Here is a 72089-nt window from a genome sequence, read left to right as displayed (position 1 = left end):
AAAAGTATTGTAAATTAATCTATCCCAAATGTTATTGGCCTGGAAATGTGTAGCCAAAGAAATGCTGAAGGGATTCCCTTCCCTGAACTCCTTTGCACTTAAGAATTTAAAATTTCTTACCTCATTTTTTTCCTTCTGCAGAAATGTTGTTTTGCTGGAACAGAATACTTGCAACATAGCTATGTGATTAAAGCAGTTTTGCCACTCCAAATTCCTTGTCCTCAAACCAAAAGGGCAGAATCAGGACACTTTTACATGCAAACTGGCCACACTGGGCATTAGCACACCCAAAAAGGACTTTTGGATATTTCTTTGCATTCCTAATTGACAAGTCTGAATGTTTGCAGAATCAGATAAGTCCATATGATTATGAGGTTCAAGTTGCTTAAAGAAAAAGCTTAGAACTGTAAAACTTGATTATGATACATCAAGTTATTAATCAATTAAAACATATCAATAGACAAATAATGACAACTTTTAGCAGAGAGGACTGAAATCTGGCTTACATTGTAAACATTCCCTACCCACTGTGTATTTTTCTTATAATTCATGTCCAACATGCTTAGGGGAAAAATATTATAAAGCCATAGGTATTTGGAAGCCTAAATGCATTATCTTATGGCTGTTCCAGATTCAAAGCACAATTGACTATTTCATGCTGGGACTATTTCTTGTAATGGCTTCAAGACTATGGACTCATAAAATATATGTCAGAAAAACCAGAGAAGATAATTTTAAAAAATTGAATGTTGAATTGTTCACAATGGCATATTTCTTATGAAATGGAATGGTAAGAAGAAATCACTTGGGGTCTTATAAGACATGAATGCTTATAAGAATATTTTACCATAGTGAAAGTAGCAGATTTATCACCAGAATGTGGCGATATAGCCAAGCAATGACACTCACATTAGTTTGTCCCTTTGTTCACAATCTAGAAAAAGTCCTGCATGAAAAATGCTTGATTTCTTCCTGTATAGCAGAGAGCTGTACAAGAATGAATATAGGTATACACATCTCCAAGCCTTGTTGCTTGGAGATGTGCATGCCATCTTCATTGCAGGGCAGTTGAAAATGTCTGTTGTCCCATGCATTTCTGTTTTATATGTGGCACTTCATTAATGACTTATGTTTAGCTGCAGCTTGGAAAACAATTGCAATGCTTTATTAATTTAATTTATTAAATTTCTGTCCTGTGTTATCTCTGAAAGATCAAGAGGGCTTTCACAGAGTTTCTTCCAAGTCCTTACAAGAACAGGTGAAATAGATTGGCTAAGAGAGAGTGATTGGTCCCAAGTACTATCCATTACCAGGCAGAAAAGCATGCTGGCATAAAATGTGTTGCTCTGATTGCTGAGCCCAATTCTGCCACAGTAACAAACTTGAAGACTGGTGCTGTCTTTATGTTTTAATGTCAAACAAGTTAAGGAAAATGATTGGTTGATTCCTCTGGCATTGTTTCTTCCTGTATGAAGCATCACCTATTGGTGGAAAAACAACTGCCATCCACTTTCCTTAATGTGGGATGGGGCCGGGTTAGGTGAGTGTAGGTATGTGCTTGGAACTGTGTGTTTGGAAACCTGTCAGATTGTCCAACTGACAAGTTGGAAATGATCTGTGCCTGTGATCTACCAGTTGGCATATTCTGAACACAGTTATAATGTACTTCTGAAAGATTGCCCAAAAATAGCCCAACTGACATAGCGAAAAGGGACATGGAAGAAATGGGCAGGAGTGACTGATAGCAGCAAGCTCCATCCTTGATTAGTCTTGCAAGGGAATAGTAGTGCCAACAATGAAACCAGTTCTGTCCTCAGAGTTGGCAGCATCTGGAGTTAACCTGTAAATAGGTGAAGTAACAGGAAAAGTAAAAAGTATGGTGATACAAAATGCCTTGTTGTAGAATCAGCAGAAAACCTATAATGAACCCAGGGTTGACAAAACCAGGAATATCCAACTGGCAGACCTCACTACTGTCCTGGTTTAGATTGACCTACTGGGTGATACAGGTTTAGCGTTCTCTCAAGAAAGCCAGGTGCTATGTCTCTCTTGCAGTCTAAGACAAAATGGCCATGGAGGGTGGTTCCCAGGGACTGGAATGGAGGGAACACGCTTGCAGCAGGTTAGGGGTCAACAGGAGCTGAGCAGATCTCACGAATGACCATGTCAATATCCAGATCATTGATGAAGTGGGCCTTATCCATGGCAAAATCTGTGTTGGGAAACTTAATTTTCTTCATCTGTGGTATAGGGATGAGACAAAGGCAACATCATGGGAAGATGGCATAAAAAAAAACCCAATTATCAGGGCACATTCATACTGTGGTTTGGTGGATGGGAGGATGAGCTCAGTGGTTTAATCTGAAATGACTCCAGGTGTTACAGGAATAATGGTAGAATGGTACATTAGTCATATCGAACATATAAAAGGGAAGTTTATCCCAGAGTTGTATGAAAACAAACATGATTTCATTCAGAAACTTCAGCCATAAAACAAACAGGATTTGTTTGGATAAATTTGAGACAAAGCAAAACTAAAACTGACAGTGTGATTCACAACGAACTCTAGTTAGAACCAAGCTTCAACCGTTAGTGTCACGTTCACTGTTTCAATGTGCACTGTACATCGTAACGTTTCACATGCCATGGCGCTGACACGCGTTTCTGTTAGGAGGGAGCTGCTGTGAAGCCTTGTGCCAAGCTCTGTATCTAGGTTCATTTCAATGGAATGTGTTTGGGTTATATGCTCTGCTCAAGGACTTTTCCCGCGGACCAGCAGAAGCCGTTAGGAGCACCTGGGATTGTGAGCCTGGGAAGATTCTACGGGGGGAGGGATCTCGTTTGTACCGAGGGTTTTTTAGTTTGCATTTGGCGCGCTTTTCCCATTCTCAGCTTTCTTTGTGATCCTGCATACTATTCTTTAATAAATCAGCTATCTTTATGAACCTGTTCATGAGTCTGATGGTGTTTTAGGATAGGCAATCATTACATAAAGCTGAGAATCACCAAAGTTGTACCATTAGCTCCTGCCAAGATTAGTTTCTTGTGAGGGAAAACAGTTAATGATGGCCAAAGCCAAACCCACGACCGGGAGACTCGAGGAGCCGACTAGCTTGATGCCCGAGTCAATCAGAAAGAGCTTGAGGCATTGCGGGACTTCATCGACAAAAATCTGTCAAGGGGGTTTATTGAACCTGCAAATTCCCCAGTTGGGGCCCCTGTGCTTTTCCGGGAAAAGAAGGATGGCACGCTTAGACTTTGTATGGACTATCGGGCGTTAAATTCCATCTCAGTCTGCAACAAATATCCTCTGCCACTAATGAAAGACGAGGGCAAGATTTTTTCCAAGCTCAACCTTCATGAAGCCTCTTTTCACATCCGCATACGAGATGGAGACGAATGGAAAACTGCTTTTAATTGCCCATTGGGTTCATTTCAGTACAAAGTCCTCCCTTTTGGGTTAGCAGGGGCGCCCGGGGTCTTCATGCAATTGATTAATGAAGTGTTACATGATCATTTGTTTAAAGAGGTCCTGGTTTATTTAGACGATGTTCTCATTTACACTGAAACCGAGGAGGAACACGAACGCCTCCTCAAACAGGTGTTAAGCAAGCTTAGAGATGCCAAACTTTATGCCAAGTTTTCCAAATGTGAATTTCACAAAACCCAACTCGACTATCTAGGCTATAGGGTATCTGACAAAGGCTTTGAGATGGACCCTGAAAAAATTCAGGCGATTTTAAGTTGGGAACACCTCCGCACCTGGAGGCAATTACAAAGTTTCTTAGGGTTCAGTAATTACTATCGGCAGTTTATCCAGGGACTTGCTGAGATTTCTTTGCCCCTTACTGACTTACTACGTACCAAGGGTTTGGGAGAGACATGCAAGGTAAAAAAATCCTGGGGCAGTGCTGAATTGGACACCTGAATGCCAGGCAGCATTCAAAAAGTTAAAAACCCTTTTCACTGCTGAGCCTATTTTACAGCACCCCGATCCTGACCACCCCTTTGTAGTTCAAGTTGATGCTTCTGACTTCTCAATTGGGGCTATATTGTTACAGAAAGATTCTGAAAATCACTTAAAACCCTGCGCTTATCTGTCCAGAAAATTTTCTGAAACTGAACGCCGGTGGCATGTTTGGGAAAAAGAGGCTTTTGCTGTAAAAGCCACTTTGGAAGCCTGGCATCACCTCCTGGAAGGCACTAAATGCCCTTTCGAGGTTTGGACTGATCACAGGAATTTGGAAGCCCTCCGCACCCCCCGGTGTCTCAGTCCTAAACAAATTCGCTGGGCTCAATTTTTCAGTAGCTTTAACTTCCAGTTAAAATTTATTCCGGGAAAGAAAAACTTTCTGGCCGATGCTTTGTCATGTTTACCTCAAGACTCTGAGATATAGTCTGGCAGATATAGTGGGGACTGTTCTCACTGAACCACAACTGGGCTTGATTGCCATCACCTGGAGCCAGACCCATGCACAGGCAACCCCGCCCCCAGCCCCGTCTGGGAGGCAAAAAATGCAAGTTCCTTGTCAGTTACAGAAGGACTTTCTCCAGGCACTGAAATCTGACACTTGGTTGCTAGCTGATAGAGACGAAGTTTCTTTTGAAAACGGTCTGGCGTGCGTGGAACACCGCCTTTATATGCCTGAAACTTTGAGGGCTGATGTTTTGCAGTGTTCCTATGACGACAAACTTGCTGGACACTTTGGTTTTGTCAAAACCTTGCATTTGGTTTGCCATCAATTTTGGTGGCCAACCTTAAGGTGTGATGTAAAAGACTATGTTGCTTCCTGTCCTGTTTGTGCCATGTCAAAGCAGAAAGGGGGTAAACCACAGGGGCTTCTGCATCCAGTGGCCAGCCCATCCCGTCCCTGGGAGGAGATTTCTATGGATTTTATTGTGGACCTGCCTCCCAGTCAGAAGAAAACTGTCATTTGGGTTGTACAGGATTTTTTCTCCAAACAAGCCCATTTCATTCCATGTGCATCCATCCCGTCAGCCCTGCAATTGGCGCGCCTATTTCTCATCCACATCTACAGCCTCCACGGTAGCCCCTCCCATTTGGTCACCGACCGCGGGACACAGTTCACTTCCCAGTTTTGGAAATCATTTTTAAAATTGATTGGCACCAAACAGGCGTTGTCCACATCGTCGCACCTGAGACTGACGGATCTACAGAGGTTTTGAACTCTACCTTTGAACAATTCCTAAGGGCATACATAAATTACCACCAGGACAACTGGGTTGACTTGTTGCCCTTTGCTGAGGTGGCTTACAACAATGCTGTCCATCAGAGCACTGGGCATACCCCTTTTCGTGTGGTTTCTGGTCATGACTTTGTTCCCAAACCCCTCCCCAGTCCTGTTCTGCCTCTGACTGGGCTGTTCAGCTGGCTGATTCCTGGCCGGTGATTCAGCAGGCTTTGGCTGATGCCCAGTCTGCTTACAAATTCCAAGCCGATAAGTGCCGTTCTGTGCAACACAATTTCAACATTGGGGATCAGGTTTATTTTTCTACCAAATTCATAAAGTCCCCACAGTCCTCGAAAAAGCTTGCTCCCAAATTCATTGTTCCTTTCCCTATTGTTGATATTGTCAATCCAGTTATTGTCAAGCTGGACTTGCCTCACAATTTGAAATGCTTGCACCCTGTTTTCCATTGCAGCCTGCTCAAGCCTGTCCACCACTCTTCCCACTGGCATCCCCTCCTCCTCCTGCTCCGATCATGATTGACGGGCAACAACACTTTGAAGTCAAGGAGGTTGTTGATTCTTGCAAGCTTCGAGGCACCCTCCAGTGCCTGATCCACTGGAAACACTTTCCTCATCCTGAATGGGTGCCTGTTTGCCACATTAATGCTCCTGATTTAGTTAACCGTTTCCACATAGCTTACCCTTTGAAGCCTGCCGCTTAGAATTTTCTTTCTTTTGGGGGGGCGGTATGTCATGTTCACTGTTTCAATGTGCACTGTACATCGTAACGTTTCACATGCCATGGTGCTGACACGCGTTTCTGTTGGGAGGAAGCTGCTGTGAAGCCTTGTGCCAAGCTCTGTATCTAGGTTCATTTCAATGGAATGTGTTTGGGTTATGTGCTCTGCTCAAGGACTTTTCCCATGGACCAGCAGAAGCCATTAGGAGCACCTGGGATTGTGAGCCTGGGAAGATTCTATGGGGTGAGGGATCTCGTTTGTACCGAGGGTTTTTTAGTTTGCATTTGGCGCGCTTTTCCCATTCTTAGCTTTCTTTGTGATCCTGCATACTATTCTTTAATAAATCAGATATCTTTATGAACCTGTTCATGAGTCTGATGGTGTTTTAGGATAGGCAATCATTACAGTTAGCTTCTCAGTGCAACTGTGGGATGCTGAAATAAACACATATTGTGCTATAGCACTTATTTTTTAAATCCATTCAGTTGTGTCTGATTCTCCAAGACTGCCTGGACAAGCCCCTGCCATTTTCTTGGCAAGGTTTTTCAAAAGTAGTTTGCCATTGCCTCCTTCCTAGGGCTGAGAGAGAGTGACTGGCCCAAGGTCACCCAGCTGGCTTTGTGCCTAAGGCAGAACTAGAACTCACAGTCTCCTGGTTTCTACCCTGTGGCCTTAACCACTACCCCAAACTGGCTCTCTATAGCACTTATTTATTTTAAAAGTGTATCAGCTCACAATCCAGCAGCCTTTTTAACATGGTGGCCTCCTAGGACAGTCATTTGAACCCATTTGGTGAGCAGTGAAGTTTAGAAAGAGTGTAATAAAGTCTGCAACAAACACAGTCTTGCAGTGGTCTGGGATGTAGTCTCAAGGCAGCTCAAGCATATGTGTCAGGAAGAAATCCCAAAATGCAGAAAGCAAATGTATTGCCCATGCATTTTTTAAAAATGCAATTATTAAGTGCCTGGTTTATCACAGAAACACTACTGCCATCATGTGGTGAGTCAAAGCACATCCTTTGTATGGGAATGGTACAAAAGAATGGGAACCACACTCTTCAACAACTTGTTATCTAGCATTTGAGAACAAAACAAAAGGAACTTTTTGTATTTGTTTCCAGTATCTAGAGGTACAACAACAAAAACTTAGTCTTGATGAACACCAAGAAGTTTCAGGTTCGCAATGAAAAGGTTTGCCTTACAAAAGTCATCCAATTTAATTAGAACTTTAGGTTCAGTGAAAAAAATTTTTTTTTAAAGAAGTGAAACAAATTTCCTTAATATTAAGAACATTTGTTTCACTCCATATATATATATATATAGAGAGAGACAGACAGACAGACAGACAGACAGACCGACAGTGGTGGTGATAGATGTAGCGGTGCCAAGCAACCACAACATCAGGAAGAAGGAATATGAGAAGCTGGAGAAGTACCAGGGCCTGAAGGAGGAACTAGAGAGGATGTGGAAAGTGAAGGCCCAAGAGGTCCCAGTGGTGGTAGGGGCACTTGGGTCTGTGACTCCCAAGCTGGGAGAGTGGCTCCAACAGATCCCAGGAACAACCTCAGAGCTCTCTGTCCAGAAGAGTGCAGTGCTAGGAACAGCCAAGATACTGTGCAGAACCCTCAAACTCCCAGGCCTCTGGTAGAGGACCTGAGGTTGAGGAAGACACATACCGCCCATAAGGGTCAGAAGGTTTTTTTAAAAAAAATATATATATACATACATGCATATCTTTGACTAAGTTTTTAAAGCATTATTATATAACCAACTATGCTCTTTACATTTACCAGATTTCTGTCTATAATGCCTCAGATAAAGGACATGTATTTAGCTTGAAATATTTGATTCCAAGATGTGCAGAATTATAGCAAGGAATCCATGTGATTGTATGATATGACGCATTTCATCTAAGTACCAAAGGACAGCTGTTGTAAAGAACCAGATTCAACTGTGGCCAGGAGGAGGCTTATCTGATAGAAGGTTCATTCATATATACATGTGGAAAAGGAATGATTTTTTTTAAAAAAATCAAATGATTTATGTTGACTGAGAGAAAATTAGTGGAGAATACAAGGGAAATGAGAGGCTATGAACATGCAGCAGACAATCTTTCGGTATTGTCAAGTTTGGATCTTGGAAAGAAAAGTTCACAGAAGGAAAAAGAAATGAAACAAAATGGAAGTACTGAGGAAGTAGAGCAACTGCAGAAAGAGATAGTATGAATCCTGTACGACAAAGTATTTCAGGGTAGATCAGTGTTTCTCAGCCTTGGCCACTGGAAGATATATATGGACTTCAACTCCCAGAATTCCCCAGCCAGCTGGCTGGGGAATTCTGGGAGTTGAAGTCCACACATCTTCCAGTGGCCAAGGCTGAGAAACACTGGGGTAGATTATCCCAATAGAATGAATGGAAAATATTCCTAAGGAGGAAGGATGCAGAAGGTGCTTAGAATAAAGTAAAAATAATTATAATCTAAAGTGCCACAGAAGTCTCAAGGAGTTATGCTAATGGGAAATATGAATAAAGGATGATTGGTGGAATTATGAAGTGAAAAACACTATAGATAAGGGAAAAGGCATTTAAGAAATGATTGCTGCAAAAAATAAAGTTGAGAGAAAGATGTTGTAGAATATTTATACAGGTAAAAAGCGAGTCGCAAATAACATAGTCAAAAAGAACATCGAACCATTCAGATTAAAACAGGGAGAATAAATGCAGAGTGATTTTGATGGAAATAAAAAAGTATTAGAAGAGGGTAAAAAACGCTGAGTGAATGAAATTATTTGGGATGAAACAGAAGTGAGGGAATACTAGAATCTACTTTAGGAAGTCTACAGGAATTATAGCGGTATGTTGAAGAGTGGACTTGAAACAAATCCTATAAAATGATACAATTAAGATAAATTGATGTGAGAATATTGAAAAATGTTTAAGCTAGAGGTGTAGAGGTGTAACTGGAGAAATGTTACAATATGGATGTAGAGTAGTTTGTTTAGGAAGTGGCTGTGCAACTGACTGATGGGTAAGCATCTGTGCTTGACAGTTGGAAGAATGCTGTTATTATTCCCTGATACAAAAGGCAAGGCAGCAAAAGTGAATGCAAAAGTTGTAAGGGGATTAATTTGTTAAATGTGCCTGGGAAGTTATTTGTCATAATTTTGATTTAAAGGGTACACGAAGAGACAGTGGCAAAATCTGGGAAGTGCAATGCAGCTTTATGTTGAGCAGGACTTTTGCTCTTCAGTGGGTCACTGACAAATGTAGGAATGTGAGGAAATAAAATGAATTTTATGTTTGATGATGTAGATAAAATGTATAATAAAGTGCATTGCCTTACTTTACAGAATGTTACATGAATATGGAGTTGAAAATTGGATGCTAAATATATAAGAATGATATGTATGTAAAGATGAAATGGAATGCTTAATGAATAGTTCATTAATCAGGGAGTAGGTGCAATGTGCCCTTAGTTTTTTAATGATTTTATAGATAAATAACAATTTATTAAACTTGTGTGCATATAAACGTATAAAAATAAATGTTTATAAATGTGTAAGGAATGCTGTGGTGATATTAGAGGTGTATTGGTAGGGGATGTTAATATGCCTACTTTTGTATGCAGACAACGCTGTGATGTTGATTAAGAACTGGAATGATTTCCAGCAAATATTAGATTGAATGATGTGAGGACCATGAACAGGAAGAAACTTTAAGACATGCAAAAGCTGCTAGAGAGAATGTGCTTCTGTACACAATATTTTATATTTGTGTTAACCAATATATTGCATGTCTTTTTTATTGTATAATCACTTGTGTATTTTGTTGTAGTTGTAGTTGCTGTAACTTATCAATAAAAAAAGAAAAAAGAATAGGAAATGTGTTGAGTAAAGCCACTGACCTGCAAGGCACCTTTGTGCAAAAAGTTGTTTGCTGCCAGAGTCTCAACTCATGTCACGTGGCAGCTGCAGCTTCATGATGCTTTGTTCTCCTTTTTCTTCTACAGCGTGTGTGCAGATATGCTGGACGAGGTTCTTCTCCTACCGTTCCCGTCATTTGGAGCCCCCCGTGTCATGACACCTTTGTGCAGTGCACAATTTGCGCACTTGCTTGTGGCAGTCCTGGGTGAAAATGAATGGGTGCATTTTGTTGAATACAAAATGGAGTGTCCAGTACAAACTGAGTATGCTGAGATACTACATTTGATTGTAGCCAAGACCGAGAAGTCTTCAATGATTTGGCATATGCTGGGCTTTCCTTGCCAGCATTATCTTGCTTGGGGCCTTAATAAAACTGGTTGAACTGAAGCAGAGGATTTGGGATTTAGATAGCCAAAATGAGAGAGAATCTGTTTCACATGTGCTACTAAAATGTCTATTGTACAGCCAGTGGGATTGAACTTATTATGTCCAATTGTTAACAACTCTCTTTTTGGATGTGCACTCTTTGAAACCTCTAAGAAGGTTGCAAAATTTCTATCAATAGCTATAGCTCTTAGAATCCAGCTGGTTCCTCCCTCATGTTGTTAGCTGTTAATTGCCTCAAATTTTTCTTGCAATTATTGCTTCATTATATTTATTGTTTTGTTGGTCTTTTTCTTCAGTTTGGTCTTGAAGTGTAAACAAACTTCATTTGATTATGTTGAAATTGCTTGGTTATATGGATGATCAGAATATAAAACAAATATAAATAAAAGTGAATAGTTTAAAATAAAAACAAATGTTTATAAATGTATAAGGAGTGCTGTGGTGACATTAGAGTTGTATTGGTAGGGGACTGGAGTGCAAACTTGAATGAGAAGAAACTACAGAGAAAGTTATCACTGGTGAAAATCAATGACCTTGGAAAAAGAAGGAAGTTTAAGGAACAAAAGGCAATGTGTAGTAGTGTATGGAAGTGATATAGACAAGGATGGTTTGTAAGGACAGAAAGGTATGTAGAATCACAGTGAATATTTTGGTGGAAACTAAGTTTAGATATATATTTATTTTTTCTTAGCTTATGCCCTTTCTCTGTGTCGCAGTAACACTGCTTACCCCAAAAGTGAATAGCTCAATAGATATGTATGTCAACTGATCTCAGTTGAAAGTAATTTCCTTAGATTAGATCTGAGTGAAGATGTTGTCTAGATGATTGATATATTCCTTTAAAATAATGTTTGAGAACTTTTTAAAGATCTTGCAGTGGCCAAATGGTAGATTTCCTACATTAAATGTTTACAATAATTGATTTCATGAATCCAGATTAATTAGAAACTCAATTATTGTAAATGTTTTAAGGACAGACAGAAATGTAGAATGTTTATCTTTGGATATTTCTTCTTAAAAGCAAGGAGCCACTTTGGATTAGAGCAACAGAGGGCTAGTTTATCTTGATTGTTTTCTTGATTTTACCTGGAGAACTTTCTCTCAGATAGTTCAGGGATATGGGAACTCTCAGGATTAACTGTGTAGACTAGCTCCTGCAATACACAGCTGTTTTTTTTTTAACAACCCCACCCCCAAAATATTAAAAACACAACCTCTTAATTTTTGGCTTTATTTTTATTATATTATAAAGATTAGTTTTCTAACTGAAAGTATAAAAATATGCTCCTCCAACAATTGTGTGTGTTCTTAATATTTTTATATCCAGAGTGTAGCAAGGAACCTAAGACAGAAGTAATTTCTGTTCAATGAAGGAAATCCACAAGCGGCTGTAAAGTTAATATCAAGATAATAAACTAGCAGTGCAATGTTATAAACATAAAGCAGCTTTACATTACAAAACACCACAGCTTTTTAAATACAGGAATAGCACCTTTTACATAAATTGAGAAATGTAAACGTGGTATGTAGATTCAAGTATATAAATTATACACACCCTCCCCGCCCAGCAAACACTTGAGTACCAGAACATGAAGATTTTAAAAGCCCTGAAATCCTGCACAACTTAGTGCTGTACATATGCACTTGTGTCAGTATAAGCTATGGACCCCTTTTTCTTGACGCACTTTTGCCATAGCTTTATGGGAATAATTATTGGAATTGTAATCACCCCAGCATCCTATCAGGCCAGAGACTCTTGGTCACCCAGCTTCATTCCTGCATTTCCACTTACAACAGAGATAATCTTGCCAATGCCTTTGATAAAAAGGAGGCTCAAAATACATTTCACCTTCCTCTATCAGTCTGGGCCTGGATTTGATCTGGTTTCCCTCCCCAGCGTACTATAGCACTTAGGATCTGTTTTTGCTCAGGCCATGTGAAGATCTCCAGCCTCCTTATTAGACTAACAGGTAGAAACTGTAAGACCAGCACAGATTGTGCTACTGGTGCACTTTGCAGAGGTTTAAACAGTTCAAATGCAGAGGAATTTCCCATCTCTTCCCAGGAAATGATGCCCTTTGCTGGTCCAAATGTTCATGGCAGCATTTCACAAGTGTTTATGCCTCACAGAACATTCTGTTTGAACCCAAGAGTTTTGTGAAGCTGGATGTTTGAATAAATAAATAAACTGAAAGAAGCTGTCCCAGTGAAACTACTTCACTTTCAGTTTCCTTGTCCTATGAGACCAACATAGCCAACTTGCCCAAGAAGCAGGGAACATGAAAGGATAGTCAATTATGAAACAAAATAAAACAAAACATTGTCTTTATATCTGAAAGCTTTAAACCAGCCTTAGTCTTTCCTGTACTGAAACAAGGCGATAAAAGACTGATAAAAAACAGGCGCACTGCATGGTCTTTCTGCTAAGAGCAATCATCTCCTTTGAGCCTACACTGGCATTGACTTGAACAAGCGGATGAACAGAAACACAAGTTGCCCATTGCTGCAGTACTTGCTGCAAGCAGAAAACTGCATTCCATTGGGCCACACTTGAATGCACACATATGTACTAGGATAAAGGCACATAAACCTGCAAATTCTGTAGTGTAAAGTATTTTTTAAATTAACAGTAAATCTCCCAATAAGATTTTACTGCTGAGATTTAAGAAATGTAAGTCTTACCAAACACCCTCCTTGTAAGGTTCTTACTGGTCTAATCTAATGGGAAGTTATTTATATTCTCAATTTCAGCTCCACTAAACTGATCATCTTTAACTTCATTTTGGTAACATATTCCGTTATTAAAAATTAAACATACTAAAGCCATAATTCTTCCTAAAACCTAATGAAATGATAGATCAGAAAATGTGTCTGACCTTAAGAAACATACATCATGAATTCAAAGTCTTTCTAGGTTAAAAAAAGCCATTTACTTGATTATAAACTCAAAAGTAACATGATAATTTTTAAAATCCAGTATCTGTGCCCTTTAAGGTATTTTACTCTATTAAATTTTTGAATGCTATAGTAATTACACTGTGAATATGAACTGCCCTCAAGTGTCAATATTTTAAACTTGTGGACTACCAGTTAAGATGTATTCTCTATTCCTCCTGTTCTGCTGTTAATTAAAAAAAATGGTGCATTGATTAATTTAACTCATATTAGGTTGCAGGTCTTCCATCTCCTACATCGTATGTTCCTTCTGACCTCAATGGTCATTCATGCCATAAATACTGTGCTTAAAGTGTTTCTTAATGAACATTTAGGTATATTAATTGTGGAATTCATACAACTACACAATACAGTCACATCGGTCAAAGATAATTCTTTCAGTTCCTTTGGCAGAATTACGGATAAGATGAGCTCTGTGTAATGCTGTAAAAGAAGTCCTGGCTCAAGGACTGTAGCTCACTCATATATTTAAACTACGGATGAGCTACATTTTAAAGTAAACATTTTAGAGGCTGATGATTCTTGAAACAACCTGTCAGCCTCTACAGTTTTAGGAACAAGTTTGTGTGACAACTAGTAACAAAGTCAAACATTTTGTGCAGGAAAAAAAAAACAGAAACTACAAAGTTCATTAATACAAAAACAAGTTCACAGTTATTTTGGCCTTAAAAGTATTTCATGTGAGTACATTCGTTCATTACTGTAGATTATTAGACTTTTTCTTAACAAGTGCAGGAAAAATTGTACATCCGTCACATTCAAGTACTCTGCAAAAGTCTGCTTTGAAGTTACAAATGTTTTTGACTAAATCAGACTCAGCAGACTACACTACTGTTCTTGCTGCCCATCCAGCCAACCCCGCCCAACACAGGATAAATAGCACCCTTGTAAAGAGTGTCCCACTATTTAAGTGCTAGCCAGCCCCCGCCTTCCGTTTTAAACTTTGGATCACAGTTAAACTTGCTCATATCTCTGATACATTTTATTTTTTCAGCCCTGGAATAGAATTTGATGCTTCCTTATATCTGCATCTGCATAATTAGAATTTCTAATCAAAATTGGTATTTATACAACTAGGGTGATTCACGAGGGAGCAAGTTAACAGAATAATGGGCAAATACACAGTGGGCAAATGTGCCTATGGAACAATATTTTAACACATTTTCTCTTTTTTTAATGCAGTAATTGTTTTTTCTATAATAAGCAAAAGACTCTTTTCTAAGCTACCCGTATTGCAGTAATGGGGTGGATTAGTCAGAGCTTTTGCTGGAGATTTCTAATCTTCTTTGAACAGAACTTGATGTTCTGCTCTGGTTGCCTTCATTTTTCCTCCATATAATAGGATCTTCTAGGCTGCCAGGTGTCTTGAAAAATGTTTCTTGGGTTGTTGGACGCATATTCTTAGGAGTTAGTGGAGTTGTAGAAGGCTATTTACAAAATGAGACAAAATGATTGAATAGAGAATTTGCATATAACAATCCATTCCCCTCTCACTCAGCAAAACTTCTAGCATTGTAAGAAATGCTCAACCTCACAGAAATAAATACAACACTGATTGTTAGATTTGAAACAGTGGAACAAAGTTCTTACTAGAGAAAATGATTTGAGAGGCCATACTCTGGTAGTACTCTGTCTTCAAAGACCACTGTTTGAAGCTCTTGTGTTAATGATATTGGGTTCAATTAATCAGTGATCTGATTCCATATGCTAGCTTTATTTCACATTGGGGGGCAATATAAAAGAAGGAATACTGTGCGGTTGAATAGACAATGGAATAGACAATGGTTGAATAGACAGGAGAGCTTTTGCCCACGTTCAGCTGGTGCATGAATTGCAACTATTCTTGGAGCAGAAAGCACTGACTACAGTAATTCTTCCCCTTGTCATTTCATGTTTCAACTACTGTGATGTGCTCTGCCTGGGACTGCTCTTGAAGGCCATCTTGAAACTGCAGTTAGTGAAAATTTAGCAGCCTGCACATTAACTGGGACAACTCAGCATTGTCATGTAACGCCAATAGGTTTATGGGTACAATTCAAAGTGCTGATTATAACCTTTAAAATCCCATGTGGTTTGGGGCCTGATTATCTATTAGATGTCCAAATCATGCCTGCAGAGTCTTCACTTCCCACAAAACTTTGCAGGAAGGGACTTGGACGTAAGCTTTTTCTGCAGGAATCTCCCACCTGTCAAATAAGATCTACACTTCTGCTTTTAATACTCAGAAAACATCTGAACCAACATTCAGGAACTGAGACATGTGTACTTGAGTGTGAAATGAGATTCTGATGTCCATGTTGTATGAGAGTTGTGATTGTTATAATGCAATTACTATTGCTATTTTTTTATTTGTGTTATTGTTATTGTATTATATTGTTTGTATTTTGCTGCTTATTAGCTACTTATAATCAAAATAATTGAAACAGCATAAAAACAATAAATAAATAAATAAATAAATAAATAAATGTTAATAGCTGACCATAGTGACTGAGTCTTCTAATGAAAACTGAGAATTATTTTGGTCAAAAATTGTGAGTTAAGAGTTTGTCCTCTGACCAGGGATTCTTAAGCTGAATAACAACAACAACAACAACAACAATTATGTAAGTCTGTCTCCAGCAGTGTGAATATATATGCACTGCAAAATGCAAAGTTCCTAAGAATGAAGTATTTAAAATATGCACAACTAAGTTCAAGTTTCTGTCTTCATATATGAGTAAGCACCTGAGTGAGGGACTTGTAATCAGAAACTCCTGTTTACAATATAACAAAATAAAATACTTAGCAATAACACTATGATCTCTAGTTGACAGATATGTACCACAATTTTGGAAATAATAGAACACCTGGCTTAGGTAGATACTTTTTATATATTCTTTTGAATGTTATCTCCTTGCTTTATAATAATTTTTGTATTCTCACCTGTGGTAGTTTCAGAAAGGTGACTGGATGTCCCATGCAAATTGATGAGTCTGTTTTAACTGAGTTGCAAGCAGATCCAAGGAGAGGATTCAGATGCGCAGCTGAATGAAACTGCTGGTGTGGTTCCAGTGTAGGTAACTGTGATGAATTTGGATTTACTACAGCAGGGGTCCCAATGAAAACAGGAGTTGTAGACGTTAAGCCAGGCATACTAAAATTCACACAGGTGACATTTGGGAAAGCGCTAGAAGATGAAGAATGAAGTTGGCTTGCTGCTGCTGAGGAATAGATAAGAGGGAATGGTGCCAGTGCAGTAGATGGAACCATCATACAGGGAACATTAAGTGAAGGGAGGCGGCTTGAAGATAGGCTGACGGGAGCAGGAGCTTGGTTGGTAGGAAACAGGAAATTAAAACCATTTAATCCTAAAACAAACAAAGAAAAAAGGTACCAATACAGTAAGGTCCTGTCTTCTCAAGGATAAAGACAAAATAGCAATGGTGTGTAAGCTTTCACATTCAAAACTTTGACCTCAAAATACCATTTGAACCTCACTGAATATCACTGGATGTGTTCCACAGCCTCAGGCATGGTTGTATCAGAATTAGAACACTTCTGGAAGGGTTAAGATGAAAAGTATCAAGAAATTCAGTTATGTATCTGCCATACTGTGTACCTACCTGGACTTTCTCCCTCAAATTTTTTAAAGGGTTGGTGACATTTTATTGAAAGATCTCTCTAGGAATTCATGGCTGTTCTGACATGTTCTTAACATGCATGTTCTCAATTTAGTCCTTACCAGCTGCAGGCTGTACGTAGAGATACTGCGGTAGAAAAGATGGCTTGCCATTTTCCTGAGAAGCCTGTTCCTTTTCTTTCAAGTTTTCTTTTACATCTTTACTCCTATATGGTTCTTCTTGGTCTTGGGTTTCTGTTATGGCAGTTTCCAGAATTTCAGAAGTCCCTGATTCAAGTTGAAAGCCTCTTTGTTGGTCAAGGGAGCTGCAATTATTGTCTGGAGAAGACTTTGCATCTGCTGGCTGAATGGTCTTCTAAAAAAAAAATACACAAATAACCTCACCTTGGAATATACAGTACATTACTGTGTGAGACTCTGCCACAATGATTCTTATCTAGTCTTGAAAGGTTAAACATAGCTCCTATTGGATTCTTTCTCCCCAACTTTGAGGAAACTTTCATAGAGCTGCTGGACCAACAGGAGTTAATTCATGGATCATGCAGAAAGGAGTAAGAGTCAACATTCCCTTTCTAAGTTAAAAAGCAGGAAAGATAGTCACCATAAAATATGACCGTGGGATATATAAAGGAGATGGAATATACAGTTTCATAAACACAGTAGCTATTCTCTGGGATGACTCCATGAAAAAGTTTTGTATGTGTTCTGAATTTCTCTTACCTTGGATACCACTAAAGAAATGGGACCATCAGTCTGCTCCAGGCTTTGTCTTTTGGCTATAGGTTCCTCTTCAGCTGGAGCTGCAGTGGGAGGTATACATTTCTGGGAACTCCGCTTGCGATAGTTAGCTGGAGATTTGGCAGTTTCTGATGAGCAGGGTGAAATGTGGCCCTCCGTGTCTTCGCTTCTTTTTTCTGAAAAGCTCTCCCTTGGCTGGCCTTCATGAAGTTTGCCACACAGCATATAGAGAGATGGGGATGGCAAGTAAACAAAAGGTTGGTTGGGGAGCATGTTGGTTTTCCCAGTCTCAGTTTTGGAAGCTGGTACCACAGATGACAGTAAATTTTGATTTAGTCCATTTGGTAAAGACCAGTGTGGTGAGTCTGAGTTGGTCTTTTCAGGAAAGTGAGTGAAGGCATTAGCACAATAGTCTGAATCTTCTGGAACAGGAAGAACTGAGAAGGAAGAAATGATGCCCATATTTCTTGCTGCTTCAATACTTCTACTAGAAAGATGAAGGAAAATAATTGACCAGAGTCATGGTACATTAAACTATTCCCATTCTAATACAATCTTTTTCAAACAGCTTTGGATGTAACCCAAATATCTAGAGGTTTAGTTAAAGGAGACTATTTGGTTTAGTTAATGATGGGAAGAAGATATGGAGAACTGAAAGAAGATTCAGATAAGCAATGTCTAGGCAACAGAATTAGGTCTGAAAAAGGCCTGTGGTAAGCTGCAGACACTATGTGAATTAATATACCTACTACTAGAACTAATCAGTTCCTTCACACAATGGTTAATCACTCTAATTAAAAATATTTCATTCATGCATTACATCCTTATATAATTGACAAGGATTCTACATATCAATTCCATAAATATGATAGGTAGAACAAATATGCTAGGAGTTCCTTTCACTCTAATGTCACTCCACGTTATAATATGTATATCTGCATTGTAAAGCCATAATTCAGCCCAGCAAGAATGGCTACTGTACCCCATTCAGTTGTTCGTGAAACACAGATGTCTGTCCTCTACCACTAAATTGTAGACCTCCCTCCATGGTAGATTATAATCAAATATAAAGCAGAGCATCATGTTTTTGCAAGACATCAGTTTTGAATTTCTATATACCTTTTATTATCTTCCAAGTTCTGGCAGCAAACAGATGCTAGATTTATCATTTTGGAACAGTAATCATCTAAATAAAATCAGAAAGTCAAATCAGTTACCAATGTGTGACTGTAATACAGATAGATAGAAAGATAGATAGATAGATAGATAGATAGATAGAAAGAAAGAAAGAAAGAAAGAAAGAAAGAAAGAAAGAAAGAAAGAAAGAAAAACCTAGTGATGCCTTTTTAGAGAAACATGCGTAGCATCTAGGATTGATTAAGCAGAAAGAAAAGTCAGAAAATACATCCCACAATCTCTTTGATGACCGCCATCACAAAGGATCAGGAATACAACCTTTTATATATTTTCTAGACTTGTCCATAACGTGGCACTCAGGAATGCTAATATACCACAAACACTTTCCCACTTGATCCATCTGACTTTTTATAATTTAGGAAAAAATCTTTTAATTAAAGAAATTCCAGCTTCCTGCATCCTTTTTTACTTTCATGAATGCCTTTGGGCCCCAAATTGGTCACGTAAACATGTTTAGAAAATAGATACAGTAGGTTACTACCCCATCCTTTATTTGGAAATACGTCCAGTGACCTGAAAAAAGGACAAAGGGAAACAAAGATAGGAGGTGGGATTGCAGAAGAGAGCTAGACTATTAACAATCTGATAAGGTAACATACATCTGGTTATGTTCCTCAGGCCAGACATTTTGGAATGGACCAACCTTTCACCAACTATTTTATGAGATTGCCCATAAAATGTCCCCCTCACCCCATTTCAATTTGTCCACTGGGTCTCCAAAGTTGGGGATTTCTACTTCTGCGACTCCTGGCATTCTCATCTAGGCACCATAGGACTTCAACTTTGCAATGTTTAATATATTATATGAACTATCTCTATGTTGTATATTTCTATATGCATAATATGGATATAAAAGTGATTTCATTGGGTAGAAAGAAGGTAATGGCAAACCACTACCAAAATCTTGCCAAAAAAATAATAACTGCATGGACTTGTCCAGGCAGTTGCCAGGAATCAACACTGATTCGAAGGCACAAATAAATAAAATTCTTACAAAGAATTAAAATTAATCAGTAGTGGTGTTGTGTTCTTTGAGCTTCCTTGCAGACGTTTCATTACCCAACTAGGTAACATCAGCTGACTATGCTACCTAGTTGGGTCATGAAATGCCTGCAAGCAAACAACCAAGCTGAAAGAGCACCAAGAACTCCACAGTTCAACCCTCAGTTACAGATATTCTCTTTATTTATTAGTAGTGTAATTTTAGCTTACAGACAGGAGCTGTCTTACCCAAAAATAAATATACAAACTTCTAGCTATTAATTGAAAGCTATTAGAAGAACTATGGTTTTGATAGAATACTTGTCCCAATATTTACCTTGCCTCTCTTTGTGTGGGCTGCTTGGTTCAGAACTAACTTTTCTCTTGACCAGTTCAGAAGGCTGAGGAACACTGAAAGAAGCATGGCGTGATAGTCGATCTTTTCTATTAGAGCAAGCTTGATGTGGAACACGTGCTGGTCGTTTCACTTCAGTATGCGTAGCACAGGTTCGAACTTCCATTTTTATATCACCTAAAAAAAATGCACTCATGTTAAGTTGACTAGTCAAAGGATGACCTATTCTATTATTTACTATACCATGAGTCCTGTAGTGAAACATATAGTCCCTTTATTACTTTTTCTGCTCCATCTTCTACATGGAAGAAAAAATGAACCTCTTTTTCCTTCTAACAGTATTCTTACCATAATTTGTATTTCTGCTTCCTAACTATTTGCCTATCGTATATAATAGTAAAATTACTCCTTGACTTGCTTCAGAATGTCATTGACATGCTGGCAACTTGTTTGATAGGACTTATATTTGCTGTGTATTTACATCCTCTCTCCATATCTGTTCTGTCATGTCTCATTTAGAGCTTGCCATGTTAAATATTCATATATTCACAAATTACTCACCCCTGATGTAGCCTTGGCACATCACAAGGATAGTAAACCACTTAAATTAAATACTTGGCAAAATGAAGTCACAGGCAGAACTGTTTTTCTATCACCTGACAATGCCTATTCAGTTTTTTATAGTTTTATCTGGATATCATCAGTTTTCTTCATCAATCCAGAAATCAATGTAGGGCTATCTGTGAAGTGAATTGTTGGTAATGCAAAAAGAGAAAAGTACCATTATTTCCAGTGAATTCCACAGGCCCAATCCATTTGAAGGCTGGTTTACGACCTCTTTCTTCTGTTACATGCACTTTCTTTATAAGCCCAAGACTTGTCAAGACATTAGCAATATCATACAGTCTTCTTACCTTTGCTGAAAGGAAAATAACTACAGCTCAAATGAATGAGGACATTACAAATGAATGTAACAAGTTAGAAAAAAGCACTGTTGCTGGAAAACTAAAATTATGGTGAATTGGCACAAAAATAAAATGTCCCTCAAAATGTTGAATGAATAAATAAGTGGATAGATTCTAGAAAACTTAATATGGTATATATTCAAGGATTTATCAGTGGGTAAAGTAATGACAAGGTCTCTCAGGTTGGACTCAAACCCTGGTAAGTTCATGGATGTGTCATGTTGTTTTCTTGACAACAAATCATAACCACAGCATTTTCAAGAACATAAAACTAATATTCCAAGTAATACTAGAGTTTTAATTTTTTTTAACACTGATTTTAATCAAGCAAGATTGTACACTATGTGAAATGTGTTAGTAACATAGCCTGTGACAAGAGATGTCATATTTGTTTTGTGTGACATCATTTCAGTAAACATCACAAGAAATCTCTATTTTGTTAACTAATTTTCATTTTGTTAACGAAGTTTGAAAGAGGCTTTCTTGGCATTTGTATAATATTATTTCCAATTGAAATTGCTCCAGAAAGACTTTAAAAAAACTATATATGTTCTCTAGTTCTGCCAATACAACCATTACTTTCCTTGCTGACTGAGATTATTCATTCCCCAGAAGTGATACTTACTTTTAAACTTGCTGTGATCAGCTGTATCTTGGCTTTCTTCTATCAATATTTTTGCTGCTATGTCAAGAGTGACTATCTTGGTCTTGGAGACAAGGAACAGCATGACAAATTTCTGGCTCATAATCCTCAATGATTTGTCCTTTCTGCTGTTTGCAGACGCTGCATTACAAAACAGAACCCAAGTCTCAACATGTTACAATATTAAAAGCCAAGAAAATATTATAAAGACTTCTACAGGAAAAAAAAGGAGAAAGAAACAAAAGCTTTGTTGAAAAGCATGTTTTTAATGAGCAGAAAATAATTGCCTGTACCAGATGGATAGCTGCACTTTAACTATCTCCAGGACAGATGAAAGGGCTGTAAAATGATATCTTGAACAAGTGCAGTTGGAATGATTATTCATTAGGGATGTGCAACGCTTTGAATCTGAAGCACCTTGTCATATATGGTATGTCCCTCCTTAACAAAAACATATTTTTCTGGGAAGACACAACTACTGTATATGCCTCTGGAAAACCAGTCTGACTGGTGTAGTGCACATGCCCATACCTGTTCTAAAACAACTATTTCTGCTTCAGATCTGAACTGCTGCACCTCCCTATTATCCATCTATTATACCAGAAGCATGGCATCAAGGTATGAGGCAATGGCCATATATTGGCCATAACTTGAGGACAAAAGCACAAGAATTGCTTGAAATGTGATTGACCATTTGAATCTAAAGAAGACTATCATTTGAATGTAATGATTTGTTTTAAAATTTAAAATAAAATAACATGGCATATACTTTTTACAGACATTTTTTAACAATGCCAGTTTCCTTCCTTAACTTACCAGACGGACAATCTGTCTCTGAGAAGTCAAGCAACTGTCGGTCTTGGAAATATATAAAGCTCTCTTTTTTGTGTTCTCCAAATCTACACTCAAAGTCGAGTTCTTTCTGCTGGAAAGAAGCCATGAGTTCTTCATATTTTTGTAGCTCTCCTATTTCTTGGAGTTTTTTCAGAGTCTGGCTCAAGCTGTGACGGCCATGCCAACAGTACTGATTCTTAGCCACTCGGCTAACAAGATCAAGAGATTCCAGGACATTCACTATATCATAAATCCGCCTGCGTTCAACTCCTAGATGTAGGAACCAAAGCACAACACAGAGAACGTAATCAAGGCATTGTAACAACAGAATCGTTGAGAGGGAGGATAAACGATGGAGGTTCTGCATCTAAATGCAGGGATCCCAAATATTCCTCCTTAGCATCCAACTAGCTCTGTACATAGGGGGTAAAAGAAATGTTGCAATTTTGATGAGATTCTAATTGCAAAAGTTTATGTAAGGTAAAAAAATAATAAGTCAGTAGGTCAGAAACTTGTCCTCTTAAGGACCACTTATGGCAGTATAATTTAAAAAAAAAAAATACTGCTGTGGATCACTCTTCAACAGAATGTGCAGAGCAGTTGTCAGAAGGCTTGTAGACCATAAGCTGCCCCCTCACCACTAATATTACCAGTTGCAGGAGAGTCAGTTCTAGATTATGCCTTCATACCAGAGTGGCCTTTTGATTTTGGTCTTCTGCCTCCTGGTCAGGAATTTTGTAAGTCCAGGGCATCTGGCAGCAATGCTATTGCTATTGTCAATAAATGTTTGTATCGTTAATACAGAAGTGATATCAAAAACTGTGGAAGTTAATGTGCTTGATTGTGAGGTAGCTATAAATACCAAGGCTCAAAAGCAATGCTCTTCCTTGATAATAAACCTAACAGACTGCAGTGGAACTTCCTTGTGAAGTGTCATGTACAGGATTGCCTTGCAATCACATGATCAAGATCCTTTCTTATTTAAAGATACTCATTTGCAACTGATCTTGTAAAAGCAATTCTCTGTTTTATGTAATGTGGACAACTGGTGACATACTGGCTCTGTTTAAAGTGTTATATTCTAATATGATTGTATAAACAAGGAATTATTGATCCATGAACAACAGCCAGAGCCCTGTCAGATTCCATACCCAGCTTCAGCTTAAGAAAGGGTTGCCAGTCCTGTATTGTTTCCAAGGGTGGGCACTAACAATCTCCTAGAAGCAATTCATAATTTCTAAGTTCATATATACATAGAAATGTAAACACTGAAAAGAGTTTAACCATTACTATGCAAGAAGAATAGCAATCCCAGATATGATAGGTTGTTGCATTAGTAACTGTAGTCAGCAGTCTAAGAGAAAAGTAGTAACCAAAACATGTATAGAGCATCTATTAGGACTGCTTTCTGAGAATCTGAATTAGTTCCACTGATAGGAAATTTCCAAACAAAGAGTCTATTTTTTATGTCAACAGCAAAAATGTCTAATATTCCTTAGTGAAAAGTGCATGGGCTCTATGAGATTTATTATAAGAGGATTTAAAACATCTCATAGTCTTGGAAATGTCCATACCTGATCCTGGAAACATAAATATATTGATATTTGTAATGTTCAGAGAGCATTATGCAGAATTGCATACTTGGAGGTAAGAAGCCTAGCAATATTACCCAGCAGTAATGCAACTTAAAGTACTATTATTACAAGTAGCAGCAACAGTCACTCCTTGTTCATGACTCAAGTCTTTGAAAAATTTGAGATGGTTACCTTAGAATATACATTGTAATGCACATTTTTCTTGAAGTTGAAACGAGTGTCAATAAAGCTAAGAATTCAACTGGGAACACATTACTTTGAATCTGTGGTATATACACTTCCACTTACTATTTATTCTCTGTGTGAAGATTTACATTTGGAATAAAAGTATTCTTTCTAAGTTTCACTACCGATGACTTAAACTGAAGATGGCTACATTAATGTGAGTTGGGGAACCATAAAAAGTGTAAGTTGAGAGGTCTGTAGGTATTTTGCCTTAACAGCAGATCTGGGGGGATAAAAGTCTTCATTGAAAAGAATTTACTGCTCTCATCATATTTTGTGAGGCTTCATATCTCATTATATTTTTCATTAAACTTCCTACAGAAGAGAAATAACATTGCTATGCAAAACATCTATTTTAAGGCAATCTGCTATACGAACAACAAGAATAATAAAAAAAGCATACAAGCTTATAACGATAGAGAGTCACATCAGTGGTCTAGTAATACCAGCTCACTTAATAAGACTTGGTAGCCCAGTTTTGTTTAATGTAGTCTCCCTCAACCTGGTGTCTGCCCTCTTGCTGGGTAGGACTACAACTCACAGCCAGCCTGGCCATTTCCTGCTCAGCCTTGGGCGGCGATATATTCTGTGGAAAACTACCAACCTATAATTGCCTTTACCACCAGTGTAAGTCCAACCTGGCATCATACCCCTATTCAATTGTATTCACCCCTTGTCTTTTGCTAGCATTACACTAGGAATCTCTATTGCCATTTCTCTCTTCAGTAAACCAAGGGGACCCACTGGACTGATGAACAGGGAAAAACTGCTCAGGGGCAACCTCTAGAATATGGAAGAAACTGAAGTACTGGATAGGATACTTTGGTTTCTTCCATATTCTAGAGGTTGACCAACTCCATGGTGGAACTGCTCATGAAATTTCTGGGATATTTCCCAATGGTTTCTGAAAACCAGAATGAGCCATAAGGCACCTTGGGTGCCCCATTTTAATGGATTCTCCCCCCTGCAGGGGTTGGTGATGTGCACAAGTCTCAAGGTTATGAGAAAGATATCTGTTCTTGAAAGGGACTAGTGGCAAATATCTTCCAGAAGATCGCATCTCTGGGGTAAATGCCAGATCAAACGTTGCCCATGATTACCCAGGATAAGCCCACTGTTGTCATGGCGGCTTGAAATACTGACCTAGTCCTTAGGGAGAAAGCTGGAAATTCCCCAGCACTTCAGTTTTAGGGAATAACCACCAACCCAGCAATGAAGTTAAGCAGCTTGGGAAGGGAGGCTGCTGATCAGCAGGCTGGGCAGTACACAGCATCACTTCCAATTTATCACTCAAGCCCAGTTTCACAAATACAGCCACATCTGGCAACCTGTGGAACTGATCATTTGGTGACAATCAAAATCTCCTGCAGGATTATTGCACTGACCCCTCCCCAGCCTTAGAATCATAGGTAATATAACCCCTGAAATCTGGAAAGGCAATTTTGAGGCAGGGAAAACTCTTCCTCATCCTTGCCTAACTAGGTTTCGGTAACAGGTGTCAGGTCTGCCCTCTTATCCACAAGGGCTATTGGTTACAATGAAATTTGCTTCCAAATTACTGTGATTGGGTTATTGATTTATTTATTAGTAGTATTTATGCACCAGTCTATAACATAATTGTTCAAGTCACTCATTACAGGAATGGTTTAGAGTTAAGAGTCCAAGAAACAACTGGTTAACTAATGCTTATTTTGGTTTCATCTGATTTAATCCCATAAATTCACCTGCTGTGAAGAACATGTTATTTTAGATTAAATAATTTTCTTGATGATCTTATTGATAAAGAACACTCTAGAGACTATGTGTGTCTTTCATTTACATCACTGAAAGTTAGTATCAGGAAATAAGGAGATGTGAATTGAGTTGGCTTAAAATGTGGACCATATGAAATCCCTAAAAGAAATCTGGAAGTTTTACAACTGATTATGAACAGGTTATATGGTCCACATTTTAAAGCAAACCAACTCATTTCACATTTTCTTGACATTAGATGGTTGAAATATGTTGAAATGTTTGGTTTTCATACTTGTCCAAATTAACAATGCATTAAATGGTTTCAAAAGCATACTGAAATTCACACTATTTAATGCATGATATTATTATGTGTTGATGTGGAAGGGGAACAAGATGGATTTAAGAGTGAATATATGCCTGTGAAACTAACACCATGAAACAGACTAATTTGAAACAGACTCTTTCAACTATGATTTTCTCTATTGGAATGCTTTTGGGACTGATTCCTGTAAAAGAAATCACTTGCCAACATTACAAAACAATTCAGCAGCACCTTCTAGGAAAGCTAAGTAGAACACATGCAAATTACACAGCAGCACAATACATTTAAATAAGGCATATTCACAAAACTGATGCCTGATGGACTACATATTAAGGTCAATATTTAGTTCATTAGGAACATTCATTTTTGCAATCAATATTGCTTTGCCTGCATACTTACCAAGACTAGAAGCCACTTCATCCAAAGAAATTGTTGTCTTCTCTGCTGATAAAGGGTAACTAGGATAGCGAGCTAAAAACTTTTGGCACAGCAGTCCTAAGCTTTTCTGTTTTCTGCTGGGTCTTTGCTTTTCATATTCATCTGCAGTTCCATCATCTACAGTATCACACTAGAAACAGATAGAATGGTTCTTTATAGCCATCTGTTACAGTATGCCAAAGCACTACAGTAGTTTCATATAGTTGTTTACTAATGAACATACAAACTGTTACATATGTTTTAGAAACTCATTTCTGAAATCTAGATAATTTCAACTGGCAAATTATATTACTTTCTTACTACAAACTGTATTGGTATTCAGAAAAAATAATTTAGAAACATATTACAATACTTCAGATAGGAAGCAGATTTGGTTTAGAGAAGTGCTGTTTCACCTATAGTCTGAAACAAAACCTTGCTCTGGAAAACTCAGGGAGAGTAGTTCCGCTCTTTGAGCAAGAACCATAAACTAATTTGGCATTCATACATTTATTCTTTCCTCTGTGAAAGCTTCTATGATATACATTTTCAGAACTGCCCTCACCAGAATGAGTGAAGAATGTTTTCAAGTCAACTACTATCATCTCAATACCTCCTTTAGAGCAGCTGCTCAAATACTTCATAAGTAGGTCTAAAGTTTATACTTTAGTATAATTATACTATAATTTAGACTACTTTGAGGAAATGCTTTATCCAGGATACCTATGGCAATGCCTGAAAGCTTATACAGCATATTAAGCTGCCTTTACTATATGTCCCTGCTCATCTCCCTACTCTCATATACATATATTTTTCACAGTACCAAAGCCAGAAGTGTAGGGTTAATCTATTGGTAGACACCGTGAGACACGGATACAACATAAGCAGAGACATCTGCAGCAAGTTGAGATTTTGTTAAAATGATGAAATGTGTGTTATGATGTCAGAATGCAAGCTCCACCCCTTATGTACCTGCATGCACTCCCACCCACTAACTGGTGGATATCTATGACAGTAAATGGCGATTCCTAAAATAGCACTGTAGTAAAAGTAAAGCTTTTGGGGGGTTAAATTGAATTAATATGTTAATTTTGACTGGGAATGTTTCAGTCTGGTTCAGTTGATTGCAAGATTCTACTTAACTTTTTAGGACCTTTCTTATTCTTAAACTTTACTAAGCATTATACACCAGTTAAAAGTGAAACACAGTAGGCCCTCCTCATTGGTTTATAGCAGTGACACAGGAAGAGAAGAAAAAAGGAAACAAGTTATTTCTAGAAGGAACAAAAGAGGGCATGTTACGGTCAGGCAGAGAGGGCATGTTACAGACCCTGCCTGTAAGAGAACTTCATCTGGTGGGGTCCAGGAAGTGGGCCTTCTCTGCAGTAGCCCCCGCCCTTTGGAACATCTTGCCCCCAGAGGTGAGGCAGGCACCTTCACTTCCGACCTTCAGGAGGGCCCTGAAAACTTGGTTCTGCCGTCTCGTGTGGGGCGGGAAGGTTGGCAACCATTCATAGGGTTGGCTTGCGCCTTAAAGCCCCTCCCACCTGATTAGAATTTTTTAACCTCTTGGATCTTATACTTATTTATATTGTATTTTATATTTGTAAATTGTTTTTTATAGGATTTTAATTGTTTATTATTATAGTTTCAATTTTATTGTAAACTGCCCAGAGTCCCTCTTTTGGGAGAGATGGGCGGTAGCAAAATTTGAAAAATAAATAAATATTCTCAGTAACAGAATCCCACATTTTAACACTCAATAGACAGTTTTCAAATCTTCACACACTTCTGAGTTCCAGGGCTCCTGCAATGCATTTAAAGACTTAAAAAAAAAACAACCTAGCCCCAAGAGCTTTCATTCTTGAAAATTTATGAATGTATTTCTCACTATGGGTGGCCTGGGAGTGACAATTCCCAATAAATTTAGCTGCTTCTCAAATCACTACATTTAATAAATTCTATATAGTAAAGGCTGATTGGTTAATTTCCTTCCATTTTAAATAAATTAAGAATAAGGACCAACTTTTCTTTTGGTTACCATTCATGAATGCATGACATATAGTACATAATTTATTCTATAATAGTATTTAACACAATACCCACTATATTTTAATCTTTAAAAAAGAGAACTGGTTCACAATAGTTGGGTTTTTCTTATGTGTACTTTTGTTTTATAGCACCTAAATTAGAATCTGCCACCATGGTACCTGTGACATCAGTAGAAGGGATCCAGGGACACTTTTCATTACTTTTTTTAAAAGTTAAACATAGTAAAAAACGTGTGAGAAAACAAGTCTTGTTAAGTCTATGCATTCACGACATGAGATTTCAGTCATTTGAACCTGAAATGGTTGCTGTCCATTGTTCTGAATCTTCCATGGTATTTAAATGCATGGAGGAAGTAATACATGACATAAGAAATCAAAATTGCGTGTAAGGGGTGAAGAATAAACAGGACAATCGATTGTAAGAATTGTCTAACAAAGAATTGAAAGCCCTAGAAAGTGTGGCAAGAGGGAAATGTTAATCCAGAACAGGTGTGCAGAATTCAGATCTGAAGCAAGCAAAGGTGCTTTGGATCTGTCCTAAGCACATCCTCTGTACTTGTCAGCAGCTTCTTAAAGGGATCATACCTTGTCCGGGCTCACAGGATAGCTATAAGCACAGGCTTTGAAAATACATCTTTGAGGTGACTTCTGGTGGGGACATAGCTGACTGAACAGCTGTGTCTGTGAGTTCTGCGGACAGAACTGACAGCAGTGGTTTTTTGGGGGGCGGTGCAGGCAGGTTTTTTCCCAAAGCCCAGAGTCTTTTCACAGACAAAGAAAATGCTCGGAATCATCCCATCTGCCCTCTGAAACAGCAACTTGTAGCCAGAGAATTGCAAACAGCATTCGCACTGATTGGTAAGAGCCACCAGGAGGTCAGGATGCCATCATTTCCAAGCCATGCTGTAGCCTAAAAGGGACACTAGGTCAAGCAACCCCATTTCTAAATCACCCATTTTATATGTTTTTTTAAAGTTATGTACCCTAAGAGAGACTTTCTACAGCAAGGAGAAACCATCTCTCTTGGTGCTTGTTGTTATTTTTTGGGATTAATTTTAAAAAGTCTTTTTAAGCTTTGGCTTGCTTTCCTGTTTGGATATTGAGGAGGATTGAAAATAATTGTCACCCTATTATTTTTGTATTGAATTTGAAGGATTTAACATTTTCCTACACATTGAATCTGCTGTTTCAAATCTTCAGTTTTCTGTTCACTTTCTCTGAGAGCTGCTTGTTAGCATACTTTCTCTTGTGTCAACAACTTTAGGAGATCTTCCATTAACTCATTAACTCCTACATTTGCCAGTCAAATATCTAGGGGGTGCCATAATCTACTGCCTGAAACATGGAGGATTTCAAGGAGACTTTTTCAAAGTTCCATTGTGAGCTTCACTATGAGTTTAAACAGATCTTTTATGATACCTGTAAAGCTGTTCTGCAGATATTCAAGACATTGCAGGAAATATCAGCTTTAAAATGTTTCAGCTGGCTGAGGAGGTTGTGGAAGAAGTTGATTCTAGTGAAGAAGATGTTTCTACGGACAGTGAAATTGAAGCTCTCATTGTGCCAGATGACCAGATTTTGGTGTTGAAGGAGTTAAAAGAACAGACTGAATTACAAATCACAAAAGCAGGGTTTTTTTAATTGAAATGTTATGGGAAAGAAGAGGCTTTGTTCTCTGTGACTTTTTTACTGAGAAGTCTGAGTTTCCAAGGGGGCAGTTGGGCTGTTTGATTTCTGTATGAAAAATGCCTTGTGTGTAATACAGAGATTTATAAATGTTTTGGTTATTTTGAGGTGGGATAGATAATTAAGAATGTTTATTTGGATTGATATTAAGGCTTGTATGACTTCATCTTTCTTTAATGATTTGGATTAAGATTTACTGGATTGCTTTTAGGTTTGTTTGATTTTTAAGATTTATAAGATATAATAATTGCTTGGTTTTAGGTTTAATAGGGTAAAGATTGTTATAGTATTGTTAAAGTAAACAATTTAAATATTTTTATAATTTGATTTCTATTATAGTGGACAGAAATACATAGAATACTGGTAGGAAGGAAATAATTAAATGTTTTGCAGGGGGAAGTTGATTTGGAGGTTTATATATTTCTTTTTTTTTTAATATAAGGGGAAGGAGCAATTGTATTTAGTGATTTTTATAATCGCTTGGGGTGGAGAGGGGAATAGAGTTACATGGGGATGGTTGTTATAGACCACTCCTCCCACACTTGGACTGTTTTAGATGTTTCATCGCTTGGATTTTTTTATTCTTTATTTTTATTTCTATTTATAGTATTTTTATTGTATTTTATTTTTTGTATTATTCTGATGGTTTTAATCACTTGTTGTAAACAGCCCAGAGGCCTCCAACGGGAGATGGGCGGGGATAAATTAGATAAACAAACAAATAATGTGCTAATGGAATGATTTATAGAAATAATGTGATCTTGGTTTGATATACTGTAGAGTAAGGGATTGATTATAGAAATTGCTGTTTATTCTTGTTGAAAGTCGGAAGTCACCTCTTTATGTAATCTTCAAAATTCTTTTTTCTTGTGTTTCATACTCTTTTTAGTTTTTTTATTTCTGTAGGTTTTGTTTTTTTGTTTTTTGTAGTTTTTATCTTTGTTTCAAACTTAATAAAATTCTTTACTTAAAAAAAAAGAAAATAAATCTTTGAGTTCAGAAAGTATAACAGAGATGGCAACAGGTTGTCACTGCCCTGTGGCTGCTTCCTTAACCCAATCACATATATTTCTGAACCTGCAGAGCATCCACGAGAGCCTAGGAAAAGACAAGGTTGCTTTAAGGAGCTGTAAAGAGATATATCGAAAACACACATGCTAGATACATCTGAAACACACTTTGCCTGCTTCAGATCTGAATATTACATGCTTATAATCCAAAATAAACTACACATAACTAAAGAGAATAGAAAGTAAATAAAGATTACTGAGGTCGCAGGTGTTAAGCAACAGCTGTTATATCCTTAAAGAGAATATTATATAATTTAAATAGGTAGCAGTTTAATTGTGACTGTTTTCTCTGTGATAGGTCAGTTACCTGCGAGGAGTCAGGGAGAGCATCACTGAATTCATTGTTCTCAATTGGTCTGAAGAGTTCTTTTTTCTTTTCCCTGTCCCGCATGTCAGGACTAGCAGCACTAATAAGCATCTTTAGGTTAGCTGTTGGAGTCCATGGATCTGCCAGAGGCTTATCTGTCAGCTTCACAGGTGTAATTGGGCTTCTTTCAGGAGTACAATTTTTTTGTTTGGACAAATCAATGGGCTCATTTTTCATGGGAGTCTTTGGAGTCATTCTGGGTCGATCAAATATGTTTTCCTGTTAGAAAGGGGAGGCACTTAGAAAATTGAAAGGCAGCCAATTAACATTGCTGTACATATAAATATATAACAGTTCCCAGGTTGTATGACATTCCAGCATCATACCAAGAAGAATGAGCTGCTCAGTACCAAAGGCTATCAATGGTACCTAGCCAAGATGACTAGATATTGCTTCTAGTATTGAGGGTAGAATACTTCTCAGAAAGGTTGATACTGCACTCCTGTTCTTCTCATAGGCTTCTCAAAGCCATTTGCCTGATTTTCAGCTTCTTTGAAAAATATTTCCTATAGGAGATGTAATGTATAAGGGCACATCACATAACTTCCAGATATATGAAGGCTCTTCCTGTATTTAATAAACATAGGACTTACTCAAGCATTATGCTTGGCCATGATTTATTGTGGCTGGAGTGGTGAGGACCAGAATATGTACAGGTAGGCCTCGCTTAACGACTATTTGTTCAGTGACCATTCAAAGTTACGGTGGTGCTGAATGAAGGGACTTACAACCTGTCTCTGAAGTTATGGCCATTGCAGCGCCCCTATGGTCACGAGATCAAAATTTGGGTGCTTGGTAGCCCGCCTGCACTTATGACTGCAGGGGCTCTTCAATTCCCCCCCCACCTATCTCCCCCCTTCTATGCCCTTTTGGACCCCTGCATTCTGCAGCCCCTGCTGCCCTAGCTGACCTTTGCCATCTTCTTGCTCCCACTGCTAACTTTGTGCAGCCTGGCCTTCGCAAGGCAGCTGCTGGCTGCACAAGGCTTTCTTCCCAAGGTTGTGCATGGCAGTTTTCTTGTGAGACCTGGGGAAGATGGCCTCACGTGACCAGCAGCTGCCTTGCGAAGGGCCAAGGTGGGTACGCCTCATCAGCAGTGGGAGCAAGATGACAGTGAAGGGCAGTGGCGCACAAGGTGGCAGGGGCTTCAGGGTGCAGGCCGGCAAGATCAGCTGTGGCTGGGGCTGGGCTGAGGCAGCTTGGGCTTCCTGGGGCACTGCAGCTTTGTGCTGCAGCTCAGGGGCTTCTTGCAGCCCCAGAGCTGCAGTGTGCCATGAAGCCCCTGAGCTGCAGCATGGCAAGCAGCCCCAGAGTCACATAGTTCTGGGGCTGCTTGCCACTCTGCAAGGCAGGGTGGCCAAAAAGGCAGAGATGGGGGGAATAGGCAGTTGAGGGGAGTTGAAGGGAAGCAGTCCCTTACCTTGGAAGAACCGAGGCAATAGTCTACTTTTGAGAGAACTTAGTGGAAGCTATTTCTCTGCATAGCCCCTTGTCATTTTCATAAATATACCCAATATACTGTTTCTTGTTCATATTAGTATGTAGCAGTACTTAGAAAATTATTTGTAAGTATTGATATCTGATTACTTATATGTGGAATTCCAGGCAAAATCAGTATAAGAGTGTGCAATTAATCTTTCACTCATCCTGGAAAATATAAACATATATGCAACTATACTGAAATCTTGATTAAAATTAACTAAGCTAAAATACATTACCAAGTTGAGGTCAGATAAAGTATAAAAACCAATTAGTAAAGACTCAATGATTGATAAATATGTGTAGATATCTAACAAAATTCTCTGATGAAATTCTCTGATGTAGTAGAGGCCCGTGCTTGCTGTATATGGCAATCACATCCCATCTTGCATTATTTAATGTTACTGTATTGTATATTCAGTTTGATCTTAAAGACAGAGATATGTAGAATAATCACTTGATTTAATATCCCACTTCTTCTATCCCTCTGGTAGAACTTGCTTTTTGTATAGAGTGCAAGGTTTTGAGGAGGCATGAATAGAATGCATCTCTATCCACCTCTTGCTATTCAACTCTGTGAGACATCTTAGTTTAGGTTGAACCCAAGTACCAAATCTTATTTGTTAAAAGCTCATATTAGTATGAGTGGCAAGAGTGCCTTTTACTTAATTATTATGCAACTACTGGAACTTTACAAAGAAGAAATGTTACTGAGTCATTCTCATTAAGATGTCTAGCTTTGTTGAAGGAAGCATTGCACAGCAGTCAACAAACATTTAGACTTGTTTTGCTTGCTTAGTTTGAGAGATTCACTGTAGATAAAGAGTGGGTCAATGGAGTCAGATCTGCTTATGCAACTAAGGGGGTTGGGAAGAAGCAGTTTGATAAAAAGAAGCAGATTATGTATGTACTTTTATATATTAAACTTTTGGCGGGTTTTTTCAGTTTTACAAATAACATGTACCTTTCAGAGCTAATAGCTCTATCAGCTGCTACACATTTTTAAGTACCACTTAAAAGGAGAAGCTTGTCCCTCTTCTTAGTATTTAAAACCATCTGCAATGTGATATTTTATTTAACATACAAATGTTGTGTCTGAAGACCCATAAGAGATATGCCTGATATCTTTGTTTAATGTAGCTTGTGAAAATTAAGAAGCTCTAAATTTGTTGGAACAGCTTTTTTAAGTGATGGTGATTTTTTAAAAAAACAACTCCATTTGCCTGATATAAATTGCATAGCTAAAGCTGCATTTGTAAAATCAAAATAATTACTTGCATTGGTCAAAAGCAGCTTCAAATTCCAAAATAGAGAAATAGGTAAGCTTCCAGCGCTACTGAATCAATGAACACAGATCCCCATGGACAAACTTCATGAGAACATTGGCATTTCCAGTTTGGTCTTGTTCAAAGACAGTACTAATTAAAATTCTTGTTTATCAGGTGAGAGCCAGAAAGCCTTCATCTGAGGTTTGTTAAGCTTTACATATAAATTGGGATTCCTAGCCTGATTTCTTCTAAACAAACCAGAATCAAGTCTTTTGTTACACAGTGCTCTTCCACACTCAGTTGGTTTCAATATTCTCAAATAAGCAGCACAACAACAAAAGAATTGTGGAAACAAGGGAGAATATTGAGAAAGTCGACTGAATTTGAAAATCTTCTCACTCATAATACTGAACATATTACTGGGTACAATTTATATTCTATTAGTGACATACAACTCAGAAACAGAACAAGTTAAAGATTGTATGATTAAATGGATATAAAATTTGAATACAGTTATAGAGATGTGACAGTAGGAATTTCAATGGAAAAAGAATACTAAGTTCACCTCAAACACTATACTTGGAGAGAACTGGTATAGGATGTTTTATTGCTGGCATATTACTCAAGTCATGATTGCTAAAATGAGTAGCTCCTTTTCCTTGAAATGGTAGAAATGCAATGAACAGAGTAGATCTTTCATATGTTGTAGGAATGCTACAACGCTCAACAATATTGGAAATTAATTTATCGTAGAATGGAACAAATTTTGAAAGTTATAATTCCATTTCAACTTTTTATTAAATTTCACCAACACGGTCCTTCAAAACACATTGAACTGGTTTTCTATATATGATAACAGCTGTAAAGATTTTTATATGCTTTTTATTGGAAAAGATCTTTGATCCCCTCTATGGAAGAATGGTTAATTAAACTGTGGGAATATACTTTGATGTCTAGAATAACTTCACATCTAAAATCTGATGTAGTCTTATTTGGAAACCATTTCTGGACTACATTTCTATGGATTTGTGCCGCATCCCAAATTTGGGTTCTAGAGTTTATATTTTAATCTGACATATAATCTATACATTATTTACATTATTTTTCAATTTATAGTTTATTATTTATAGTCTTTTTTCTCCCTCTTATTGATTTCCATTGTGATAAAGTTCAATAGAGACAGATCTTGAGTAGAAATTGGGTATGCAATATCTTATAGTACTCTAAGTTATTAATATTATAATTTTAGAATATACTAGCTGTATATTTTAGATTTGCTGGTTATTTGAGATTTGTTGGTTATTCACCCATATTTTATTGCTTATATTGGTTCTCCTCCCTTCATTACTATATTTTCTATATTCTTTTAAATGTGTATTTGTATCAATACTATGTCTTCTCCTTTTTTGAAAATAATAATAAAAATTAAAAATAAATAAATAAGCCAGAATCATAAACTGGTTTGTTTTGTTCTTTTTGCTGAGAGGTAAACTCAGACAAAAGCAATGAAGTAGCAAGTGTGCTTGCTTGTTTATTATTATACCTTCATACTCAATCTTATCATAAACTTTTAATTTAAGATGAGATACCTATTTACCACTTTCCTTTATGTTTGCCAGAAGCATCTCTGTAGATTCATTTCATTAAGATTGCCTCCAAATATTGGTCCACAAAGGTCCATTTTGCTCTGCCCAAATATTGGTAACATTAGTGGTTGTATTAATAATAATAATAATTTATTAAACTTATACACCGCCAATTCCCAATGACTCTTGGATGCTCATAACAATCAAGAAATTAGAATAAAATCAATAAAGCATAAAAGATAAAGATAAAAGATGGCAAGTGTGATGATGGGAGGAGTCTCACTCTCCCTCACCAAAGGCCTGGGTGAAGAGCCAGGTCTTCACAGTGCTTCTGAACAACAGCAGAGTGGGGGCCATCTGGATTGCAGTGCTATCCTGCCTATCCAGGATGACTGAATAAGCCACAATGGCTCTATTCACATATTCCAGTTAGCCAAATTAAGTATGTGATTTGCTACCAAAATGTGGTAGCAAACCGCTAAATTATAGTGCTGTGTTTTGCATATTTTAAACAAATAGTAGATATGTTGAAGATAACAAACTTATTTTACTTAAAAAAAACACCACAACCCTTTTGACTCCCTCCCAAAGTACTGAATTTTAATCCCAATACTCAGCTATATCGCTTCCACACTTCAAGTGGCCTTTGGAACCTCCTAAAAACTTAAAAATCGCCTTCCTGGTTGCAAAAGCTGTATCATCCCTGCACTAAAGCACTGGTTGGGTTTATGTAACTTGGTAAGCCCAAACTAAACAAAGTATCTTAACCTAGAGTAAATTATTTCCTAGCTCCTTAACAGAACAGAGATGGCAAATTGATTTTAAAAAAAAATAGAGCTAAGGCCAAGCTGAGAATTTAGCATTTTAAGAGAAAAGTACCCAACAGAAAAACAGTTGCAAGCTGTGTGGGTGGATTAGGACTACTCTTCTTTATTTTAATGGCAGAGCTAGTTAATAATTTAATATAACAATTATCCACGGAATATTGCTGTAAACTCCTTTCCCCAGCTTTACAGTTTGATTTTATCAGTTCTGAATGTATCAATCTCACCACAATTTGAAGCTTCTGGGGACAAAGCAAAAGACAATTTAAAGAAAGCCTTATCACTGCCAGCACATTTTAAAGAAAAGACCTCTGGGTTTAGGAATCCAGTTCTGCCTACTTACCTTTTGTGCACTTTCCCCATCTTCATTTATGTAATCTATTTTCCCGTGTCTTGGGCTAATCAGGTCTTTTAGTGTTAAACAATTCAACTCCATCTGTAAATGTGAAAGTTGCTCAATATCTTCAGCATCTTACATCACCCCCTCCCCAGTATATTTCAGGTCCCGTATCCCACCTCCTCCCGCGAAATTATCTGAGCAAAATTTAGGAGAATGCGAGCCCTCTAAGCGCGTAGAATTTATAACAAACCAACCAACCAACAGGGGTTAGGTTGATCAGAAACGAGCAGAAGACGCCTGAGAATGAGCAGCCTCTGGCGAATCTGTCATTGACGTTCAGAGATAGTCAGCCGGGATCGGTTACTTTTGGCGCAAAGAACCTGGACGAGGAATCCCGGCTTTGAAAGGAGCGGGACTCCCCCGGGCTCACCTCCCAGATCAAGGCGGGGACAATCCAGCTCGGTCCGTGCCCTGAGAGCGGGAGAAGGACCCCACTCCCGGCTTAGCCCCGACGCCTGGGGAGAAAAGGCAATTCCCCGCTCTGCGGCGAGATGGGAAAGCTTTGGAAAAACAAGCCCGCCCTTCTCTCTGCAGACCACCTCCTCTCTCCTTCCCGCCCCCCAGATTGTAAAGGCTTACATTTCTCGACACTCTTTCTCAAAGGGATCCCTTGGCTTCGGGCTCGGCGTCTCCAGGCTCGCTAAGGTCACTCCTGAGGGGCATCGGAGGTATTCAAAGGGAAGAGGGACCCCGAATTCCACCTGCAACCTTTACCTCCGCCAGCGACGTGCCTCTACTGGGCGCTTCGCCACTGCCCTGGAGACTCCACTTAGGCGCTAAAGCTTCTATTCTGGCGCCTTGGAACATATTTTTACAATCCGGCCAATCAGGCGTTTACTGAAGGGTCGTCCCTCTAAGCTTCCCGCCAATCAGCTCAAAGCTCTGTTCGGAGAGTTGGCGCTAGACTCGGCGCCCTCTGTCTCAAGGTCCCGCGTCTTAGCCCTAGCAGCTTGGGCTGTTTCCCCGCCGTCGCTGCCGCCCATTCCTCCTCCTCCTCCTCTGTACCTGGGAAGCTCGAGGCGTACTTTAACAGTAAAGGAGGGAGGGCAGGGCCGCCCGGCTGCTTTGTTCGCCAGGAGCGGGTTGCTCAAGTGCGGCGCTGAAGAATAGGGGGAAAAAAAATGAAGCAAACAGATGGAGCTAAGAAACTTGAAACTCGGGGACTCTGTGGAGGCGGCGACCCTCTGGTTTTCTCCTGTGCTGCAGTCTGCTATTTTGCCTTACCCTTGCGCTTCCTAAAAATCACTTTGGAAAGTCCGGAAAATGCATGCTCGGACACGTCAGGAACAGCTTTGCCAGAGGAATAGGTTCCCTGCTGAGCCTTAATAAAGGGAGAGTTAAATAAATTGCTAATCACGTTTTACTGACAGAAGAGATTCCGAAAAACAGGCAAATTCATGCATACACTAGTTGCATGGCGCGGTGGTGCACAATGCTGACAGAAAAAAGAAAATAACCTTGAACATTCACCCATGATTTCAGTTCTGACTTTCATATTTACCGCATGATAATGGTTCCTTCACATGCTATCAATTTCCTGTGATTGGAAGAAAAGGGCCATGAGTTATAGACCCATGGTCAGACTATTGTGTGTACAACTTGCATCTGGAAACACTGGTTGTGCTGTTTTGGCACCTGTATATTGTGTGTACTCAAACAACAGAAACTAGCTGAACTGCCACAACTGCATGTCAGTTCCTGTAGTTTTCCAAATGGCCATGCAGTGACTAAGTGGCAGATCTGGTTTACAAAGGATTTGGGGTGGGGTAGGGCTCTCCAATGGCCCCAGTAAAGTATACTGTAATATGTGTGCTAACCATTTGTGTAAGGGGGAAAACAAAGTCTTTAAAATAAGTGTGTAGTAATTCCAAAGATAAATTATATGCATATTTTAGAAAATGTATATGCAGTATCCTGATGGTACCAAAATGTCAGATATGGCCCATATTTCTACAGGTTGAATGTCTAAGACAGTGTTTCTCAACCTTGGCAACTTTAAGATGTGTGGACTTCAACTCCCAGAATTCCCCAGCCAGCATGGAATTCTAGGAGTTGTAGTCCATACATCTTAAAGTTGCCAGGGTTGAGAAACACTGGTCTCTAAGAGATGACTTTTGATTTCCAACTGTGTTGGTAAACCAGACCAGAAACTATAGTGATTTAATGCATCATAAGGACACCAGGTTGAAGACAGTTACACTGTACAACAAAACAAATGCTGAGTCTTCAGTTCAAGTTGAAGTATATTATAGACCTAGAGAAGGCCAAGCAAATTATCCATGATCTAGTGGCACTTCTACACACTTATTTATGCAACAAATACACTTGTTTTTCTGCTCATGGTATATAGTGGATACTGAGGTGTCTTACAACCCTCTCCTCCCAACTTTCTGTTTCTTAACTCATTTTCAGTCTCATTAAAAAAACTTCACTGGAGCAATTGGGAATCATTCTATAAAGTAAATCTCAGTGCAGTTAACTAGTTGAACTTAAATTTGTAATAGTGGGGACAATTTTTTAAAATAACAAAGCCTCATTTAAGATTTGATTGATATGTGCCATCAAGACATTGTTGACTCTAAGCGACCACATAGATAGATTTTCTCCATGATGACAGACCTCCAGTCTGTCCCTAACCTGGTCCTTCAGGTCTTCCAACAGTGCACCCATCACCACTGTAACTTGAGTCCATCCACCTTGCTGCTGGTCATCCTCTACTTCTCTTTCCTTCCACATTAGTTTTTCCTATTGGCTTCTTTCTTTGACATTTTGATATTTAATTATGCAAAAGTTATAAATTGATGCAAATGACAAAAAAGTCAATTAAACTCAAATTTACATTCCATTTACATCATGATATAACATGTTTTTACATCATTTGCATCAATTTTGTCACTTGTGTAATGATGTAATTGACATTTATGTAGAAGACACAAATTGATACAAATGTCATTAAAGATGTCAATTACGTCATTACACAAATAACAAAAATGAACACAAATGCACAAATAATATCAATTATATAATTACACAATAATATTATTAATGTCAATTGTCCATTCAGACCTTGGAAACAACTAACCTGTCCATTGTTTTGGAGGTGAAATCCAAACACAAAATCTCTCCATTAAATATAGGTATCATTGTATTATTATCTCACATTACTTGTGATTTTTTAAAAAAATACAAATGAAAAGTTTAGTGAATTTGGTTCATGCTATACAGTATAATCCATTTCTGTCGCTTTAAAGGAATTCACACTCTGTTGAATAGCATTTTCCAACATGGGCCACTCAGTGCATGCAGAGCAGCAAAACTTTGTAAGGCTTAAAGGTAAAGGTTTCCCTTGACATTAAGTCCAGTCGTGTCCGACTCTAGGGGGCGGTGCTCATCTCCGTTTCAAAGCCGAAGAGCCGGCGTTTGTCCGTAGACACTTCCGTGGTCATGTGGCCGGCATGACTACATGGAACACCGTTACCTGCCCGCTGAAGCGGTACCTATTAATCTACTCACATTTGCATGTTTTCGAACTGCTAGGTTGGCAGGAGCTTGTAAGGCTTGGAATCGGTTAAATCATTTTATAGGTTATCTATCTATCTATCTATCTATCTATCTATCAAAACATTTAAAGATACAGAATAAATAACAACATAAAATAAAAAAAGGAAGATATAGACATAGTGGTTAAAGATTAAAATCTAAGTAAATTAACAAAGAGTTTACAATTATAAAACTTAAAATTCATTATTCCATTATTTCATTCATTCATTAAATATAGAGAACTGTCAGACTCCACATTCAAACGATTGATAAATCATCTGATTATGTTCGCCTGCCATGATGAGTCAACACGTGTCAAGAACCGAGAACCAGTTGGGAGGTGGGAATAGTCAGGAGCATGAAGTATTCTGTTTGGGCTGAAGGGGGGAAGTCAAGGTCGTACTAGCAGAGACATCTATGCCTGGCATGCTGGCTGTTGAAATTAGGTGGGAAGAGAAGTAAAGGGGGGGAGTGAGGTGTCAGCTAGCTTTTAATTAGGTAGTTTAGGTGGGAATCTTCAATAGCAGCTTTTCTCTTGATCTGTACACATTCTCAATAAATCTGAATTTTGCATTTTCAATGGTGCATGAGTCAGGTCATTATTGGGAGAAAGTGTGTCATTTCTTACAAGAACTACATTCGTTATGTCAGCTTAAGAAATAACTCAAAATTTCTATAATACTCTAAACATGATAATGTTGATATGATCACTATTGGTCATTATTCCAGACAGATGCATGTATTTATGTAAAAGGAAAAGAAGGAAAACAGAAATTAAAAAAAGAGAAGAAAAAAGAAAACTAAAAAGGAGAAAAACCAGTAAAAAACAATATTGAGAAGCTGTATAATTTTAAATTCCCTCCCATCGAACCTGACCGATGATTGCATCACAATATTTATACACAATGAAACAGTTTCTAATTACTGTCTTTATGTCACTTATTTCCCCCTTAAAAAAACTAGTCTAAGGTCTGAGTTGGCCTTGTGTGATAAATTATACTGTATATAAGAAGACATTTTTGCTGAAATTTAATCAAACTTCTGTTCTGGATGTATACTGTTAAATTTGCCATTGCTGCATATTTTCCAAGTTTGGCTTCCCACTCTGATATTTTTGGCAAAGTTTTTCTTTTCCAATGTTGAGCCAAATTTGTCCTTGTGACTGTCAGGATATATTTTAATAAATAGTGATATTTTTTGTTTGCTTTGGAACAATTCCTAGTAGAAAAAACTGAGGTTTCAGTTCATATGATAAAATGTTCCTTCTGTATCACAACATTTCCAGCATGTTTTATTATATGATTATTGATGGAGTTATGTATATCTGTAAAACATTTGTACCATTTTTTTCTTAAATTACAGCATGGGGTAAAATTTACTGAGTTTTTCCATAAGTCTTTCCATTGCTGTATTGTAAATGTTTCTTTAAAATTTTGCATTAACGTTATCATACAATTTTTTACTTGTTCTCTCTCTGTGTCATGTTTTAATCTATCTATCTATCTATCATCTATCCTGGTAGGTGGTCTTGATTCTGTGTAAATGTTTCAAATTCTGCCATTTGTCTTTAAAAGTTTCCTTTTTTAGGATTGTTATTTATTCCTTCAGATGATTTTTCATTGGAATTTTTACATAAGTCAATTTCAGTGACTCTTAATTAATGAATAGAATATTGATTAAATCTTAATTTTTGAATGAAAATTTTCAAAGATCTGATCACTTGAAATTTGCAATCAAATCAAAAAATTGTTCTGGTTATATTTTTAGGGTACTTAACGACAAGAAGTACCACAATTTTCATTCAAGATCACTTATTAAAACATCTTCAGTATACTGTATTTAATATATTCTATTATATGTTTATTTTTTTAATGTAGTTTTTAGTGTTATGAAAAATGTCTTAAGTGTTGAGGAAATTCAGGATGGTTACAAATAGAGCTGGCCCATGTTTGAAGTACAGTGATTACAACCTTTGTCATTTGGAAGAATTCTACACTTAATTCTGGAATGAGTTAATCGAATTATGTACTTTATATATCTATAAAATTTAATTCTACTTTACTTTACTTTACTTTACTTATTTTATTTGCAATCTATTCTGCACACCCAGTAGGGGAAACCCAAGGTTGTCCTTATCTGGGCTTGAAAGCTAACCAGCCCTTGGGAGAGATGCCAGCTGAAGTAAGAGCATAAAACAGTCATGGTTTCATTTAGTGACCGCTTCATTAAATAACTGAGTTATCAGTCCCAATTGTGGTTGCAAAGTGAGGAATACCTGTATTAGGGCTAGGAAGGAAGCAGTGACAAACCACTTTTGTACTTTTTTCAAAAAAGGTTCTGTATCCATTAGTTTTTAGCCATTATTATACAATATATAATTTTAAATAAAACACTTCACCATAAATTAGGTTCAAAACAGGCTAGAAACAGCATAGTTTTTTAAAGAGCTTATCTTCATGTCCTAACAGTCATCTCACAAATGTCCTAACAGTCAGGAATCATGCTGAGATGATGAATAGGTCTCTAGTGTTTATTACTGCTACATAAGACAGAAAATCCTAACAAACTGAAGAAGCATGGGAAAAACTCAGACAGATAAACCCCAAAAGTTAAAGTGGGTCTGATCTGTGTCTCTTTGAATGGCTGCTTAATTCCTCAGTACTACGCATGCGTTTCCCCCCCTGCTCGCCATCAGTACTCATGACAACAAAGATGTCTTACCATTTTTGAGGGACATAGCATCACAATGTTGTAGAGGCAGCTTTAGTTTGCTGGTATTGGCAGTGCTATTTTCCATCTTCTCCTGATAGCAAATTTCCCATGGAGATAATCTAAAGTGGCTTAGGGAGGACCTTGCAATGATGCAGTCAGGGACAGCTATCTCCTTGCTTGGATTGGCTGGACAGCTCTGTTGCAGGACTGTCCCCTTCCTGCCTTTGATGGCTGGATTCCAGCTCCAGGAACTGGGGACAAGCATAAGCCAACCTACCTCTGCATTGCCTGAAAAAGGTGATCTTTGTGGATGGAAGGAAGAGAGGAAGAGATGCTGTTCCTATCACGGGAAAGGTGAAGGCTAAACAAACTGAAATAGCTACTTGTTCCAGGCTGGCAGGTGCAGAACTGGCATGAATGCTATGCCATATTAAGTTCTTCCAAGTGACCAAAGTCATTAGGAGGGAGAGCCATTCATTAGCCCAAAAGGACAGGAGTAATTCTTTGGGTAGCTTTTAGTCAGAATGATTTCTTTTCAAGGGGGCATTGGTAGAAAATAAGTGGTGCAAGAGGAAAAGCAGAACTGAAGCCAGTCCCCACCAAGGGCTCAAGTACCACAGTGAAAAAATGTCATTTGGGTAAAAGTGAGGATGCTGTCTCCCCCACCCCACATTGCCAGTGTTTCTCTGGGCTTATTCGTTTTCCTTTTGTACTTATTTTTTAATCTTTTCCTTAAAAATAGATTGAAAGAAGAGTAGGGTCTGTGGGCAGCATCTCTGGGAAGAATATTGATCTCTTGATCTTCTATATCTTTCAAGAAAATATTCAACAATATATAAAGATAACAATATTCCCACAGCAAAAAAATAACAAACAAACAAACATATAACCAACCAGGCCTTGAACTTCAGATAAATCTTTACTCTGAAAGACCCTAAGAAGGAAATCCCCAGTTCCCCCAGCCTGCCCTGCCACATGTTCAGGTGTTTGGTAATTGTTTTTCCTGCCAACGACTCTGGGTCGGAGAAGAAAGGAGGCCAGCGAAGCCACCAATTGCTGTCCTGAACTGTAGCATATAAAAACAGTAAGGACAATAACAATGTCCTGCCTCAGGATTTATGTCAACATATTTTTCTACTGACTAAGGATAGGAAGAAAGCATGTGAAAGTGGTGCCCTATGACACCCAGCCAGTAATAGTCCCCCTAAGTTGTTAGAATGATGATTGGGCATTCTTTCAGTTCAAGCAGCATCTAACCAGCTTTGAATTTCTGGTTCTAAATCAGCATGCTCTGCTTCTGTTTCAGCTCAAGGTTGTGTAGCACCCCTAGGCCACTTTGACTGGTGCCAGTTTAGCAACCACAAAGATTTGCATTTTTAGAATGATTTTGGAAAGAGGGGTGGTATTAGCACCCCTTAAGCATTGGCTTTCTAGGCCAGTTCCTACTTGTCCTTAGCCTAAAGCCAGCCCTGCTCTGCTTCCAACAGGTCAGGGCAGCATACTGTGTTCCTCCCCTCCATTGTAATCTGCAGTATCTCCATTTCTTGTTAAGCAGCTGAATTAATCAGATATCACAAAATTACTAAGATGGCCAATCCATTTTTTCCCACTGTTGACACAACAGATGGATTGAATGTTCACCCTTGCGTTCTGTGTATTTCTGGCTAGTAACTTTGAGTAAACAGTTGATTTTGTTGAGCAATAATTAAACAACTGTGATGTGATAGTAATTAGCACAGCTGCGCTACTAAGTAATATATTGCACTTTAGTTTTTTGAGCAGCATATGATTACACTGAATATAAATCTAACACTGAAATAAGGAAATTGTTAGCATGATTAATGAAAAGCATAGGACATAGGTAGTTCTGGATTGGTAAAAGACAGAATCAGAGGTGTGGGTGCTTGTCAGCAAAGCAAGTCCTCACAAACCTAATTTATTATATATTATACACAATTTATTATGTAATTTACTACATAAATATAATTGTATATTTATCTCTGCTGGAAAATATAAAAAACAAGGACATTGGTTTTAAAACAGGCCCTGCACTGATTGTCCAGAGGCTCCCAGTTGCTGGTTTCAACCAGTAAAGCCTGATATGGCTTGGCTCTATGCACTGTGTTCTCTGTGTGGATTCAACTCATCCAGTGTGTTCTCTGAAAATATTAATAGTGTTTACTGTTCAAATTAACAGTGTAGTTCTATGGAATATATTGGTATAGTGAGAAAATGCCAAAGGGAAGCAATTGTATCTTATTTTTCTATTTTATCTTTCTTCCAACTCATTAAACGTAGTGAGGGACAGTTGTGACAGAGAACTAGTTTTAGAGACTATTTGAGTCTCAAGAGAATGAGTTTGAATTTTGCAGATCCATAAGCTCCCCAACATGATGGCAGAACCTTTCCCCCTTCAATGGATTGTTGACACCAGGATAGCCACAACAGAGCTTTCAACCCCTGCACTGGGTGCTAGAAGTCTTCTGATACAGCAACACTTCTGGCCCTTCAACCACTTTCTGGATTGTGCCAAATGTCTCCTTAAATTTGACATTTTATTCATCTATCTATCTATCTATCTATCTATCTATCTATCTATCTATCAATCAGTCATCTAGAGGTTTTTTACATATATGTGTGAATTTTGTCTAACAGCTACAGTTGTAAAAATATGATTGTCTATTATAAGGACATCAGTCTGTTTTTTACACATGTATGTTAACATTTTGTATGGCTCTCTTAGAAATACTTGGGGTTTGCAGGGTTGTTTTTAAAATGTATCCTAACAGAGGTCCAGAAGAAGTATATATTTTCCCCTTCCCTGTCCTCCAGAAGCTTAAGCCAGTGTCCATGGAACTCCCTCCTCTAATTTCCCCTCTAATTTTCTGTGAGGTAGCCTGAGTGATAATGGCTGCTCCAAGTCTAACCCTGCCCCTCCCAAATTAAATAAATTAACTAAAGCATGATGAAAAAGCTTTCAGTCTAATGTGTGCACTGTAAAAGTGGCTTAACTGATTAAGAGAAATTAAGGGGTATTAAGTATAGAAGTCAGTTTAGGGTTATTTTATACCATGTCTCCTTCATGGAAAAAAAATCCCAGTATTACAGCTTTCTACTTTATTGTGATTTCCTGTCTCTTTCCCACTTGCCCCTTTATAAAATCAAATAAAATATCTTGTAGCATTATAGACTATAATGAGCAGATACAATGAAGGACATAAAGGGTTTAAAGAGGAGAATAGAATCATCTGTCATAAATTAATCCCATAGTTACTATTCAATCTGTCCTTTTCCCCCTGCCATTCTCTAAAGTGTATTCTTTTGTCACTCACGACTCTTGTATGAATGTTAATATGTAGGAAACTGGCCAACACCTGCCATTTTCCAATATTTGCAGGGAATGTGGCAAGTCACCTGTGTGCTTAAATTTACAGTAAGGTTGTAGACTCAGTTTCTGAATTATTAAAAATCTCACATATCAATGATGAAAGACAATTCGGGAAGGATCAAGAATTTTGCCTAGAGATTTGGATCCAACCATTTTCAACAGTGTTGCTTCTACATCAGCATCTCTATACATGCTTTGGTTTCTGCCCTTTATGGATTTTTGGTTGTTGTTTTCAAGGAGAATAATATTTTCTGCGATGCCCCAAAACAATGAAAGATCTTTCATAGAGCTGTAAAGTAAGAACTGTGCCTCTGATATCTCAGCTCAGCCATTAGTTTCCTTAGGCTGTTCCTAGTTTAGTAAGATTTAGATCAGTGTTTTTCAACCTTGGCAACTTAAAGTTGCATGGGATTCAACTCCCAGAATTCCCCAGGCAGCATGTTGAGTTGAAATTGAATCCCACACATCTTAAAGTTGCCAAGGTTGAAAAACAGTGATCTAGAGGGACAAGGTCTCCCGTTTCTACTCTACAGGGACATCCTGTGTTTCTATCACAGCTTTTAATGCAAGAAGTTGGGATATATCAGTATCAACATTATTTGGTCTAAGATTCCCAGAGTTTGTGAAAAAATAAAATTTGAATTCTAGGTGATGTCTCACAGGAAGACCTTGATGGATGGTGTGTTTTTGTGTTTGTGTGTGTTTGTGTGTGTGTGTGTGGGGTGAGTTAAAAACTGAGGATTCTATCTTGTGAAGGATGGAAGGCCTAAATAGGGAGAAGGAAGATAAGTCGGAAGGAAGACTGGGATGGCAACAAGCAGGCAGGGTTGCAGAGAAGAAAGAAGGCTATGGTTGAGGCTAATCTGCAACCCAGGACATACTTGGGGAAGATAACTGGACTATATTGGCTGTATATACATAATTCTGGAAGTTATAGAAGGGACCATTCATTCATTTCTCCAAATTATAGCTATCAAGCTCAGTTGTCAGCTGTTTGAAGAACTACAGAGGAATCACTGAGAAACAAAATGTTGCACTTAAAGGGAAACTTTGGTCATCTATTTTTTGTGTTAAGGATCTTCAAATGCAGAGTGCCTATTATCCCCATCTCTTCTGATCAGATAACTTTCTGCTAAATTCTACATGATGGCAGCCTGATTCCCCACCACCATTCCAGAAGATTGATGCCGCAGGTTTCAAATATAACAGCACACTTGAGTTATGTGTCTGGCTAGCAAGAACAGATATTTTTGTTTTAAGGATACAATGTTGCAAATATACAAGACATCCAGGTTCCTTGATCCTCTTGACACTGGATATAAAATTATTACTGTATTTTCCTAATCTTCCTAATCTAACACACATACTCCCCAAAACCCACAACTGTTTTCATAGCCAATTGTTTTTACACTCCATGGAAGATGGCAAAGCAAATGGAAAAATTGCCTTTTATTTAATGCTATTAGGAGTCATTGCACTATTGAAATATCTAGAGCAGTATTTCTCTAACTTGACAACTCGAAGAGATAGGGACTTCAACTCCCAGAATTCCCCAGCCAGCAAAGCTGGCTTCAGATGCTGCTGCCTCTGACATTATACCTACATTCACACATTGCATTAAAACATGATGTGTTGATTATTTCACAATGACTGGGTACACACACATTGTTAAATCATAAATTTGCTTACAAGCCACAATGGCTGGGTTTGCTCTATCAAAACCAATGCACACCTTAGGTCTTAGAGTGATAAGTGAATGCAGCTTATCTCATCTAATTTGGTTTTAATATGTTCTGATTGTATGTTTCCAATTGTATGGCCTGATTGTATGGCATGTTCATATCTTTATATGACCAAGCCAAAGGGATATAATTTCTGTATATAAAAATCCAGTTTTGCCATTGTTTAAACAGAACTTTGTGTTTTATAATAATGCATTGCTGTAAGATTTTGATTTAATGGGATGGGAATAGAATCATAATGTGAAATGGCTACTAGATGCAAAGTATTGATGGCCTGTGACTTTGATTTAAATTCTTTATATCACTGCAATATTACTAAGAAAAAGAGACTTTTCGTGAGTCTAGTTACAGCATTACCAGTACTTTAATGTTGTGATTATATGAATGTTTCTGCGTGGGTAAGAGGAGTTGACAGTGGTATCTTTTCACTAGTCACCCAAGACACAGATTGAACCATGTTATAATGTAGTAGTTGTCAGAAGACCAGTTAGGCATATTATGTTTAATTGGCTGTCCACTTCTTATTTTTAACGAAGCCATAAACATCTGCTTTGGCCAGCTGTGAAGCATTTATGTCTGTGATGCTGTTATTGTAAAACCATTTCACACTTAAGGTTATTTGTAGTTAGGTAGGAAAAATTAAGGGTTCATGTCTGGAATTCTGATCTAGAATTTAGCCTCTGGGGTGCTAAGGCTACCACTGGAATTGCAGACATGAACTGCATAATTATGCTGCAGTGGTGTTTTCTGTAGTCTGAGTGGATGAGCTGCAGAAGGTGCAATTCAATATCCTAGTACCTGGGGGAATTAGCTTAGAGCTTAAAATTAATCTTTTACAGCTGCTTTGCCAAAGCAGGTGAAAGTGAAAATAATTATCGAAGCTCTGTGACCTCCAATAATGGTGTGGAATTTTTGGAATATAGGCTGATAGTCGCTAACATAACTTGCAGTTTTCTGAAATAACATGCTGTTTGAGGAGTGAGCACTTTCTTCTTCTTCCCTTGAAAAAGCAGTTTTGTAGGCTGTGGAACAGTCTCCTCTTTTCAACACATGCCTTGAATGAATGGTTCATGAAACAAAATCAGAGTCCTAAATTCAATCAGGGGTCTGCAGGGACACATTCTCAGGCATATTTAAATTTGGTTCAGAAACTCTGAAATTGAGAGGTGGCTTCAATATAAACACATAAATTATTCAGGGAAAAAATGACTATTTTAAAAGTTCAATGAAATTGTTTACTGTACAAACACCTGCAGAAAATTAAGCAAGTTAAAGAATTAATTAATTCAGTATATTAATTAATACAGTATATGAATCACCACTCAAAGAGCTTTACATATCATTTCAATAGGCATGGATCCTATTCAAGAATAAACTATATATGGGCATCAAAATCTTTGCTAATTCAAATTAAGCAAGCAACAATTGCAGCTGTATAGCAGCATCTGCAGGATCTTGCTGCTTTATCAGAATGATGAAAGCAGCTATGAAGCTCCACTTTTTGGGGGTACGCCTGTAACTTAGTGGTGCTTGTAGAAAAGGGGTGAGGCTTGCATCAAGATGCTGTGATGGTGCTCTGATTGGTTTGTTCTCCTAGTTCCTCCCCTCACAGACACCACTGCACCTGTATGTACAACAGATTGTGCACTAGTAATGTTAGAGCTAAAGCTAGGCAAGTCGATCCTTCTTTACCCACATTAATTTCAATCTACCAGTGAAATAAGAATCTCAGTCTTTAAGTAATTTTTAAAAGGAAACAGTGTAAGGCAAACATCTTTAACAACAAGGGGAACCTATGAAAGCAGTAATACGAGTGCATAAATCAGATGAGTATAATTAAAATATATTTACTTAGTAAATTAAATCTCACAAAAAACAATTAGAAGCAAAAAGAAAGGAATTAGATATCTTAAAGAATAATAAAAATCTCAGCATAACTTTTCTAAAGCAAAAATATTATGAATTTGATAATAATTCAAAATTGCTAGCGGACGATAAAAGCAAAACAATCCTGACACACAATATTAATGCTGAATGTATGAATTTTTTAATAAATAGATATCAAATAATCCAAAAACCTGAGAAAATTTATAACTACCTAGCTAAATTGAAAATGCCAGAATTCAACACAGAGCATACTCAAAATTTGGGTGCACTCTTTGATTGATTTATTATGTGTCATCAAGTTGGTGCCAACTCTTAGTGACTACAGGCATTCCTCAGTTAATGACTGTAATTGGGACCAGAAACTCCATTGCTAAGCAATGTGGTTGTTAAGCAAAAAAATCACGTGGCCATGTCAACTTATGACAGCAGTTCCAGCAGTTCTGGTTGCAGTCATTCAGTGAATCATGTGCAGTTGTTAAGTGAGATGTCATTGACTGCAAATTGTGACTTCCTGCCAGCTTCCCCATTGACTTTGCTTGTCGGAAGCTGGCTGTGAAGGTCACAAATGGTGATCGTGTGACTGTGGGATGCTGTGACTGTCATAATTGTGTGTCAGTTGCCCAGCGCCTGAATCTCAATGACGTGACTGCAGGGATGCTGTGACAGCTACAACTTTGTGGATTGGCCATAAATCTTCTTGTTCAATGCCATCATAACTTTGAATGGTTGCTGAACAAGTGATCGCTAAGCGAGGAACACCTGTACATAGATTTGGTCCAGCATGATCTGCCCCCAGTATGGTCCTTCAGGTCTTCCAATGGTGCACCCATCATCACTGTAATTGAGTACATCCACCTCCCTGCTGATTGTCTTCTTTTCTTCCTCATATTCCAGCATTATTGACTTCTCTAGAGAGCTCGGTCTTCACCTAATGTGTCCAGTGTATGATAATTTGAGCCTGTTTATTTGGGCCTTGAGTGAGAACTCTGGATTGATTTGCTTGATGATCCATTTGTTTGTTTTCTTGGCCATCCATTGTATTCTCAGAAGTCTTCTACAACCAGTTCCCAAGCATCAATACTCTTCCTATCTTGCTTTTTCAAAGTCCAACTTTTGCTTCCATAGACTATCACAGGGAAAATCATTGCCTGCACTACTCTGATCTTTTTTGGTATAGATACATCACAGCATCTGAATATATTTTCCCAGGCTTCATTGTTTTTTTACCAAGTGCTAGTCTGTGTGTATTTCATGACTGCTGATTCCTTTACTGTTGATTAGTGATCCTAAAAGGCAGAAGCTATCCACCATTTCAATAACTTCATTGCCAGTTCTAAGGCTGGACTTGTCATTAGTTTGGTCTTTATATTTAAACCTAATTCCATTTTCATTGTGTGTTGGAGGTCCCGGCAAATCCAGCATGTCTCATTAGCATGTGCATTAGCATGTAAATTGAGTTCATCCCACAATGCAACTCTGAGGAAGCTGTTTGTTGCTACTCCCACCTCCTCTCTCTTTCTCTTCCTCCTTCCACCAAGGGAGCAGCAGCATGCTTTTGGGTGCTCCTCCCTCCATCTTCGGCCATGTGGTCGGGCCTAAGAAAAGAAGGATTCTGCCCCTTTCTTCTATGCAGCTCTTAGCAGCTGTAGGGCTAAGGGTGAATTATGTTTAGGGACAAAAGAAGAACAAAAATTTCAGCTTTTCCACCAAACATGGATGTATAACTGAATTAAGAATAAAGTCAGTAAGATTTTTTTTTACTTCTTAACCTACTCTGTCTAAGAGTGTGATTCTTTATGCTTGGAAGGGCTAAGTGTGTAAGATCAATAACCTGTATTTCTCTGACATGCTTATTGAAGCTATGTAAGATAATATTCTTTTTCTGAGTAAAACTTCTCAGCTGTGTTAAGCTCTGCTCCATATCAGTCTAGCAGGCCACTAAATGGCTTCACTGTGCTCCTTGATTTTCATTACTAGAGCTTGCAGATTCTTTGTATCTATCAGAGTAGTGTCATTAGCATAGCACATGTTTCTTCCTCCACTTTTAAAACCACATTCATCTGCTGCCAATCCAGCTTCCCTCATTATATATTCAGCATATATTGTAGGTTGAATAAATAAGGGGAGAGCATATAGCCTTGTCTCATTCCTATGCTGACCTGAAGCCGTTCTGTTTCACCATGTTCCATCTTGACAGTGGTTTCTTGACCCGTGCCTAGGTTTCACATGAGGATAATGAGATATTCTGGGATTCCTATTTTTCTAAGCACATTCAGTTTAACATGATCCATCCAACTGAAGGCCTTCCTATAAGCAATGAAGCACATATTGACTTCTTTTTGGTATTCTTTGGCTTTTTTAATTATCCAGCATCTAGCAGCAATAATGTCTTGTTCTTTGTTCCAATAATGTTCCTTGGCCTTTTCCAAAGACAGCTTGAACATCTGTCATTTCCATTTCCATGTAGGACTTAATCTGCGCTGGATGATCCTAAGCATTATTTTGCTAATATGTGAAGATAAGACTATTGGTATGTAGAATGACTACTTCCAATCTATTTGTCACTGTGCAGTTTTCCAGATTTACTGGTATACTTTGGTTAGAAGCTTTACTGATACTTCTTCTGTTGCTTGCCATATTTCTGTAGCTATTCCATCAATTCTTGCAGCCTTCCAGCTTGGTAATGACCAAAGTGCTGATCTAACTTCATCTTCTAGTACTAGAGGTTCTCGTAAGTACAGAGTATCTGGATGTTGATATTTCCACAGTACAGAATTTCAGTATACTCCTTTAACCTTTGTCTGATCTTCTTGGAATCAGTTACTATCTGTCATTTGGCATCATTTAGTGTACCAATTCAAGGTTGAAATCTTGGAAGACTTTCCTGTTTTTCTTGTCTCTTTCCATCTTTGATGTTATAATGTTGCTTTTTATCTTTTCAGGTCTCTGAAATTCTTTGTTAAGTTTCCTTCTGAGATTTTTGTCTTTCTTGGTTTTGGCTTCTCTTCTCTTTTTTGGAAATTTCCAGTATTTGTTCTGACATTCAGTTTGCTTTCTTATGTTTCTCAGTCTTTGGAAGACTCTTTTCATATTCATCCTTAACAACTTCTTTGATTTCATTCCACAGTTCCTCTGCTTCCTGATTAACGAGATTTAGGACTTCAAAACAATTCCTGACAGTCTCTTTGAAAATGGTGGGTACAGAATATAGTCAAGGTCATATCATGGAAACTGGTTGGCTTTATTCTTTTGTTTTAGCTTTACTTGGAATTTGCACATCGGCAATTTGTGATCTGCTCCACAGTCATCCCTGGCCACATCGTTGCTGTTTATAACTGAGCTCTTCCACCTCCTTCTATCAATAATATAGACAATTTGATGTCTGTGGTGTCCATATATACAGGTGTTCTTTTGGTTGTTTGAACACTGTGTTAGCAATGAAGAAATAATTGGATTGGCAGAAATTGATATGTTGGTCTCCTGCTTCATTTTGGTTTCTTAGCAATATAGTTCAACTCTATTTTCCTCCTTAATATTTCCAACTTTGGCATTCTGATGTTCAGCTACAAGCAGCACATCTTGCTTGCATGTTCTGTCAATTTCATATTGAACTTGTCCATAAAATTAATCAACCTCCTCTTCTGCATCAATGATTGGAATACACACTTGTATAATTGTCACATTAAAGTTTGTCTGTGAAGTTTAATTGATTGTATTTGGTCACTGATTGCATTGTAGCCAAGTACTGTTCTTGCTATATCCTTCTTGATCATGAAAGCAACACTGTTCCTTCTTTGTTTTTCATGTCTTCAGTAACAAACAGTATGATCTTCTGACTGAAAATGTCCGATTCCAGTCCTTTTCAATTTGCTGATGTCTAAGATGTCAATGAGCAGTCAGTTCATTTCATCTTTCACTGTGTTAAGCGTTCCCATGTTCATGCTGCTTACATTCTATGTTTGCACTAGGATTTTGTCTTTGCAGTTTTGGATTTTCTTTTCTTACATGGCAACATCAGCAACTAAATGTCCCAAAGGCTTTAATTTAGCTACATCATAAAAATCACCCCTTCCTCAATTGCATCTAAGCTGAAAGGCCCATCATCCAGCACTATAGTGTCAATCATTTTATTTTGTCTATACAAGTGGTTCCCTTGGTAAAATACAGGAGTGGTTTACCATCTTCCCCTGTGCAGCACAGGTTGTCCTTTTGTTTGTTTGTTTTTAGATTTTTTTTTATCCTGTCTTTATTCTTTTTATAAATAACTCAAGATGGCAAACATACCTTTTTCCTCCTATTTTCCCCACAACAACAATCCTGTGAGGTGAGTTGGGCTAAGAGAAACTGACCAGCCCAAAGTCACCCAGCCAGCTTTCATGCCTAAGGTGGGACTAGAACTCACAGTCTTCCAGTTTCTAGCCTGATGCCTTAACCACTACATTTGCTTAGCAACTGCCATGTTTAGCGACTGTTCAAACTTATGATTGCACTGAAAAAGGGAGAATTGCCGCAGAGAGAATATCTCCCAGTATCCTGGTGAAATTCTAGGATTACATTCATTCTGAATCTGGGCAAAAACTATAACAGGAATCTTTTTATAGACTTACTTGACTCCTTAATGTGGATTATAAATTATATTTTAAATGATAAACTAAGTATAATTTAATTAAGTTATAAACTAATTATTGGTAAAATTGTATATTTAGATCAGTCTGGATTTATTCCAAAAGGAAATATATCTAGCTTTGTAAAAAAAAAAGTATTAAATATCATACACATGTGTAAAAGTAACTCAGTTTCTGGAAAACTTGACAATACAATAGATGCAGCCTGAAAACAATCTGTATTTGGATAAACACCTAAACTCTATTTTCTTCCTTCCAAAAGATCTTTGCAAAATGAATAAATGAAATAATGACTTCACTGAACTCATGTTTCAATTGTGGAAGAAGATTCATCTAGCACTTACTGTATACTAGGTATTTCCACACTAATTCCTCTGATGATATAACTAGGGTTTTATGATCCAGATAGAATAAGAGACTTTATAGAGATTCAGTAACTTGCAGCAAGGAAGATGTACAGCAATGATTGGACTATAAAATGTTGTAGCTACTTTAGCTGAAGGTAAATTAATTTCTCCAAATTAAGAGGGTGGTGGAATTTGTAAACCACCCATTGTCAAATGTTGAGAAAATAATTATCAACTCTTTTCTACAACTCAGAGGAACAATATCAAAAATGTACTCAATCATACATTAGGCTTGAAAGAAATGTGAAAGTAAAAAGTAGGCAAGCAATTGGATGATGCAGTATGGCCACACTTGTGGAGATCTGGGGACTTCTTATCTGCTTCATGTAGGAATTATATTTTAATATTTTACACTGTTTAGCCCCTAAAATTTTCACATTATATAAACAAAAATCATCTATGAGTGTTTAAGAGGTTATAGTCAAAAAGGGACGTTCTTCCATCTTTGGTGGGAATGTGATCGCTTTTCAAAGTTTTGGAGGGAGGATTTTACCAAAATAAGAGGACTGGAGAGGAACCAGATGTTTGGCTTGCTTTGTCCAATTTTTTTCAGGGTGAAGTTTTATACAAAATAGGATCTTTAAGTATTACAGAGGCAGAGCACACCTATTTCAAGCTAAAACAAAACAAAACAAATTGGCCATGTTGCTGTTGGAGTGTCAGGGGGAAGCTTTAGATACCACAAAATGGATTTTGAATGTGGTTTTCAAGTTGTCCACTGTGGCCTTTTATATTATAGGAAGGGATTTTTCAAGGGAACAGGCAATGGACCAAATGTGTTATTCTCTCAACCAGGATTTAATGCATGATAGTACTGTTCTTTCCCATGTCATTTTGCCAGTGCACAGGACTGCTTTCTCCAAGTCACACAATCTCTTCCTCCACCTCACTTTGCAGGAATCCATCTGCAATGTTAATCAAGGCTCTGGGTAGCTGTGGTGGGGCTGTACACCTGGTGTTGCACTGGGCACCCAAATTCCTTAAACTGGCCCAGTATGCATTGAGACAATCAACTCTTGGACCAAAGTATAAATGTTGTAGCTCTTTGAGGATTGCTCTTTGATATTATAAACCAGGAGGGGTCCCACACATACAGTATCAAAAGAAATTAAAAACTGCAGCACCACTGTTGGCTGAATTGCATGCTTATGCTATCCAATTTCATTCATCTTGTATTGAACAAAATAAAGGGAAAAATGAGAAATCAATTAATTCTGTTCAGAAAAACCACAGAGCTGCCAAATAAATGTTTGGTTGTATAATAGATGTCGTTAATATAATTCTGCGAATAAAATCTGAGTCAATAATACGTAAATAAATGTTATTACCTCCAGTCGGCTTTCTGAATCGGAGTACTACCCTCCCACACAACTCACAGTGACCTCAAGACAGAAATTTAACTGAAGAGTCATTAACTTATTCATCTGACTGTTTTTGTATCTGGAAGGGGAAAGCAGTTATCTTTTTTTATAACACAAAGTAGTCTCTTTTATATTTCAGTTACTGCTTTTGAATTGTTTACTCCATCTGATTGCAAACATACAGTGAGACTTATTGAACAGGATAACAACTTTCATCCATCTTGCTTTAAAGATTTCAGATCAATAATTTCAACAATAAAATAAAAAGTAAAGTCATTTCTACATCAGCCACAAAGCCATTTTTGCCACAAAGCTTACTTTCTGCCTCACAGAATTTTAATAGTAGTTTCCCACTTGAGATTTTTTTTAATTGTATGAAAACAGAATGAAATCTGTAGTTAGCTTTATGTACTTAATGCTGAGAAGCTTAGTGTCACCTTGAGTACTTCCAGACCATCCCACTAAATAGACACCTTACTGAGACTCACTCTCCCATTTAATCTTTGGTAATACATTCCTCACCATGACAATCACTCTCTGATGCCCTGTAAATAGTAAATAGTCTTTAGGGAAGTATTGATGAGTTTCTGAATACAAGTATGGGTCTGAAATAACCTTCCCACTAATTAAAGGGGGCAAAAGTGGGAACCCTATGGACCAGTGGAAGAGAAAAATTCTTATTTATGGCTATACTTCATTGGGCCTCATCAGATGGAAAGCTAATGTACTTCACGTGATATTCTCCATCAAGGATTATAAGTTTTGGCATTACTGTTCATTATGGTGCTCTGCCTTGAATGAGGCTTCCTCTCAAAAATCATTATATGCTACTTTCCTGATTTTAGAAATCAGTTTTCATATTCGATATTGTGAATACCTGTGAAGTAAATAAGGGGGTGGGCAATCTATGGCCCTATTTTCCAGACCTTGAAACTCCCACAGGCCACTGTTGCTGAAAATGAGATACTGTATGTAGTTTCCTGACAAGTTGAAGCAAGAATCACAAAACTGTAAAGGAAGCCTCAAATAAGCTTAACATAGTATTAAAAATGTTTCCCCTTCTCAAAAAAACCAGTCAGGTTTTTGTGCGTGCACAGTGGGATCACTGTTAAAACTCACTTGGTGCTTTGCTCCTTGTTTTCTCCGCCCAAGTCTTCAGTAGGCCTGCATTATATTGTACCACAAAGTTGGAGAACCTCTATGATATACAGATTAAAAATTAGTTACTAAAAATGTTATATTTTTATAACTTTATTTCTTGCCCAACCCTACCACTGATGAAACAATTAGCTTTATTCATGGGCATTTTTTGTTTTAGGGGATCACAATGCCACAAAGTTTGAGAACCACTTTGGAATGGTTCAAAGCATTGGGAATTGCCTCTGCAGTCACTGGTCCAAAGCATAAATGGATTTAACTAGTCACCCTAAATAAATTAAAACATGAGAAATCTTTAATCAGAATAATGAGGAGTAAGTCAATAATTTTAGAACTTCTTGGCTGTTTCAGCAAAGTTGAAGAATTTAAAGAAGTATGAATTTCTGAAGCTGGGGGTTCCAAAACGAATGCAAAATGCCATACTATTTATTGAGGCTATTTTGTTCTTTCACAATTGCCAGTCTATTGTTACTTATATTATTTATTTATTTATTCATTCAAATTTATTATCGCCACCCAACTCCTGACTCCATAAACTTTATTTTTAGATTGAAACTTTCAGCAAAGATTATTCTTGTCCATTTTATGTATAGGGTTTTTAAAAATGCAAAAATGATTTTAAAAAATGTTCCGCTATACAGCTCCTTTGTGATAAAGGTCACCAAGGAGGCACAATTGGAGCAATGGGTTTTAGCATTTGGTGTTCGTTCTGGGAATCATATTTTCTGCCCTACATGTTAACATTTGGGGCGATGGGCCACATTTGCTCCATTTTATACTACATTGCTGGTGCTGTCATGGAATGACAGTCCTTGATTCCTGCCATGCTATAACACTTTATGAGTAGACACAGTCTTGCTGATTATAGTGGCTCTGCTATCTATGGCACTTTTAAATTTTCCTTAGCATTATATTAGAAGGATGACTGTGATAACTAACCTATCCTAATAATATTTAGCACATTTGCAAGCATTTTGGAATATTCAAATCATTTTATGGGCAAGAATAATGTGTTCCCAAAGGATAATCTTAGAGAAAAAAAAAAAGGAAGGCAGTGGTGTTACATTTATATTTCAGGCAGAGAGACACAAGCCTGTCCCACAGCTGTACTATGGTTTGTTTAGGTATGACTTATATGAATTCAGCCACTGTGGTTTGTAAACCACAGTTTTGGCTGTACCTTGTAGTTTATAAACCCTGGTTTATGGCTTAGCTTGCTATGAAACTGCAGCCAACTGTGGCTTCTGCAATAATCATTAATTAAACAAATTTGTAAACCTAGTCATAGTGGCTGTAGCCATATATTTAGATGAAATTTGGTTCAGGAGCATCCTGCTTAATAGCTCCCTTCTCATATATCATTTTAACATGCTTTTCAGATTATCTGAACAAAGGAGTGCTAATAATGCTAATGTGCTCTCTCTGATGTCAACACATTTGCTATGCATATACGTCTTCTGTGAAGCCACTGAATCTATAGTCCTTCAAATGTTGCTGAATGGCACGTCCCAGCTTTCATCAACATTGGCCATACTAGCTTAGTCTGCTGGCAGTTTGACAACATCTGGCTACCAGTTCCTAATCCTGGAATTCATGGAGATTCAGATAAACTTCACCACATATGTGAGGAATTTGAAGAGCCATGCATTAACCTCAGTTTGTGAATACTGTACTAGCCTGAAATTCTACTGTAACAGAGAACCTCTGGCTACGAGCATTGGCTCCCTTTCATGCTGTTCAAACTTGTGGCCAGGAGAGATGACTGATGGGCAAATCAGAGGAGAAGACAAGACTAATTCCTGCAATTGGGGACCTGTTTTTTGCATATACTGTAGTTGTATGGATATAGATTCTGTAGAGACAGAAAAGTTTGAGGAGAAGCACTACAAAGCTACTATCCTTCAAAGTATTCAGCCTCCACAATGGGAAAAGGATGTGAAAATAGGCACATCAGTAGCAAATACATTTGCATGTACTGAAATGGTTCATTAGTATCATGTTTCTGGCATCATTCTGTGATATAATAGCAAATAAACAGTTGCAGCTGGACTGACATGATGGAAGCAATCACAGTTTGTAAGAATAGAAAATTATGGAGAGGTATGGTTAATGATCTTGGTATAAACTATTTATTTTTAAATTAATTTTATAGTAGTTATTACCCAACTGGACTATTCTAAAGCATTTGACTGTGTGGACCATAACAAATTGTGGCAAGTTCTTAGTGGTATGGGGATACCAAGTCATCTTGTATGCCTCCTGAGGCATCTGTATAACGACCAAATAGCAACAGTAAGAACAGACCATGGAACAACGGACTGGTTTAAGACTGGGAAAGGAGTATGGCAGGGTTATATACTCTCACCCAACCTATTCAACTTGTATGCAGAACACATCATGTGATGTGCTGGGCTTGAGGAATCCAAGGCTGGAATTAAAATCGCTGGAAGAAACATCAACAATCTCAGATATGCAGATGATACCACTTTGATGGCTGAAAGCGAAGAGGAACTGAGGAGCCTTATGATGAAGGTGAAAGAAGAAAGTGCAAAAGCTGGCTTGCAGCTAAACTTCAAAAAAACCAAGATTACGGCAACCAGCTTGACTGATAACTGGCAAATAGAGCGAGAAAACATAGAGGCAGTGAAAGACTTCATATTTCTAGGTGCAAAGATTACTGCAGATGCTGACTGCAGTCAGGAAATCAGAAGATGTTTAATCCTTGGGAGAAGAGCAATGACAAATTTCCGTAAAGTAGTTAAGAGCAGAGACATCACGCTGACGACAAAGGTCCGCATAGTTAAAGCAATGGTATTCCCAGTAGTAACATATGGCTTTGAGAGCTGGACCATAAGGAAGGCTGAGAGAAGGAAGAGAGATGCTTTGGAACTGTGGTGTTGGAGGAAAATTCTGAGAGTGCCTTGGACTGCAAGAAGATCAAACCAGTCCATACTCCAGGAAATAAAGCCAGACTGCTCACTTGCAGGAATGATATTAAAGGCAAAACTGAAATACTTTGGCCACATAATGAGAAGACAGGACACCCTGGAGAAGATGCTGATGCTAGGGAGAGTGGAAGGCAAAAGGAAGAGGGGCCGACCAAAGGCAAGATGGATAGATGACATTCTAGAAGTGACGAACTCATCCCTGGGGGAGCTGGGGGTGTTGACATCCCACAGGAAGCTCTGGCATGGGCTGGTCCATGAAGTCACGAAGAGTCGGAAGTGACTGAATGAATAAACAACAACAATTACCCAACTGAACCCCAAAGGACTCTGTGCAGCATACAACATCAAACAAAAGGAAAAAAAATACTATAAACACAAAAGAAAAGCACAGGTAAAACCCAAGATAAGCACTCACAGTCACTCAGCAGAGTCCAAAATATACTGATATAAAACAGTTTTAACCTGTTTCCAGCATTGCAGCAAAGTGTGGGCTGTATCTATTTCTGGTAGAGAGTGTTCCAAAAAGTGGAGGCTATTATAAAGAAAGCTTGCCAACTCAGCCCTACACAATTTTTTTTTGTGCCTTTCTACAGTATTTCTTGCATTTTTCTTTTTTGTGCCTTGACTCCTAGGAACTATATGGCAATCCATGCAGTTTCCTTGACAAGACTTTCTTAAGTGGTTTACTGCTACCTTCTTCCTGGGGCGGAGGGAGAATGACTAGCCCAAGGTCACCCAGCTGGCTTCATGCCTACAATGGGACTAGAACTCACAGTCTTTCGGTTTTTAGCTCAGTGTCTTTAACCACTACATCAAACAGGTTCTCCTCATTTTCTGTGCTTTGCATAATACTGCTTATTGCAAAGACGAATAACATGATGGGTATGTATGTATGTTTTCTTTAATTCATCATATAACAGTAATTGATCAAAGGAAAACAAATGAATGCAGTTTTCCCCCTTAAATATGCTGCTCATTGATTTATTTGAATTATCATTGTGTTTAATGTTTTTATACTGGTAGGAATGATTCCCTTCTTAGGTACTTTTAAATACAAACATTGTGTAATCTGTATTATCCTGCATAGAGTATACAGTATTTCAGAATAAACAAACAGAATAAACATGGTTTGCAAACATTGCAGTAGTTATGGCAGAACAGTTGATTATTAAAACAGAACAGAGAATAGTAAACAATAATCCATATAAAACATAACAGTAATCACAATGAGATTCAATAGCTAATTTGTGTATGGAGTTCAGACCAATACTTGGCAGATAAAAAAATATGTTTTTCTAAATGTTAAGGTAGAGAATTGGATTGAGGCCTGCTCAGATCCAGTTTTGCAACAGACAGGATCCATGTTTGGATTTGTTGTCTGATTCATACATTGCACTAAGGTGACTAAGCCAAGGTTTTACCACAATTGTCTAGGTTAGCACAACATGCTAACATTTTTATTTTGCAATTTACAATGGTTAGCTTCCTACAACACACTAAGTCCAAACCACAAAACTTACTAATGGTTTAGGACAATATAGTACTTGAGCTACAGTCCCTGATACCCAATTAATAATGTCCTTCCTTCCTTCCTTCCTTCCTTCCTTCCTTCCTTCCTTCCTTCCTTCCTTCCTTCCTTCCTTCCTTCCTTCCTTCCTTCCTTTTAAATCGTAAGTGGCATTTAGTTTTGAGGAGGAAAAAAGCCCTTTACATTAAATATGTCTTCACTGCATTACAGATGTGATGCTATAACACACCATGTTGTTTTTGGTGTGACAGTTTCAGGTTGGTTATGGAGTAGTGTGTATTCTATTTAACAATAGTAAAAAAATCCCTGAACAGTAGCATTTTGCACTGCTGTTTCCTAGGTGGACATTTCCGATCTCCCTTGAAAAGAGGAATGATGGAATGACAAAAGCTTATGAAAGTAAACTTAAGATAAAGGAGTAAGTGGGCATAAAAACAACTTTTCCATTACTTCATCCTTGGATGCTGTAATATTTAGATGTCCATCTCCATGTAACTCAGCAAACCTTTGCTTCCTTCACCTTAAATCACTAAGCCAGAACTATCAGTAAAAAAAAAAAAAGGAATGTGGCCTTTCTTGTGCAGTAATGAAACTTTAACTGTCACAGTAATAAAGGGATGAAACCTTGGAAAAGTAGTTCCTACACCACAGCTGTAATATATAAATGGCTCCCTAGGGCTCTTGTTTCCTGTGACAGGGACTGGACCAGTTTCCTATATTAGTACACACTGCCACCATCTGACAAATATTATTAACTCAAAGCCACATCAAAAGGTTAGAGGAAGTTGTAGATTAAGAGAAACAGACTTTAATGACTAAGCACATTCAAGAAGATATAAGCCACAAAGGCCACATTCACTGACTGTAATTGATCCAGCTTAAATTCTTCTTTAAATGATGTTTAAAGATTTAAATGGATTGTTTATCTATCATAATTATAGTTCCACCTTTGCACTACTACTAGAACTCCAAATATAATACTGTTATAGATTTGAACACTGGTCAAGATGATCTCCTTCAAAGTTTTCTGTGAATAGAACTTTCCTTGAGAGTACCCTCAAGTGGTCCCTATTAAGTGTTGAAATAATAGTAGTATTCTGGTGTCCTGTTTCAATCAGAGTTGGGTTTCCCAAGAAAGCATGAGAGATAGGCAGATATGATTCATCTTTCTTCCTTCATTAGCTATAGGAGTGAGTATGTGAAATAGTGGGACAGATAGAAATAAAATCTGTGCTGGAATTTTGCTGTCTGCAGGAAATCCTGTAACACTCTGGGTTCCCAGAAACTTGATGGGAAACAGAAACCTGTATCGCTGTTAATGCTGTAAATACTTAGCACTCTCAGATTGTTTATGAGTATAAGAACACCTTGCATTGCAATGACTTTCTTTTAGAGAAATTAAACCTCATTAAGGATATCAGAGTTGGAGTTAAGCTGGCCTCTCTTAGCTGAGGCCACAAGAAGCCAGAAGCAGCCCTCAAGAATTTCTCACCAGATATGCCTTCGTTTTGTCAGGTCAGAAAGAATAGCCTTTTTGAGCCATTGAAAACACTGACAGGCACTTATGGGAGAATGCAGTCTTTGAAATAGCCTGGTTTCAAGTTTATGTTATAACCACCACATTTGATTGGTGTCTAGAAATAGAGCAATAGATAATGAAATTGTAACGAAGAGTAATGTCCTCTGTATTAACACTCTGGCTGCAGAAGTTGGGGAAGTTGAAATTACTGAACACATTTCAACAGCAACTATGTGTAATACATGTTACGGTAATCCAAATGAAGGGTAAACAAGACATTGATCGTGTAGCTCTGTTTCTAGGAACGGGTGCTATACACATTTTTTTTTAATTGGTTCAATCATGTCCAATCCTCAGAGACTGCCTGGACAACTGCAGTTTTTCAGAAGTGGTTTGCCATTGCCTTCTTCCTAGGGCTGAGAGAAAGTGACTGGCCCAAGGTCACCCAGTCAACTTTCATGCCTAAGGCAGGACTAGAGCTCGGAGTCTCCCGGTTTCTAACCTGGTGCCTTAACCACTACACCAAACTGGCTCTCGCTATATGCATACTAATGCAAAAACCCTCTACAGTAAGTCATGGCTGGATACACTTGTAATATTGGCAAGACACAAATGCCCCTCTATTTCTACTGTTACTATTACATAACCCAAAGCAACATTCACCAACTATAGAGCTCAAGGGCATTTCCACTGATAATCTCACCAAAGTAGGGGGTTTATATCTTCAGAGCTTTACAAGCTTCCCATAAGGATGCCAATCATTTCTTTTGGTGATTTTAATCCTTTCCTAATGGTGCAATGATGCATTTGACAGACTAGTGTATATTAGCTTAGCAGTTATTTCATAACCTTATTGCCCACCATTGAGCAGAAACAACACAGTGAGGTTCAGTCACAAACTGGAGGCACAGTATTGTATAGTGTATCTCCTGGCACTTCCAAGCTTTATTGTTCCTGCACATGTAGCACTGTATGATGAGTAATATTGTTTAAGATATCTCCTTTTCACCATCAAGCACCAGAGTGGTATGATGCATTACCCTTTCAAGTTAATGTTTACAGAAGCAGGTGTGAGGTCACAATCTGTTCTGAGCGATTACATTTTAGTGTGGTGCAAACATAAGAAGTAGTAAAGGCCACACACATATACAAAATCTAGCAACTACTTTCTGATCTATAATCATTCAATTACTAAGTACAGCCACCACAGAAAACCAGAAGAAATGGAATATAGACATTTTGCACATGTCTTATGATTAGCTATAAGTAGAAAAGAGCTATTGAATGCAGAAAAGTCACATCCTTTAAATCAAAAGAGTACTAGATATTTATTTTGTTTTAAAACATTTGAGAAAATGGATATATTTTAATCTCATGATTATATTTATAATCATATTTATACTATAATAGTATTCTATTTTAGCATATTTTTTTTCTTTTTCTTTTTTTTTGTTTTTGGTGCCATTTTCTATATAATTTGTACTTGGATAGCCTGGTCATGAAATGTCTGCAGGAAAACAGCTAAACTCAGAGAACACCAATAACTCAACAATGTTTGCTTGCTAGTTCTCTCTCTTAAGCTTATAATTGCTTGTGAAATTAACAGTAAACAAGCTGTGGATAATACATGAACTGAATTTCATTCTGTTTTCCATGGTTCTAAAGTATAGAATACATACTTATTGCAGGGGTGGACAGGGGCAGAGAACAGCTTGAAAAAGTTTGCAAAAGTGTTTGTAGAACTGAAGGGTAGTTGATGTACCTCAGAAAATTGGTGTTGGTGTTATATAATTTGGGGAAGGACATTTGTTCTTTTAATACTTAAAAAAGTTACGAACTTTGGAGTTGGATATGAGAGATAGTACCCTGGATCCTCTGGGTTATTCAGACAGGTATATCCCTCTGTTGCCTTTTTTTTTTCTTGGTGTAAGGCTCCATTCTGTCTAGCATAAAAAGCTTAGAAGGATTCTGAGCTATTTGGGAAGAACTGCTTTGGCAGAAGAGGAAATTTGCAGGTGCCTGAGAAAAGGAGACACCAGTTTGAAAGTTAGTAGTGCAGTCAATGGAATTAGCAGTGCAACTTTGGAACGACAATCATTTAGTTCAGTACCTTTCCGCTATGGAAGCATTTGGACATTCGGACAAGTTATATTAGAAAGCTGTAGAGATTCCTAACTGAAGCTTTTTAATGAGCTTAAATAAATAAAGTTTATCTTCAAGGAAACACTGGCACCTAGACACCTCTTAAAGAAAACAAGCAAATATAGGACTCTGCTCTAGGAACTTTATAGGTTATATGGTAAATAGGTGGCCCTCACTTAACAACCACTTGTTCAGCGACTATTCAAACTTGCAATGGTGCTGAACGAGTGGTACTTATGACTGGTCCTTGGAGTTCCAGCTGTTGCAGCATCCCAGTGGTCTTGTGATCGCGATCTGGGTGCATGATGCCTGGCTTGCAATTATGACATCACAGTCATAATTGTGGTCACATGGTTGCCATTTGCTTCCAACAAGCAACGTTTATGGGAAAGCAGGCTGGAGGTCAAAAATGGTGACCATGTGATGTCCTCACTTAATGACCCATGGTGATTTGCTTAACAACAGCAACAAGAGTGTCAAAATTGCCATCACTAAGCAGTGCAGTCATTTGATGTCACGTTTTATGACTGCGTCGCTTAGCGATGGCAATTCTGGTCTCAATTGCCATAGATAACTGAGGAGTACCTGTATGGGGCCAGACCACTAAGATGCAACAGTTCAATAGCATTTGGGTCTATTTTGTTTTAGTTTCTTCTATATGGCCCTTGGCTGTTTAACTATTGCTGTTGCTGCACATAAATAGAACAAAATATTCTTCTGCTCTTGGATGAAGAGGGGGCCAGGAGGCATGAAATTATGCAGAGCCTGGGCCAAGAAGAGAAAGCTCACTTCTAGATTTCAGCTGTTTAAATCCATGCTGGGGGACAGGCTTATTAGATCATTGTTGCACTGTGGTTCTGTGATGTGTTGTTACATAATTTTATGTGACCAGGTAATATTGCATTTAAATGTTGCCTAATTCCCACATATCTCCATTTATTAAAAACATTTGTCACTTCCATGGAGATAAAATCAGTGCTTCTGTTGTTAAAAGCTGTAAATAGAATACAGTGTCTCTCTAAATACTATATCGGAAAGACCACAAGCACATAAATGACAGTCTTCAGGATCATGAAATCTTATCTAGGCCCACCAAGTTATATTATGAAAATAAAACACCTTCTTAACACATCTTCCAAACCAAGGTGCAATCCCAGGAGGGGATGAGTGCTACATTGATTGCACAGTAGCCTAACCACGATATCTGTAGATGGGATGATGCAGTAAGTATCACTTCTACAGTGGCAAGGTCTTGCTGCCTTGTGGCCTGAAGGGGTGGTTTGGCTCCCCCTTAAGGAAATTCTTGGTTCAACTTACCTCCCAGTTGCTGCGATCACATCCCCACATCTGCTGGCCTGCTTGGGAGGAATGAAACCACTCAACCAAAATGCTCGTACACCAGAACTAGAATTGGGCAAGAAACAGAGGAGGGTGGGAAATTTTCCAGGGATTTCAATGTATTTATTTTTTTAATAATTGACCTCCCTTTGTATAGTTCCTTGTCAAATTGCTATTGGGATTTTTTAAAAAAAAACACAGGACAAATACCTGCACAGCAACATATGAAGTGTAGGAGAGAGAGAGAGTGCTAGCTATGCATGTTATTTTTTCTTTCTGTTTGTGGAGAGAAGAAAGTGTTTATTTTTTAATTTATTAATCAAATTTATATAGCTGCCCCTCTCAATATATGACTTTGGGTTGCTCACAAACAGTTAAAAACAATATAAAAACAGGCAAACAATGCAGCAATTTAAAACAATAAAAACCATATAAAAACCATATCACAAAATTCAAAATTCATAGCTGAGGTGAGCACATCCATTCATAACAGTCAATACAGCCACTGCATGGCCAGGGTTTGTATGGCTTTGGGTTTTGGGGCCTACTGGTTCTAGGTTCTGTGCCATCTTTGGTGCCGGATGGGGTTGCACTGCCGCAGACAGACCCAGTGGGTAATCTGGGGGTCCTTCTAGACGCATGACTCCTGCTCAAACACCAGATGACAGTTGTGGCTAGGAGGACCTTTGCACAGCTTCAGGTTGTGCGCCTGTTGCACCTGTTCCTGGATCGGGAGGCTCTGCTCACAGTCACTCATACCCTGGTCACCTCCAGATTGGACTATTGTAAAGCACTCTACACGGGGCTGCCCTTGAAGAGTATTCAAAAGCTTCAGCTGGTACAGAATGTAGCAGTGTGGGCAGTTATGTGTGCTCCTAGGACAGCACATGTGATACCTCTGCTCCACGAGTGTAATGGTTGCCTATTCTGACAGACTCAGTCTCACAAGCAGGTGCTTAAGGATAACTGATTTATTGAGAGAATAGTATGCAAATACAAAGAAAGCTGAGAATGACCAAAAGCACGCCAAATACAAACTAAAAACCCTCGCTTCAAACCCGATCCCGCCCCCCCGCCCCACCATAGCAACCACCCCCTCCCAGGTGTTGGTAACCGTTACACGTCGGCCTGGGAAAGTAACCTTGAACACATGCAATAACCCAAACATACATTCCTCAGTAACAGTAAGGAGATTACAGCCCGGCACGGCTGAAATTCTCCTCCCAGCAAATGACAGACACGGATCAGGAAATTGACATGAGAAACGTTACGATGTATCCAGACCATTGGAACGATGAACATGACATACCACCTCCTTAAAGAAACTAAACTAAGAAGCAGGCTTATCAGGATAGGCAGTATGAAAACGGGTAATTAAAACAGGGGAGTTAACATCGCGGGCAGCAACCCACTCAGGATGAGGGAAATGTTTCCACCAGACCAGGTATTGCAAAGTAGAATGAAGGCGTCTAGAATCAAGAATCTCTTGGACTTCGAAGTGTTGCTGCCCATCAATCATAATGGGTGCCAGCGATCGGACGGGTGGAAAGGCTTGAGCAGGCTGCAATGAAAAACGGGATGCAAACGTTTAAGATTATGAGGCAAATCCAATTTAAAAGTAACAGGATTAATTTGAGCTACAATAGGAAAGGGACCCACAAACTTTGGTGCCAACTTCTTAGATGGTTGGGGTGATTTAATAAACTTTGTGGAGAGGTAAACTTTATCCCCCACTTTGAAGGGTGGCTGAGGTGCCCGTTTGATGTCAGCAAGGCGTTTGTAAGCAGCTTGGGCATCGGCGAGAGCTTGTTTGATTTTAGGCCAGGAGTCCCCCAGATGTGCTGCCCAGTCTGCAGGGGAAGAAGGAGGAGATGGTGGTTGCAGCAACTCTGGAATGGGCACAAAATCCTGACCCAAGACAATGTGAAATGGCACCTGACCGGTGCTCTGATGCACTGCGTTGTTGTAGGCGACTTCAGCAAAGGGCAGGAGATCGACCCAATTGTCTTGTTGATAGTTAACAAAAGCACGCAGATATTGCTCCAGTGTGGAATTAAGCGTCTCTGTGGATCCGTCAGTCTCAGGATGCGACGCAGTGGAGAGTGCTTGTTTGGTGCCCACCAATTTCATAAAAGCCCGCCAAAACTGGGAAGTAAATTGTGTGCCTCTGTCAGTCACCAAACGGGAGGGGCTCCCGTGGAGCCTGTACACGTGTACAAAGAAGAGGCGGGCGAGCTGCTGGGCTGAGGGAATGGAAGCGCACGGAATGAAATGGGCTTGTTTTGAGAACAAGTCCTCTACAACCCAAATCACAGTTTTCCTTTGGCTTGGAGGTCAATCAACGATAAAATCCATAGAGATCTCCTCCCAAGGGTGAGAGGGACTGGCCACTGGTTGGAGCAACCCCTGGGGCTTACCAACCTTCCGTTTTGAGCCAGCGCATACAGGGCAGGAAGCAATATACTCCTTAACATCCCGCCTTAGTGTTGGCCATCAGAATTGGCGTCTAACCAAGTGGAGTGTTTTCACAAACCCAAAATGTCCAGCCAGTTTATCATCATGGCAACGGAGTAAAATGTCTTTGCGCAAAGTCTCAGGCACATAGAGACTATCGTTTTTCCAAGCAAAATCACGGTCAAAAGTAACAGTGTGTAAATTTGCTTGCAACCAAGTTTCAGATTTCAATTGGGAAAGAAACTGTTGCTGCAAGTCTGAGGGAACTGGCAAACGTCCTGGACGGGGTGAAATTGAAGCGTCTGGCTGTTGCGCACGAGTCTGGCTGCGGGTCACTGCTGCCAGACTCAATTGTGGGTCCGTCCACAGTGTACCTACTACATCAGGTACAGTGCTGGAATCTTGGGGTCTGCGGGAAAGTGCATCAGCCAGAAAGTTTTTCCTTCCCGGAATAAATTTCAACTTAAAATCAAAACGGCTGAAGAATTGAGCCCATCTGATTTGCTTTGGGTTGAGCTTACGAGGTGCACTGAGTGCTTCGAGGTTCTTGTGATCAGTCCAAACCTCAAAAGGGTGGGTAGCCCCCTCCAACAAGTGGCGCCAAGTGTCTAAAGCCACCTTGACAGCAAAAGCCTCTTTCTCCCAAACGTGCCATCGCCTTTCAGCTGCAGAGAATTTACGGGACAGATAAGCACAAGGCTTCAAACAGCCCGACTCGTCTGCTTGTAGCAGAAGCGTGCCAATGGAGAAATCAGAGGCATCCACTTGCACCACAAATGGTTTGCTAGGATCAGGATGCTGTAGGATGGACTCTGCCGTAAACAGCTTTTTGAGCTTGTCAAAAGCCACCTGGCACGCGGGCATCCATTTCAGCAATGCCCCCGGGTTCTTTGCCCTCCGGGTGTCCCCCTGCCCTTTGGTTTTGAGCAATTCAGTGAGGGGCAACGCTATCTCTGTGAACCCCTGGATAAACTGGCGATAATAGTTCGTGAATCTGAGAAAACTTTGGAGCTGCCTACGTGTACGTGGTGGCTCCCATGCGAGAATGGCTTCAACCTTAGCTGGATCCATTTCAATACCCTTGTCTGAAATTCTATAGCCCAAATAGTCAATTTGAGATTTATGAAAAGCACATTTAGACAATTTAGCATACAGTTCAGCCTTCCTAAGCTTGCTGAGCACTTGTCTGACCAATTCTATATGTTCCTCTATTGTTTCAGTATAGATTAACACATCATCCAAATACACCAAGACCCCTTTGAATAAATGGTCATGCAAGACCTCATTGATCAGTTGCATAAAAACCCCAGGCACTCCCGCCAGCCCAAAAGGTAACACTTTATACTGGAAAGAGCCCAGAGGACAATTGAAAGCAGTTTTCCATTCATCCCCCTCCCGTATTCAAATGCGGAAATATGCCTCCCTCAGGTCCAACTTAGAGAATATTTTCCCCTTTGCCAGATGTGATAACATGTCTTTGATTAATGGGACGGGATATTTATTTAATATTGAGACTGCATTCAATCCACGGAAATCCGTACATAATCTCAAAGTCCCATCTTTCTTTGGTCTGAATAGAACAGGAGCACCCACTGGGGAACTGGCTGGTTTGATAAAACCCCTGGCTAGATTTTTATCGACAAACTCTCGAAGCGTTGCCAGTTCCTTCTGGGTCATCGCATAAATTTTTGGCTTAGGCAAATTTGCATTAGGGATAAAGTCTATGGCACAGTCAGTTTTACGGTGCGGCGGTAGCTGATCCGCTTCCTTTTCGCCAAACACATCTGCA

At 38.4% G+C, this 72089-nt stretch overlaps 1 protein-coding gene across 1 annotated transcript; it reads right to left on the bottom strand.

Annotated features, from left to right (window-relative positions):
• Window positions 1–14131: 14131 nt before the first annotated feature.
• E2F7 (E2F transcription factor 7) lies at window positions 14132–38298 on the bottom strand. The gene is made up of 13 exons (XM_063308498.1): window positions 38131–38298; window positions 37495–37587; window positions 31935–32213; window positions 26803–26971; window positions 22510–22797; window positions 21676–21834; window positions 20867–21004; window positions 20068–20262; window positions 18672–18738; window positions 17535–18039; window positions 16917–17169; window positions 16118–16542; window positions 14132–14622 (listed from the first exon to the last, which is right to left on the bottom strand). Exons 2-13 carry the CDS (start codon window positions 37585–37587, stop codon window positions 14446–14448), a joined length of 2748 nt encoding a protein of 915 aa, XP_063164568.1. The 5' UTR covers window positions 38131–38298; the 3' UTR covers window positions 14132–14445.
• Between the last annotated feature and the right edge of the window lie 33791 nt (window positions 38299–72089).

This window comes from Candoia aspera, chromosome 7, assembly GCF_035149785.1.
Source record: "Candoia aspera isolate rCanAsp1 chromosome 7, rCanAsp1.hap2, whole genome shotgun sequence".
In the NCBI taxonomy this organism is placed as follows: domain Eukaryota; kingdom Metazoa; phylum Chordata; class Lepidosauria; order Squamata; family Boidae; genus Candoia; species Candoia aspera.
Note: the sequence above shows the minus strand (reverse complement) of the source record. Positions and strands in the feature narration are given on the sequence as shown.

Bases quoted from the DNA above. Each gene is read 5' to 3' on its own strand.
- E2F7 (XM_063308498.1), bottom strand. From the start codon at position 37,587: ATGGAGTTGAATTGTTTAACACTAAAAGACCTGATTAGCCCAAGACAC. The intron at 32,214-37,494 runs GTAAGTAGGCAG...CCTTTCTAACAG, and splicing joins ATGGGGAAAGTGCACAAAAG to GAAAACATATTTGATCGACC. The intron at 20,263-20,866 runs GTACTTTTCTCT...CATTTTTTTTAG, and splicing joins GGAATTCACTGGAAATAATG to GTGATATAAAAATGGAAGTT.